This window comes from Cupressus sempervirens, chromosome 10, assembly GCF_028749045.1.
Source record: "Cupressus sempervirens isolate cs-2001-9-10 chromosome 10, ASM2874904v1, whole genome shotgun sequence".
Taxonomy (NCBI): domain Eukaryota; kingdom Viridiplantae; phylum Streptophyta; class Pinopsida; order Cupressales; family Cupressaceae; genus Cupressus; species Cupressus sempervirens.
The window spans coordinates 417926334-417998422 of NC_143127.1; positions in this window are offsets into that span (position 1 = coordinate 417926334).

Here is a 72089-nt window from a genome sequence, read left to right on the forward strand (position 1 = left end):
CTGAAGTATGCACTCTATTAGGAGATTTATACAAAGTCTGTTAAGTCTACCTTGTTAAAGGATTTACAGAATTGATTCACCTATTAGGATGAAATAGTGGATCTACTACCAACTTGATTGCTAATTAGATCCTTGAAGTATAGATCACCTCTTGTGACTGATGAATCTTTACTACTCCTTGTAGACCTCACTAAATACTCTACTCTACTGCTGATTCACTTTTTATTCTTCTCAAAGCATTACATGTTTCTCTTGATACTCTAATGCATACATTGTGAATGATATAATACATTACATATATACCATTCCAATAATTACAATTGTATGGTCGGCAAAAATAGAAGTGAAAAAAAAATTACCGAGTTGGCCAAATAGTAGAAAACTCGAGTTCTTCAAGCTGACTTGGTAGCCTTCTGATATTCGGCATCCACTACATTACTCGTCATCATCATTCACTCAGTAGAAGTAGAAGCTCAGTCCATACTAATCACACAATGTAGCTTGGAACTCGGTAACCATTGGAGAGTTGGTAGATGTAGTATCACTCAGTAAAAATTGAATCCTTCGTTTACCTTGCTTTCACTCAGTAAACACTACACTTCCATCACTTGATAAACACTACACCTCCATCACTCAGTAAACACTGCACTTCCATCACTCGATAAATACTGCACTTCCATCACTCAGTAAACACTATGAAGCTTGATGAACACTATATGCTCAGTAGATACTGAGATGCTCGATGTAAACTGTGAAGCTCAGTGTTAACTATTGAACACTTCTAAGCTTGGTTAACACTAGAATGCTTGGTGAGTGTAGAAAACTAAGTGTTCAGCTTGGTAGCTATACTGTTATAGATAAGTGTTTTCACTACTGGCAATAATAACTTAATGCCAACAAAATCCCTCAAAAAATATGAATCTTCTCTATTTCTATCAAAAATGTTATATGGGCCAAGCTAGATTGGGTCAAATTTACCATGCTTTCCTTTATCTTCCACTCTAGCATTCCACATCAATACCATGTCATCTATTTCAAATTTCCTCTCAGTTGCCCTTTTATCATATAAGTGCTTCATTTGTGATTGTAATTTGGTATTCTAAATAGAAGACTCTCTCCTTATTTCTTCTAATTACAAGATATCATCCATTCTAAGTTGTATCTCATCAATGATATCATCCTCATCTAGTTGAATAAATTTATACATCTCCTTTATATTATTTTGTGGGAGTCTAGCTTGTATACCATAGACTAAATCAAATGGGGCACATCCAATAGCCTTTTTCATAGTAACCTTGTCAGCCCACAGGGCTAATGGCAACTTTGAATCCTAGGCCCTCTTGTTTTCCCCCAAAATCCTCTTGATAATTTTCAATATACTCTTATTACTAGATTCAGCCTAACTGTTACCTTGAGGGTGTAAGGGTGATGATGTGTATTCTATAATGCCATACTTTTTACAAAAATATTTATATTCCTTTGATCTAAAACACATGGAATTATCAATTATAGTCTTTTGAGGAAACTCAAACCTAATTATAATATTATTCAAGATGAAATTAATCACCACCTTGCTTGTTGCATTCCTAGTAGGGATTGCCTCAACCCACTTGGTGAAATAATCAGTAGCCACCAAGATCCAAGAATGACCTCCACTAGACTCTTTTGTGATTTCACCTATAAAATCAATTCCCTAGTGTTGGAAGCATGCTTGCACCTCAATAGGTCTTAAGGGTAGATTTCTAGAAAACTTCAACTTCCCACTGAATCTTTGACAAGTATCACATAATTTCACAAAGTTATGAGCATCTTTAAAAAGTGTTGGCCACCAAAACCCAACCCTCAAAATCTTATGAGAAGTAGTTTTAGCTATATAGTGACCACCACATACACCTTCATGCATGTCTTTCAAAATTCTTATAAATTCAATTTCATCCACACATTTTAAAAGGACTCCTTCCATGCTTCTCCACCACAACTATCCTCAGACTATAATATATCTTATAGCATGCAACTTAAGGGATCTCTTTTGATTATCAGTTAACTCTGATGGAGATTTCACAGTTTGCAAATAATAGATTACATCCTTGTACCAATCAGAGGTGTCCATATCACAGAGGTCTTCTCTGCAATTATCATCCAATTGATTAATTTGTTTTACATCTAGATTTTCTTTTGTCATCAACTTGGACAAACCTTGACCTCTGACCAATTTAGTAATCTAGATGTCAATATTGAATTCTTGTGTTCTATTGATCCACCTACACCTCCTGCCAAATACCTCCCTTTGTGAGAAAATGTCTTTCACAATAGTAGTAGGGACAAAAGCAATAATTGTAGCCCACATTAAATAACATCTGAAGGTCTTCACTCCTTTGAACAATGCATATGCCTATTTTTCATTAATATCATACTTTAGCTTAGTTTCTTGCAATGACTTGCTCAAGAATGCAATTGGTTGTTCATAACCCTCCTCATTTCTTTGTAACAATATTGGAACAACAGTGTGAAATGAGGAAAAAGAAAAAATATGCATTGGTTTGTCATAATCTAGAGCTCTAAGAATAGGGGCATTTTTAATAGCTTGCTTAATTTTTTGAAATGCAATATTAGGTTCACCATCCCATTTTATGTCAAATCCTTTCTTTAGCATTCTTGATATAGGCCTACTAATCTCTACAAAGTTAGTCGCAAACCTTCTGAGAAAATTAATTTTCCCAAAAAATGATTGAATTCCCTTAACACTTTTAGGCTTCTGAATCTTGTCTATTGCTTCTACCCTTTTAGGATCAATCCTTACTCCATGCTTGCCAACTAAATATCCTAACAACTTTCCTTCAATGACACCAAACTGACATTTTCTGGGATTTAAAGATACACCATACTTAAGGGCTCTAATAAATACCTTTTCTAGGTACATGCAATGATCATTTTCATCCTTTGAGTAAGCAATAAGGTCATCCTAATACATAGCCAAAAAATTGTCAATAATATCAGCAAAATCCACATCCATTACTCGTTGAAAAGTTTCCCTAGCATTCATTGGTAAGCCCAAATGGTATTCTGACATAAAAATAAGTACCCCATGGAGTATTGAAAGCAAATTTAAACTATTCTAATTCTTTAACAACCACTTGATTGTAACCTAAAAATCCATCCATCATTGACATAAGCTCTAAACCAATGACCCTTTGCAACATGGCTTCCATATTTGGCAATCCATAATTATCTTTTAAGGAAGATATATTGAGGTTTCTGAAGTCAACACATAACCTTATGTCTCCATTTTTCTTTCTTACTAGTACTGGATTGGATACCTAAGAAGAATGTCTAATAGGCTTTATAATCCTAGCATCTCTTAACTTGATCAATTCTTCTTGCATTTTGGGAGCCAAGGTTGGATTTATTGGCCTTTTTTTTTTGTCTAAAAGGCTTAGCATCTTGTTTCAAAGGGATTTCATGTTGAAAGAGATCTTCCCTATAGGCCTTTAGATCATCATATGACCATGCAAACACATGTCTATACTTCCTTAACAAGTCTATTAGATCTTTCCTAATTTTAGGAGGCAATTTCCTACCAATATATACCCTTTTAGGTGTTTCCTGAGTTCCCAAGTTCACCTCCTCTAAATCCTTGGCATTATACCCATTAGTATCCATTTGTGTCCTATCTTGATTGTCAAAAATAGTTTCTAAAACAACTAGCCCCTTTGGAATTTTATTTATCTTCAATTGCACAACTTCCTACCCAAAAACAATATCTTTTCCATCTATAGTTTCCACATAAGTTGCACAATCAATTTCTTGTCTTGACAACATATGCTCACAATTCAAAAATCTCAAAATGTCCTTGTCATCTTCAAATGCTTGCCGATTTTGGACATTGTCAGGAATAGAAGGCTTGATCTGAGTTTCAATTTTAGATATACCAACAAATGTAATATCATTAGGTTTATTTGCCAGCAAATCTGCCATCTTATTGTTAGATCTGTCCTTCCAAATTATCCCAAATGCATCAAAGCACTCAATCATGTCCCATACTACATTTCTATACTATTTTAACCTTTTATTCTTCAACACATAAAATTTTTTCACCTGGGATACAATTAACTCAGAATCCCCTATTACATGTATACATTTTATCCCATGCTTATGAGCTAGTCTAATTCCTAACAACAAAGCTTCATATTCTGCTATGTTATTAGTACAAGGGAAATTCAATGTAAAAGAAAATTTGTAAGTTACCCCAATAGGAGAAATTAATAAAATACCTACACCTGCTCCATCTTTGCAATAAGTATCATCAAAGAACATGGCCCATAAGTCACCTTTATCTATCTTTGTATCAACTTCCATCTCTATTTGAGGTCTTTGTTTGCTTTTCTTTAGAGTTAGGACCTCAACTCTGAATGCATTGACATCTGTATCTACAAAATTTGTCATATCATCCTCAACTTCTTCTACTATCATATATATTCCTTTTGGTTCTCGATTGATCTTTACAAAATTTCCATCAATATTAAAAGTAGCAAATGATAGGTCAAATTGTAAACTTCCTCCCATGGTAGCACTCCATTTTCTAGATAATAACATGCCATATTCAGGTGGTATGTCAACAACCAATACACTCATAGTGAGTTCTTTATTTGGACAGGCTACCAATCTATAAGGTAGGGCACTAATAGTGGCTATGGCTGTAACTTCCCTTTCATCCATAGTACAACATCTTCCTTGAGTAGTGTCAACCTTCAGACCTAATTCTTTTATTATCTCAAAAGGCATAATAGTACTAGAAGTAGCAGAATCAATCATACAATTCTTTAATGTCTTACCATTCACTAAGATGCTTAAGAAAAATGGCTCAACATTTCCCAAACATTCATGATAGAATTATCAAAAAACATCTGAGGAATCTGAGACACAACCACTTTAGTGTCCTATTCCTTCACCTTTTCCTTTTTCTCTTCTTTAGGAACATGATTTTCATTACATTCTTGACTTACCTTTACATCAGTATTTCCCAACCATGCTATGGCTTTATCTTGGTGCTCTGGGATTCTTAGTAACTCAAACAGAGGAACCCTAATATTAATCTGAGACAAAACAAAAAACATATCTATAGAAGAATCAGAAAGGTTATCATTATTCACATTCCCTTTCTCATCATGCTTACCCAAAGTGTTCAAGGGATTATGATGACTCTTATCTTGCTCATCGATATTCAGTGACATCTTCCCATCTCTTTTCTTGGAGACATTATTTGTGTGCTCTATATCCTCATGGTTGCTCCCTATCCTTGGTTCCCATTTTTTATTTGCAAATTTAACCTTCATGGTAGGGGATTCTTTAGGTTTTACAATTTCCCCTTTCTTATGGTTGGTCCCCTTTATGAAAATAATAGCTACCTTATTCCCCTCATTTCCTTGAACCATACTTCTAGTCTGAACCTAAGTCACCATATTAACAGTAATTTGGTCAATTTCTTCTCTAGAGGGTTTTCTCAGGGTCACTTCTTCCTTTGAACCTACCATGTTACACACATTATCCTCAACATCACTTTCATCTAAAAATACTTGCTATTGATTGACACTATGAAAATGTTTATGATCATTTACATCTCTGTCACTACCTTCATTGTCAGAATAATGTGAATCAAACATGTTACATCCTACATCATCATTAGTTTCCTCCTATTCTTGACATTTTTCTACTACATTCTGGTTTCTAGGGAAAGACAAGGCTAGCACACAAGATTCAAGAGCATGAGGCAATTGACACACAAAACACCATATAGGTTCAACAATAAATTTAGGTTCATCGACCATATTTATAGAGTTTTTAAATAAGGGACCAGGGGTCACTTTATTTATGTTATTCTTGGGAGGGGGAACACTAGGCTGACCATCCTTCCAAGTAGTATTGTAGGGGAAATTCTGCAATCTAATCTATTTATTGAAGTTAGATTGATAAGGGATCCTATTTTCAATGGGATTCCTATCATTCTTTACCTAAGGAAGATTTAAACTCTTTATGGCATTAAGAACTTGAGTTATCTCACTAGGCTCCTATTTCTTCCCACCTAAAACTTTATGGTCCTCTCTCCTATTTCCCTTATTAACAAAAAATCTAGGGTCATCCCTTTTACTTTCTAATCTGCCTGAAATTCTTAGATTATTTTCAATGTTAACAACAACCCTAAAGGTTTCCCTTAAAGTTCTCTGCTCCTTGTCCCTAAGTTGATATGCTACTTTACCATCAAAAGAATTTAAATAAGTGATTAGGCATACCTTGTCATCAACTTGCATGGCTTGCATTAGCTTATACATCCTTTTTTGTAACCTATTTGTTGAACTCAGTAACAGATTCATTTGGCAATCTCTTGATGTTATTAAATTAAGTCAAAATGTAACTCTGATTCAAATTGTCACTATATTGTTCCTTGAAACAATATTCAATATCCTTCCAATCCATAATAGACAATTCAAGAAGTCTTTTAAAACATTCCCTAGCATCTTCAGTAAGTGACTAAACAAACAACTTCATTATAACATCTTCTACTTCAACCTCATAGTCACTCATCATATCTAGAAAGATTCTTAAGTGATCTTCATAGGTAATAGCATTATTTCCAGCAAATTTAGACAATATTTTTCTCATCTCTTGTGGAATAGGATTAGGGAAACTAGGAATTCCATAAAAACATATTTTCCTATAGCCTTCTAAATGGATAGGTCTTTTGTGCAAATCAATCCTAGGATGGTAGGGAACATTTCTTTTGACATTATCATTAGCATTGCTAGTACTAGCATCACTAAGAGACTTATTCAGATCTATCTTTTGTGAAAAAGAACATAAAAAAGCCCTGAGTGGTATCCTGATCTGCCTTGTCATATCCACCTTCTATATTACCCCTAGGTATAACTGTAGATTACTTCTTAGCAACTTCTAAGAACTTGATCTTATTATTCATCTTAGCTATAGTAGCCTCATTTTCTGCAATCTCCAATTTCTTAGCTATAGAATCTCTCTCTTTTCTTTTCTTTTCTAGATCAATATCTAAAGGTGACATAGAATCATGAATTTGGACAACTTGTATTGGTTTATTGATCCTAATACCAACTTCCTTTTGTTTTCCTTTGTCCTTAGCCCCTACAACTGGATACACATTTTTTACTATATTGTTATCAACTTCTAGAGCAATATAGTTCCTAATTTTTTGTATTATTGGTCCCTCCATATTCATTTTTTGAGTTTCTAGCAAATTCTACTCTTGCCTCTTAAGTTGTTCAACTTGTCCCACAATCTTAGGCTGCCAAGCATGAGCTGCTATCTCATTTTTCTTCTTCAGAGCAGCGATTCATCTAAGTAATTCTTATTTTTCTTCATAGTTCTTCATTATCACTTCTTCCCTTTCCTTTTGAAATCTCTTATTTATAGCTTCTTTCTTAGCAAGCTGTGCTTTCAAAATTTCATTCTCAATAGGATTAGGGATAGTGAATTCAAACCCATATGTTTTCTCATCATTAAAACTTTCAACTTCTAAGTGTCTAGGTCTGATCTTTTCAGGGGAATAATCTGACATGAAAGGGTTTGTACTATGCTGGAAAAGATTGTTACTAGTCCTATCCTCTAGACTAAATATATGTGGTTCAACAAACTTTTCCTGACATATCATTTCAGGGGTATTATAGAGACCATCATCAAACAAAGTTGGATGAGATCTCAGACCTTTGGAGAAAGGCACCATTTCAAAAGTAGAGTGGTGAATGTTATCTTTCCCTACTAGTTGCTCCTATGAATAGCTTCCTTTCTGCATCTAATTTCCCTTCACAACCTAATTCTATCTTCCTCTAAGAGGGAGATCAGTTTATAATTTGATTCCCAAGTTTTTCCTGACATTTTCCCATGTATTTCTTTTATTCTCCATAATTTGGGACAAGAATTTTCAAACAACTTACACTGGTTAACTATTTGAATCGCCACCCACCCTATCAGAATGGGAATAAATTTGTTTAGTGGATAATCACAATTACTTCACTTAATAATTTCAAGCAGAATGTAAACAACTTTCTAACCCATGGGAATCTTCTCATGGAATATCTACAACTCTACCCAAGGGGACACAGATCTCTAATAATTCACTATTTATGACAACACTACGTGTAATTCCCTAGTAGAGTCGCCATTTTGTTGGTTTTTGAAAATACTAAGCAACAAAATGCTCAATATCATAGTGAAATTACTCACACAATCTAAGGATTAGCCAATTCCTAGTAGCAATTACATGAATAGACCACTTTGACCCAACTTCAACAAAACCAAGGATGGTTTTCTACTCTTTAGGCTCTGCTAAACCAAGGTGGGTATACCTAGGGATAATTCTAATGCAAACTGTGGTATGAAATTATCTTAATTTCATTTTGATTCTCATCTTTTACCCTCAGGCACATACACAGTTTATCAATTTTCTCTAAAAGCTTCTCAAATCTTTATGGATCCCCTTCTAAGTAGAACTGGTTATAATTCTCCTAGAATTTACAAATATTCTTGGAAATAGAAGCTACCTAAGACTCAGGAATTAGATATAAATGATTAGTGACTAGCATTTTATACCTTGTAAACAAACTGGAATGAAATGATTTTGATTTTAAAATTGATTTGATATGTAGTAGCAGAATTCACCCTTGCTCACTTCTGACTTATATGACCAATGTCTTATCCATTAGGCAAAAAATTAACTATTAGTAGGAGATCTAATTCAAATAACTTGTAAATGAATTAATCAATTGTAGTCACCCATTTCCATTCTTATGAAGTATCCTTTTATAAACTCATAAACCCTATTGATTCATTTCAGCATTTCTATAATTTCTTGAATTAAAAGAAATAGTGAAATCAGTATACAACCCATCCAGATTGCATTTAGCCAAGTTAAACCTTATTTAAATGACTTCGAAGTAGACAAATCCATAAAATGGAGATAGAAATTGATGACACAAATATACTATAAAATCCCTTTTATATTATCCTTTCAGATGACTAATACAATAACCAATAGAAATCAATTGAAAGCCCAAAATAGATTGCTTTTTCTATCATTTTAATATGTTATCAGAGAGTACAACTTGAAGCAAACTTAGAACCACTACATACTATTGGACTAAATAAATGTACTTTTCTTGAAAGAAAATAAAAATTCTACAAGTTTCAAACCATCACATTGCCATGAAAACTCATTTATAAAGGCATGAGTTGCAACAAGAAAAGGCTAAATGTGATTGATAGGTGTCCCTCAAAAAGATATTTACATACACTTGTAACAAAAAGACAAAAGGAAAATAATAGAAAGGCTAATACATTGAACATTCCTTTGTGGGTCCCCTTTCGATTATTCTACCTAAAGAGAGAAAAGTGTTACCACTGAAACTTTTGATTATTCTGACTCTTCAGAATAAGTGGCCATCAAGTTTGAAAGTGATGACTCATCTTTGATTACCTACATACTTACTTTAATCTGAGGATTTTCCTTGTCTTCATCATTTATTGTAAGGGTAAATTTTACTTTGGCACCTTCTTCCTCCTCCTCATCTAGTATTTCATCATCCTCTTCTATCTGTTCTATAGACATAAACTTTTCTTTCCACTTATTGTAGGTAATGTCCTCCGTCCAATCAAAATTTAGAACCTCTCTTTGTACAATTATTAAAGAATTTGCAACTGCTTCTATATCAACAAGGTTTTTCCTAACATCATTATAAAATAACTATACTTTTACTAGTTCCTCATTTGTCCTTGCCCATAATGACCAGTTTCATTAGTAATTTTATTCACCCTTTCAAAAAGAATTTCATCTAATTCTCTTTTCCAGTCCTCTTTTTCCCTCACTTTATCAACAGTCTTTAATGCACAAGGGAATAAATCAAACTTCTCCACAATATAATTGGAAAAAAAAAGAATTAATCTTTTTTGAAAAGAATCTTCTTTTTCATCAAAACCTTGCAACTTATTTAGTAAATCAAAGATTTTTTCTATCTGATGATATGTTAGTTGAATAACAGATATACACATAGCAGTGATATCTTCACTTCTCTCTGTCCATTTCTATACAATGGATCTGAATGTAGCTTCATTTTGTTTCAATTCATCCCTAATAGCTGAAATCCTTGCTAACAAATCAAAAAATAATTTCCATTCAATTCTATCTACCAAATACATCACTCCCCACCTCAATTTTTCTTCATACCAATCATTTAGTTCTACATGTAATGCATATAATTTTTTCTTCTCCTCTTCAAAATCCTCTGCACTGTAGAACCGAGGCCTTTCTGAGGTGTTTGGTACTTCAATAATTGGAGTTGATTTGAAGGGTTCAACAGGTTGCCTTGGGGGGTATGCAATTCTCGGCCTTGTGGGCTTCCCTTTTAGCTTATGCTCAAGCTCAATTCTCCTTTTTACATCCTTATTATAGGCCTCAAGAATTGTTTCATATTTACTCTATAGTTCAAACATAGTCTGTTCCTCCTTCTTAGCAATGGCCAAAAGAAACTTGGAAGAATCCACATTCTAGTGTGTTTCCTGCACATGTGAGGTATCAACAACTCTTCTCACAATTATGTTTCCCATCAATCTAGACTCATCTAATTTTGATGGTGTGGCTCTAGATCCTCTTGTTAATGACCAAATGACCAATGTATCTTGGTCCTCAAAAAATGTAGTGCCCCTGAAATCCTTTTTATTGTGATCTTGCAAATTCAATTTATTTGAAACAAAACTGAAAACTAAGGCATTAGCAATATCCCAATTTGGTAACAATAAAATGTTAGATGCCTTCACCATTTGCCTCCCAACCTCAGGGCTTATACTCTAAAATTGTTTTTCCATTTCTCCTTTTGCTTGGTTTTGGATGGAATCTTCGTCCATTTCTAGATGCTCTATTTTCAACCTTTTACATTTTTCCTCAAAAATATTCATGGTTGCCCTCCACGCAAATTGTTGAAAAGCCCTAAATTTCACAAAGTTGTCATCAACCAAAAATTGATGACTTGCCTATTCTAACATAGGGTCTGATTCCCTGCCTCTTTAGTGAGCTATTATTAGATCCAAACTTGGTAGAGGAGGTTCTTGAGGGTTACCTTTCTCCAATTCTGCTTGAGTAATAAAAACACCTCCCTGTGATCCCATCTGCTCAATTTTCTCACCAGTGAGCTGTTCTTCTCCAATCCTAAAACTACATTGAGTAGGTGAGTATTCCTCAATTTGAGACCTCTCTTCTTTCATTACCTTTTGCCTCTTGGGACTAGGTTCATCAGGTCTCTCCTCTTGGGTTGTACTAGTGGATCCCATTATTTGCTTGCCCTTATCTATAGGAACCCTTTTATTTTGAATTATAGTGGATCCAGGCTTCTTTTGTACAATTATTTGACCATCTCTTATATTAGGAGTGAAAGCCAACCTCCTCATGACTTCTTTGGCCTTATAAAGATAAGAATTAATAAAAAATTGTTTCTTCTCATTCATAGCTTCCATTATTTTAGGGAAGTTACTTGTGAGCTTATTTATTCTTTCAGCCTCTGTATTAGCATTATCTAAAGGACTATATTTCTGATCAAAACAATGAATGAATTCTAGGACCCGAGAATAAACTCTCCATTTTTCTTTTTTAGTTTCTTGCTCTTGCAATGAGAATTCATTCCTTATAATGTCCTCTGGATAATATGAATCATGTTTGACCTATCCCAACTTAATTCTATGCCTCAAGTTCTGATTAAAAAATCCCTCAAAATCAAAAAATTGAGGGTGGGAGAAAGCCATCATGTACTAATCAAAAATTTTATTCAAAAAGAGCCAACCCCCTTTGGTAAGAACAAACTAATGGGCCATTGTACAGGTAGGGAAAATTGACCCTAGTTACCTTTTCAATAGAGACATTTCTTCTACTCCTAATTGCCACAAAACTTTAGCCATTCCTACCGTAAAAGGTACTTGGTATGGAAAGACATGAGGACTCCCTTTAAAACCATAGATTCTGAAAATTGTAGAAATAGGGTAAGCAATGATATTTCCCCAATTGTGTGAAACTTTCAAGTTATGGGGTTTTTCCGTAGGCCTAAGAAGGTTCATTAATTCCTTAGGGATTCTAGGATTGTCACTCACTATGAGGCATCTCAATTAAATGCAAAATATCTATCAAATCTGACAAAACTGGCATTATTTGTATCCCAGGTCATATCTGCACTCCACAACTAGATTGGCAATGCTTCCCCATTCTCTTCTCTATTCAAATCCATCTCTTTACCAAAATAAGTCACCCCTTTGAACAAGAACATGTGCATCAATAGAGAATAGTGGCCAAAATTTTTCTCCACTTTTCCCTTCACAATTCCAACTAAACTAGTATGAATTTCTTATGCCAAAAAAGAGGAAAAATCAAAGATAACATCTACATGGAAAGAAGCAATTTGAATCATCATATACATAAGGCCAATGGGCATGAAATCTTGCTCATCTTCTCCAAAAACATGGCATAGGGTTTTTTGTGAAAAGACTCTTCTTAAAAGGTTCTCTAGAGGCTGCAGTAATTACTAGCAGAGTTCCTATTGTACCAATGTGTGCCCTCAATGCACCTGCCCTAATTACATCTTTCTTTTCCTTCTATTCATTCTTTAATTCTGGGAAATTAATTGGCACATGGTAATCTGACAATGGTTCTAGGTGAAAAATCTCTCTAATTTCTTTAGGACTAATTGAAATTAGAGACACACCATGATTTCTTCTCACCACCCTAATAGCTTTTTCATAATTCTTGGAGTGGCACCATACTTCCTTTTAAATTTGCGCCATTGATCCTTGAAAAATCCTACTATTCAAGAATGAAAACTAGGTTGACTCACTTTTCTTCTTATCATGTTGGCAATCAAGCCAATAAATTGCCTCCATTTGTACCTTTCCTTCAATGCTAGCATTTCAATATGGGCCCATTGATGACTGGGCACATGTGTCATCAAGTCGCTACCTCACTATGCATAACTTTTGAGCATCTTTCTATAGCAAGTATGCGACAACCACTGATTTTTCTTTCATCATGTGGTAGACACTTGAAAGAACTCTTTAAGAGAAAAATGGTGGGTCCCTCATTTGCTAACTTGATATATATATTCTTCGCACATCTTTCCATAGCTAGTTAATGAGTATCATTGATCCATGCTTAATCTAATAATAAAAATTCTTTACATGTTTTATACATGGGGAGTGGGTCCAACTTACCACCAGCACTGAGCTAGCTTAACATGCTAGTACTTATTTAATTTCTAATGACATCACACGTCCTTGGCCTTTCCATGTTTGTTACTTTCAGGTGGATTGCTACATTGCTATCAACAAAATTACTAGCTACTCGACTAGCGATATAGCAACTTTCTAGTAACCATGAAAACTGACACTAGGAAATAAAACCATGAATGACACAACCTGCACAGAAATAAAAGAAAAGCTTGCACCATATCTTCCTTGGGATCCTCAAAATCATTTCTTACTTTAAAAGAACACTGTCTTTTGCAATGATCGGGCCCTCGCTATGTCACTACCAAAAAATTGGTATTTTCTCGGCTAGCAATATAGCGAGCTCCAATGGATTCACAATTCTTGTGATAGATAACAAAAGATACATTGATTGAGACTTCACTAATTAAAACTGTTGTCAGAGAAGTTAGTCATGCATATTTATAAGACTGCATGGGAAATTCTACAGTCACATCAACCTTAAATAGGTTACTGCCTTTTGCAAAATCTAGGCATTTGCTACATCACCATTGGCAAGTTGCATGGATTTTATGATAGTGACTTAGTGAATTGCTGAAGAAACTTGAACTCCAATGACACCATTTGCGAGTTCTTACATGTGCATTCTTCTTAAAACTAATAAGCTTGAGACATAGCACGTGGTCATAATGTCTCCATGTTAACACACATTTCTTGATGCCAGACTTCTTTTTTTAGTATCACAACAGAGTTCTCTGATGGTCGCTACATCACTATGCATAATATTTGAGCATCTTTCTATAGTGAGTATGCAACAACCATAGATTCAAATAAGATCCAATGATAGGATAGGACCTCTTTCAAAAGGACTCAAGAATGACCTCAAAGCAAGTGGGAAAAGAATATTCACTTCACCCTTTTTTTAAACTTTTGCGCCAGGATAAAATAAAAAGGGCAAGACCTAGGGCTTTATACAAATTTTGAAAAGATATCAAAAACACGAGACCAAAACCCAAAACCCTAGGAACTAACAAAAGAACACAAATATGATTTTTTCACCATGATTTTTAAAAGAAACTAGTTATGTAAAAATCAGACCAACACATTAAAAGGTAACCCTGAACCTTCAGGTTGTGGAGGAATCATAAAAATAATTATGGTGGACGGGTGATAGCTTTTTCTCATCCATTGGGTTTCCAAACTAATCATTTTTGCAAAAGCCATTTTTGATTTCCATATAGTTAAACTAGCCTTTGACATGGGGATTAAAAAATTATGGTTGGAGGGGGATTCTAATAACATTATAAGATGTATTAAAGGAATCACTCAACCTTCATGGTCTATTGCTAATTTAATTGAAGAGACCTGAAATCTCCTTCAAAATTTTTAATGTGTCCATGTCACCCATGTTTATAGGGAAGCTAACCCCATGGCAGACTGGTTTGCTAATGAAGTAGTCAAGCAAGATAAGGTGATGACCTAGAATTTAGGTGGGAATATTCTAGTAGAAGCAAGGAGTCTTATCAAAGTGGAAAAAATATAGGGAGGTATAGTGGAGATCTTAATGTCTATTAATGGAAGTTGGGGTGTGAGTTATTGTAATAATGGTGATTACAGAAAACACAGTTAGGAGGTGAGGTTATCAGTATCATATCGACATGTTTTGTGGGTTGATTTTTTCATCCACCTTTTTTCCTAGGGTACAGAAAAATATGTTGGCACATTTTAGAGACATGAAAACTATAGCTTTCAAAGGGTTAAGAAGGGATTGGAGAGGTTGTCATTTATGAGAATTGTAGGGGTGGAGAGTGTAGAAATGGTGGGGGAACAAAGTAAGAAGGAGCCTATAGGGGAAGTGGAAAAATGGAAAGAAAGGGAAAAAGTATGGGAGAAATTGGAGTAGGGAGGTATAGCAAATTACATTGTTAAACTCCATGGATTTGACCTAGCTTTAACTAATAGTATGGTCAACTCTTGGAAGGATGGGAGAGTTAAAGTGAATGGAGTTTTGTTTCAGATTATAGAGGAAGTCATTACTCTTGTGTCTAAAATTATGGTGGAGGGCTTGAAATTTAATAGAGACAAGAAGCTGTTAGTGAATGCAGTTAAGGATTTTGCAAAGAAAATAGAGGAGAGGAATGATTTGGTAAAATGTGAAATGTATTATGAAATGGATTCCATCAAAATACTTTGGAGGTATGTTTTATGAGCTTTTATTGAGTATATTTCATTGGATACTAGATTTGATCGAGTGAGAACCCATCACTTTGTTTTTCTCAACCATTTCTACCATGACATCAAGATTTCTTTCTCATTTTATTTATTTACTTCTATGAGCAAGGCTATCACAGGATACAATAAAATACCCTATGTGAACCTTGCCCTACATGAGGGACTATTTTTGTTAATTTATGAGCAATTAAAAGCTTGGACTTTAAGAAAATATCCTTAACCTGGTGCAGATGCCTTTGAGGACTCAAGTAGCTCTAGTTTTTCGTTTGATTCAAAGGATATTAAAAGTATCAACTCAGTAGGGGAGGAAAATGTTTCCTCTGATAAGAAGACCAAAGAGTTAGAGAAAAAAATGCCCTCATCTATTACCCCAAGTAGGAAGAGCCCTATAGGACATGGGCCTAACATTGTAAGCCAAGGTGATGAAGAAAATAATGAGGAAGGGGAGGAAATGAATTCTAATGATGATGATGATGAGGAGATAGAAATTAAGAGGGAGGAACTAGTTTCCAAGAAAAGGAAGAAGGAAAAATAGATGGATGCTGAGGGGGTTTTGGGGTTAGGGATGGATATCTCAGCTATTCCTCTTTCCCCTATTCATCCCAAGGAGCAAGAGAAGTTGAAAATTGGAGGAGAGAGTGGAGAAGTGATTATTAAGGATAGGAAAAATGCATGGAGAAATTTCAATGTTAGAACATCCAAGATGGGGATTGTTAGAGAGACAATGAATCCCTAAATTCTAAAAGAAAAAGAGGGCCAACTCCAATTCGAAGAACTCATCAATCCTGCTATGGTGGAAATAATGTACATTGTTAGGGAATCAGACATGAATCTATTGAATAATGGTCACAATAGCATGATTGACAATTTTAGGTCAATCAAATGGCTTTACCACAAATTAGAAGAGGTCAAGGAAAAAATTGGCCTAATGGAAAACAACACGAAGGAGCTAGGTCTAGGAAATCAAAAGAATAAGGAGGATAGAATTAGTTTAGCTAAGAAGAGAATCTTGAACATGGAAAACTATAATCATAATCTAGAAAATTAGATGATCTCCATCCTCGATTCTATCAATGATAACATTCTATCCCTTATTGGAATGTTAAAAGCTAGAGGCCTACTGAACAAGAATGAGGACAAGGACAAAGAAAGAGCCAGGGTGGAAGAGGATGTGGTGACAGAAATTACTTTTAGTAGCCTAGACCAAGAAGCCTAGAAGAGTCAGAAGAAGATGGCTGAGGAGACTCACAAAGTCTATGAAGTAGCTCAAATGATGCAGGAGCTCGAGGAAAAGACAAAAGAGTAATCATGGTTTATTTTTTCTTGTATTTTGGTTTTAGTTTACTACTATTTTTTGTCAAGTTGGCTTTTTATTTTTGTGGCTTTTTGGATGTAAGTTGAATTGGCTTTTTTATTGGCCTTTGTGTTTGGCTGGGCTTTCATGCTTATTATCAGCCTTGTGACTTGTCTAGGTTTGGCTAGGCTTTATCTGCTTATTATCAGCCCTAGTTTTTGTATTGACTATTGGGTTTCAAGGTCCCTATAAAACCTATTTTTCTTATCAAAAATATTTTATTAATGTCAAATGTTAACAACTACACAATCTTTTTTTGGGATTTAGTAAGCTTAATTAAATTGATAAATATCTTACATATTAATATAAATAGATTAGTAAATCAATAAAATTTATAGTGTTTTTTCTAATTTATTCATTACTATTAGTTGACATCATTAAAGTTTAATACTTGATAATTTATTATTGTAATTAAATTTTTGGTTGCAAACCTTTATATTTTACCTTGACAAGGTTTGTGAAAGACATAGTTTGCCTTAAAGGTCACGAGAGCCTTCTATGTTATTATTTAATTGTAAGTCATGTTATTCAAATATGTGTTTTCTAATCCTTCTTTATGTTGTATTCTTTATAATTGTATCTATGCTTTCTTTGCATCAGATAACTTGTAAGTGTATAGATGTTTATTTTATGTTATATAATTTATAAGTATATTATTAACCCTAAGTTCTTGGGTTTGGGTCTAGGGCAATCCTAGGGGTATGAGACCATGGTATGCTTCCTAAAACCTTTATTTTAAATGGCTTGATATTCTTATGTTACCATACATCCCATTTTCATGTTAAGAAGAGTTGTTATGTGCCCTAGGTGAGTGGTTCACCATAGGTACTAGGACCTCGAAGTGGTTGTTAGAGGAGCCTATGCAATAGAGACCAATGCCTTAAGTATGTTGGCTCTATATGTGAGTTTTTTAATCAAGCAAAAATATTAATAAAATAAATAATCCATAGGGATTTTTGAATTCTCACATTACTAAAGATAATGAGTTAAAGATGTTGCACATACCTTGTCAAAGTGTTTGGACCATGTGTCACTTTATCTAGAAGGATGCCATTGGTTTAGGATGTTGATCCCAACATTTGGGGAGTATGTGGTGACACTGACCTAGAAAATATCCTAGAACCCTCACTTTTATTAAAGGTTCCTCTAGTTGTCCTATGCATATTAGTTTATCCCTTTGTTTTTTTGAATTTTCTAGGAAGGGTAATCCTTCACCTTAGTTATTCCTTGGAACTTATGTGGATCATGGTCTTATCTCCTAGCTTGGTAAAGTGAACCTTTTATGATTTCACATGGTTCGGTAGTAAAATATTTTGAGGTATTTTTTGTGGTTCAATTAAAGCTAGTTGAATAAAGTTGAAGAGATTTCTTATTGTATCAACACATATTATGTAAAAGAAGCAACATAATCATGTAAACCATAAAAGGGAATTTTTTATGTATATGTATTTTAATAGAATGAAATATAAATGGGAAGGTTAGTTTAGGGGGAAATGGTTTGAAAGGGAAATTGCATTATGTAAATGTGAAAAGTGTGATGGAAAAGTTATGTTGAAAATCTTTGCTCTATCCCTATACCTTTTCCTATGATTGGTGAAAAGAAAAATGTATTATGATAACATTTTAATTTACCTTATGTACTATGTAGAAAAAGTGCATCATGTAATAAAATCTCTTCTCTATCTTCCTTCTATCAAAATTTAAAATATGTAATGTAATGTAGTGAGCGTAGCTAAAATGAAAATAATAACTACTTGATACTTGTAAGAGGAAATTAAAGTACCTTGCTTAATGTTGTAAAAAGTTAACATTATGGAACCTAAAGGAAATTTATAACTTAATATTAGATGAGGAACGTGATCTAAATAGGTTACAAATTTGAAAATTGTACAATATTTAACACCTTTAGGTCATATCCTTTAGGTTTCCTGGAGAGGGTGTGCCACTCTTAATGGATGAAACCATATATCATGGCTTATTTATATTGAATTTGAGAAGTTGGAAAAGGTTTCATCCTATGATTATAATGCATGTCCCCTTCACAAGGTCACTTGACCAATTTTTTAATTTTAACTTCTTGTATTGGTGTTTGAAGTTTTCATTATTGAGTTAACTCTTCATGAATAATAAAATAATTATTTAAAAGATAAATAAAACTTATGATGTTCCATGTAGACTTCCACTCGTAAGATTATTCAATGTAATGGATGATACTTTAAAAGGTTGTATATGAGGTTCAAAGGTTTTAAAATGAGTTGTGCAAAGAGGGAAATTATTTGATAGTTGCAAAGGATATAATGCATTGATTAGCTTTCCATTACACTAATTTTTAAATGAAACACATTAAACCATTTTTTCTTTGTATGTTGAGTGGGTTCCTTATTTATAGGATTTTGAACTTCAAGGGTGGTTTCTACTACTTTAGATTATCACAAGTCACTCTTTTGTATCCCATTATATTCCCATCACAAGTAGATCTTCAATTGCAATTGGATCCATCAACACTTAGCCAATTTCTTAACCATCTTAAGATTCCTACAACTTGTGTAGTAGGAAACAGTGAGAAATTATAAGGTATAGATCACTCATAGAATAAATTGGTACTATCATACATTATAATCAAAACCTCTAGCCTATAAGATAGATCTGATAAGTACAACCTAGTGAGATAGAAATTCCAACTCAAGATCTATTCCCATAGGGATGGATTCAATAGAAATTATAAATTTGATTTGTAAGTCTAAATTATAAATATGACACATAGATATTAAATACAAGGAAATAGGGATAGGAATGTGTGCATCTAAAAATGGAAGCAAGAGACTTGCACTTTGAACCTAATTTGTTTAGCTCTCCAAGTCAAAGATTCTACCAATTTTTAAATCTAACAACCTATAATTTAATAGAATTTTCACTAGAGCTCTCTAATGTAGAAAAGGAAAAGCTTGACTCAATTCAACGTGTTCATCAACAAGGTTCACCCAATTCAACCTTATCTAAAGGATTTTTAGATTAAAATGTAGAAAAGATCTAAAAAAACTTGAGTGATATTTTTATGAATCTGTACCTAAATATGTACGTCTGTAACTTAAAAATTTGGAAAATGTGTGTGGTTGTCTATATAGGGGACTTCCTTAGTTAACCTTTTTGGTTCCAACCATAGGTCAGCATACTGAGGGGGTGGGGGTGAATTAGTATACTCACTATTTTTAACTTTCTATTTTAGGTCACACTCTTCTTTAATCTATAGGTTAGTGTAGACAACAACTGAACCACTCAAGGTCAAGAAGAAAAAACATCACATAAAAATTAACAACACATAACACAAATTTATCTCATGGAAACCTAGTTAGGATAAAAACCATAGTGCATGAGATGATCCACATAAATTTTCACTCTTTTGAAGTGTGCCTAATTAAGAGTTTATCCCTTGTAAAATATTATAATGACACTATGAGGTGTCACCTATTAGGAAATTTTAATGAGACCTAAGTTCTTTCTTTGTTAGGAGTAGCCTAGTTAAAGTACTTTGGAATACACATTAATGTGTCACCCTATTAATAGATTTGTACAAAGGACCTATAGTTAAGATCCACCCTAAATGGGATTTCCTATTGAAAAGGTAAGTAAACAACATAGAAATGATCTAATAGTCTATATACTAAACTTAATTTTGTATAGATCCTTAGCTCTCTTGACCTGTCTACAACTATGTTCTGCCTTCTTTGGGCTCTACAACTCTAGTCTCTAATTGTGAGTGCTAATTATGGCCTAATGTAATTAACCACACTTCAATATGATCATTATATGAAAAATCATCTTGGAATCAACATGGGATTGTTCATCTGAAATATCCCAACAAGTCGATATGTTGCCTCCTAACTAAATTGATTTTTCGATTCACTCTCACATTGAGAAGCTAGAAACTAGACATCTAGGATGAAGGATCTTAAGCTATATGAGATGCAATAGTTATGCTAAATATATAAATTTTTAATCTAAGAATAAGAAAGAACAATTAATCTAAATAAATGCATTATTAAACTATATGAAATTAATATGCAAGAGAAATAAAATTATGAATGTAAATGCGTGAGTTAGCAATTTGGCATAAGTTTGATACTCTTTCTATGTCTCTTCCCAAAATGAGAGATTGAGGGTCTCTTAAATAGAATTCTAGAATTAATCAATGGTCAAGATCAAATAAAATGAATGATCAAGATTAGAAATGGAATTCAGTTAGACTAGAAACATTCCTTTATGAAAAGGGAGTTAACTGATGGATTTTAAGTGGAATAAGGAGTTAACTGACTTAATTCCTTTTCTAATTCTAGTTCACTTAGAGTTTCTAATTTTGAATTGAAGAGAGGATTTGGAGAGTATATTTGATTTAATAAAATTGTAAATGACCTCATAAATGAATAATCTTAATTAATTGAATAATTAAACTCAATAATTAGAATAAGGATATATTTAATTAAATCAAATAAATTCAATTCCTTATTGTGTATTAGCAAAAGGATTAAATTTAATTTAATTAAAGTGCCACAACTCATAATTAAATTAAATTGATTAATAGGTTTACCTTTACTAATATGATTAGACTTAGGAATTGAATAGAGTATGTAATTAATGCAGATTAGGGATTTTCTACATTTGACACTTAGGTCAAGTAGAGATTTTCAAAATCAGAATTGCCTAGTACAATAGGACTTAAGATTGATTAACACACCAAAATTGGTTTAGCATGACAATGTGCTAATTTGGGGTATTAAATTTTCCTCTCTTTGAATGAATGTGCAAGCAACACAGTCAATTCAAAGAAATTAGAATTATGAAGCATAGATCAAGAAATTAGATTGGTTCTAAAATTGATAATATAGAGACCAATTGTTAAGATTTTTAAGGTTATCTCTAGAACGAAGCTTAACCTTAGGAAATCCATATAGAACACCTAGATATAAATATGAAAGAACAAAGATTATCAAGCTTCATAGGATTATTCCTAGAATGAGACTTAATTTCTCAAGAGTTGGGGTTAGACTATCCTTATACCTATCCATTAGAAGATGACAAGATTAATCATAATTCATATAATCATCCCTAGAATGAGGCTTAATCCTCAAGAGTTAGGGTTAGATAGTACCAATGCCTATCCATTGAATAGTGATTGAAAGAAAGAGCTTAGAATTGTCCCTAGGATAAGGCTTAATTCTTAGTAAGAATTAGGATTATCTCTAGATTAAAGCTTAATCTTTAGCAAGAATTTGGAATTATCTCTAGAATGGAGCTTAATCCCCTAGAGTGTAGATGGAACTCCTAAATAGTGGCTAATGAAAGAGATAACAAGACCTATCATGAGTTGTAGGATCATCTCTAGAGCAAGGCTTAGTCTTCAAGAGTCAAGGTTGGACTGCCCCAATACCTATCCATTGAACTATGATAAGGACCGTTATAAGTGTGATCAACTTGATCAACACAAAATGATAGATGACATAGAAGATAGATAGAGGAGAAAAAGATGCCCTAATTGAGGAGGACATAAGATTCAAATTAGTTGAAGCTAGTTTTGAAAGATTGAATGATGTAATCATCCTACCCCCTCGGGAGTGAAATTGAAAGATGACACACTGGAATAGTGATATCTAGTAGTATATTAAAAGATACTAAAGAAATATGAGGTTCAAAAGAATATAGAAGAGATTAGAATGATCTAAAGAAAATTTGAAGTCAATTTGAAGTGATTTTGAAGTCAAAAAGACTAAGTTTGACCAAAGTTGACCAAAGTTGACTAGAGTTGATGTTTTCCAAAAATTTTAGAAAGTTTGAAGAAAATGTGACTTGAAAATATTTTAAGATTCACAAAGTATTAGAAAAATGGATTACACAAGCATTCAATCACGTCGGTCCCAAGATTTTTAAATGTCATTTTGAGATGTTTAAGTGTGTCAAATTTCAAATGAGTTCAGAGTAGCCAAATTAGCTAAGGGGGTAATTTTTGTGTAAGTTAGAGTACTTTGAAAAATTAGGTCAAAACCTATATAAGGGCCCAAGAGGTCTTTTACAATTCACTGGTGCATTTTGTCTTTTGTAAAGAAGGACTCTAAAGAGAAAATGGTCATTCCCATGAATTTGCATTCATTCAATAGTTCTAGGTGGCACAACTAGCTAGCAGAGTAGGACCCCTAAGTGAGTCATTGGTTACCTGCCTTTTTGTTAAATTTTTTGTGCATTTTTATCATTTTAGAACTTTTTAGGGTTTTTGTAGAAAACTATCATCAAGTTTCACATGAGGATTCGATTTCATGCACATGCCTGAATCTTATTTCGCTTAAGGAAGTACCAAAATGATAATTCTTCACCCGAGGTGCTAGGTTTCCCCACACAGATCTCTTATGCAAGAGACCCTAAATGTGTTATTTTTTACACTTGTTACTTGATGTTTCTTGTGCAAAGAAATGAAATCTCATGTGAGTAAGAGAAAGTTCGCTCAAGAAAATGAAATCTTGTGTGCGAATTTGGTGTTGTGTGCAAAAAATTTTGTTTGAAAATTTGATATTTCATTGTTGTTTTGTACTTTTTTTAGTCATTTTCCCATGTCTGATACTGATCGTGTTCATGTTGTTTTTGTGTTTGTAGGTTATGTTTCCTAATGTTACTTTCAGATTGCACTATCCTCCCTTAGCTATCACATATTGACTCCCTCGACTTTTCACATCTTTGCCATATTCTTGCATTAGTGGTAAATTAGAGATTATTGAGTTCCCTCATAGAACATTTCCACTCAGAGATGAACACTTTTCACCTACCATTGGGAGAGATGACGATTACACTGGAGGACATCTACTAGATTCTATAGATACCCTTCTATGAGCCACAAGTTCAATATGATATCCAACCAAGACTAGGTACATTGGAACTGAAGGCCATTTTTTTGGAGGACCTCATTATGGGTAGAGCTATCCCATGGGATGAATCAGTGCATAGCTATGGTCCCATTCACAATTTGGTAGTGATACTTGGAGTATTCATTAGCTATTTTTTGATGCCTGATAGAGGCCAACATAGACTCGAGTGTAGATGGGGATGGATGCTATAGTAGATTATGGGTGGGCTAACATGATTTGGGTGGGGTCAATTTATTCTAGCCCACATGTTACATGAGATGCACGAGATAGTATATCACGAGAAGAAGAGCATAGCCACAAGAGTTTATGTTCTACAGGTGTGGGCATGGGAGAACCTACCCATTATAAGGCCCATTTGTGCTTATTGGAGATAGGACCATGAGTCTTACATCTATCAATATTGTGGGTAGATGAACCAAATAGATCTAGGTAAGACCAAGCAATGGAGAGGTTAGCTAGATGACCTAGTAGTAGTGGTATGGTGACCATGGAGAAAGACTGAGACATGGGATGATGCATGAGTGGAGCTTGGACACATGTTCACCTCTTGACCACTAATTGGTCACTCGATCCAAGTGATTGAGAGATTTATATTGACTCACATGTGCAGAAAGTAGAGTTGACCATGGGATATCTCATAGGAGTACTGCACATATAGTTTCTTTTCCTTAGATGTGAAGAGAGGATGGTCAATGAGATTAGACCCTAGAAGGTCCATTATCAATGTGTGTTCTATTACTATAATGTAGTGGGACTATATGTGAGTCATCCCTTCCCACAATTTATAGACTTAGTTGGGATGGCAATGGAAATATAGCCTATACAAGCACCACAACTGCTACCACAAAAATAGCCACAAAAGTAGGGAGTCAGCAAGAGAATGCAATAGGTTCTTATTCCTCCTCATTAGATAGGGTCATATCTAGATGTTTGGGGTAGTGGTATAGGACATAGATGCCCATGGGGTGAGATGGGTACCTAGGGTTCCATCAGAGGAGATGCACAAAGGCCATGTGTAGAGGATAAACTAACTCAACAAGCTAAATCTATAGTGGTAATGAGGAGATGTAGGATCAGATTGCCATGGAGCCATAAGGTAGAGATATCCTGGCACATATATTAGATTCCTTTAGGCGATCTTGAGAGAGAGTTTGGACAGTGCAATGACAGTTGGGAGAGTTGTAGATACAAATTTCTATTAGAGATACTTGAATATTAGAGTGGTATCAAGAGATCTACAAGTTACGAGAGTAGAGAGAGACACACACTCATTATGAGAGTAGATAAAGAGATAGCAAGATGAAATTTGGCTCTAGTTGGTGAGAGTGATATATTATTATGCAATAGTGCTAGATCTAATAGAGTAGGTGCCACAATTCTCCTAGTATGTGAGAGAGTCAAGAGGTGCACAACCTTTAAGTAGACCAGATATGCCTCCTCCTCCTCCACCTAGAGGTGAGGGAGAGGGACAAAGTTAGGTCACTTTCTAACAATTTTTTTCTGGCTATGTATTGGTTGGTGTGCCAGCATCATTTTGTATTAATTTGATATAACTAGTGCTTGAGTAGCATTCATTTTTTGTATTGATGTACACTTGACTCCATTGGAGAGGTTTATATATATGAGATATTTTGATTCAAGTATCTTCGCATGTGTCATTTTCTCCTCTTATAACTTTGCATACATGAGATGTTAATTCTATGATTGATTGAATGCAAATTGATGAAATGTATGAATGTAGAGTAAATGAGATGAATATGAAAGTATTTGTATCAAATGCAAAATGTGAATGATCTAACATCTCATGTAGGTTGCAATTTTGTTGATAATGATAGGTATCCCATGAAGATCAAGTGGATGAACAAAAGAACTAAACGCTTGTGTAGTCATGAAGAAATGTGACACTTTGAAGAAACCAACAACCCCTCTTGTTAAAGGATACAAGTAAAGTAGTGATCAAACCATGTGGTTATGCAAGTGATATATGCAATGCATCCCTATGCTAGATGCAACCTTAGGTCTGGTTGCTAAACTCATAAAATTATCATCACTAATTGTGTAGCTAAACCCAAAAATGTCATACAATTCCCACTAATATTGCAATCATGGAAATATGAATATGACACATGTTCCAATTTTGTTGGATTTAAACATAAGAATTAAGGCACAAGAAGATAGAATTACCAAAAAAATTGTCCTTTTTTATATAGCAAGTGAACATAAGCATTAGAGCATAAACACTAGGATGAGCAGAATGTTTCTTGCATGCAGACACACCAAAAACATGAGAGATCCTTCTTATGTTAAGTATTTAGTAAAGATTATATTTGCAATGACCCTTGTATTCATAACTTGAGAAAGAAGTCCACTAGGTATACTCATAGTGACCCATATATTTATTTAATAAGAAAAGCATCAATATTATATTGTAGCATAGAGAATTCACTGAAAGAAGTAAGGAGAAGAACCAACCTCATTGAAGTATCCCTATAAAATGAGTTGAGGTACACACAACCATCCAATATGAGATAGAGGCTCTTATAGTGGACACCACTTTTATATGGATGTTTTAGATCATTGGGACTAAATCATCAAATAGAAAGAAAAGAAAAAACCATGCCCCTAATCCTTGCTTCTCTAGTCAAAAGAGACATCCTTAAGTTGCTCAAGGGGAAATGATAAAGGAAAAGAAAAACAAAGAAAGAAAAGTTCAGCATAAGTCACATAGTGTCAATGTTTCCATTTTAGTGTTAAAGTTATAGGATTGATGTCAAGTGTCAATGTTAAGAACATATGTGTAAGAAATATCTTTAGTAGGGTGCTGATAGTAGATAGACTTAGTTAGGACAACTAGTGACTAACATCATAGAGAAATTGTGATTAAGAAGAATCTTAGTAAGAAACTAAGTGATAGTAGATAGATATAGTTAGAACAACTGGTAACTAAAACAAAAGAGATTTTCTATGAGAGGAATCTCAATAGTGAAGCAAGTGACAATAGGAAGATGTAGTTAGAACAAATGATGACTAACATGAAAGAGATCCTTTATGAGAGGAATCTCAATAGTGAAGCAAGCGATATTAGGTAGGAAAACTTAGAACAATTGGTGATTGTTGGAAAGCAAGTGATAGTAGGTAGACATAGTAGAAAAACTAGTGACTGACATGAAAGAGATCCTTTGGAAGACCATAGGGTGTTTCCCTTGAGACTATGACAAGATTCAATCCACAGATACATGAGCAAAATTAGCAAACTAAAGTAGGAAATCAACTATACAAGAGCCAGAAGATGCGTTGCAAGATGTAGTATTTAAAACAAGAGGTGCCTATTTACCAGGTTTTCACCTTATTGGTAGAGATCCTTTTTTTGCTACCATGATGCCTATTTTCTAGATTTTCATCAATGACACGTTTTTTTGTTTTTCAATTTTATTTATTTTGTTCTTTTTAGTTATTTTTATTATTTATTATTTTTGAATTTTTCACTTTTTTTGGTATTACCAAGGCACCTATTGCTAGGTTTTCTCTAAGATAATGATTTTTTTATGACTTTTAAGTATTTACAAAGAGCTTTGGAAAGCATGTTAGTTGTAGAGCCTCTTCTGCTGAAGAGTGTTGATCAATTCCTTGAGTGATTCTCCCTTAGTTGTTGATAGTTGGTAATCACCAGATCCAAACACTATAGTAACTATGTATAGACCAAGCCAGTTGGGTTCAAACTTCCCTTTTTGTATGCATTTTTTTAAAAAAATTTAAAGTTCTCCCACAGGATGAGATCATCCACTTGGAAGTCACGTGGCTTGACTTTCTTGTTGTAGCTCTTAGACATGCATTTTTAGTAAATGTGAAGATAATCACACATCACTTGTCAACATTCATCTAACAATTCTAGCTCTTGAAGTTGAGGTATTTTGTAGTCATAATTAGTAATGAGGCCTTTCATGGAGATTCTCAAAGTAGGAATCTCAACCTCAATTGGAAGCACAACATCCACTCCATATACCAAAGCAAATGGTGTTGTCCCATTGAGTTTTTTATACTAGTTCTGTATGCCCATAAAGCTAGATTAATCTAAAGGTGCCAGTCCCTTCCAAATTTTTTGACTATGTGATGTAAGATCTTAAGGATAGCCTTGTTAATTCTTCCACTTGGCCATTATTGGGGGGGTAATAACTAGAAGATCAATGTTGCTTGATTTTGAACTTTGAGCACAACTCTTTAAGATCCTTGTTTTTAAACTACCCCCCATCAGTAATGAGGTAGGATGGTACACCATACTTGCATATGATGTAATTCATAATGAACAAAGCTATAGTTTTTCCATTTTTTGCAAAGAGAGGGACTACCTCTACCAATTTAGTGAAGTAGTCTATAGCTATAATAATGAATTTATGTCCATTTGAAGAAGATGAGTGAATCTAACCCACCAAATTGAAGGCCTATTATTGAAATGTCCACAATATGATATTTGGAATTAGCTCCTTGGCTAGAGTGTGAATTAGATTTCCATGGAGTTGGCATTGTTTGCAGGACTTGGCATATTTTATAGCCTCTTGCTCCATATTCAGAAAATAGTAACCAGTTCTAATAAGTTTACAAGCTAGTGTGAAACCATTAGAGTGAGATCTATAAATGCCATCATGTACATCAATTAATGCTCATTTGGAATCATCATGTTCTAGACAATTAAAGATTGTTTCATCAAGGACTTTCCTAAAAAAAGTTGCCAACAATAATAAGATACTGTGAAGCATTGCAGATAAGGTGACATTTTTTGTTTTGGGTTAGATTGTTTAGAATTGTTTGGTCATGTAGGTAAGAGTAGATATTATGGTAGTAGGATGAGTCATGTCCTATAGTAGATCTAAGATTCAGGGAATTCTAGGTAGGGTAGAGTAACGTCTCCACCAAGAATTTATGTCAAAAATTATTCTCAAGTATCTGTAGCATGGAAACAAGAATAGCCATTGCATTAGCTAGTTTGTTGTTTGCCCAAGGAATTTTTTGAAAAGTGACATGAGAAAATTATTTCTCTAGATCATTTACCATTCACTTATAACCTATCAACTTCTCACCCATCATCTGATAAACATCACTGACCTAGTTGATTACGAGCTATGAATCACCAAAGATATTCAATTCATCCACTCTCCATTTCATTACAATCTTCATGCCATTGAGTAAGGACTTAGGCAATGAATACTTCTGTGGTGTTATGAAAAAGATCTCAACACCATATCCCTATTGTGTGAAGGAACTGTCAAAGAACATAACCCAAGTTTGATGTGTTAGCATTAGAATAGATTCATTAGGAAAATCAATACTCAGTGGAAGAAGACTTTGCATTGGTGCTTTTTCCAATTGATCAAAAATTTCCTATCTGTTGATAGCCTTCCTTTCAACATATGTAATATAAAAAATTTTGAGTATCATGACCCATTTGGATAACCTCCCTATTAGAGTTGTCTCACAAAGTAAGTACTTTAGTGGATCAATTTTGGCAACTAGTCATGTAGTGTGAGTGAGAATGTAGTGTCTCAAATTTTGAGAAGCAAAGATGACTACCAAGGAGGCTTTTTTAATGATTTTTTAGTTCATTTCATAAGAAACCATCATGTAATTGAGATAATAGATAGATTATCCCTTGTTATCATTGCCCTCCTGTGCTAGCAAGATACCATGAGATGAATCTATTCTTGAGATATACAAAATGAAAGGCTTCCCAAAAATAGGAAGCATCAAGATCGATGGATTAGAAAGATATCATTTTATCTATATTAATCTCTAATCACAATCTTTGTTCCAGTCATATTTTATAGCTTTATGCAAAGTCTTTGTAAAGGGTTGTGACCTATCTGCCAATTGTGAAATGAACCTATGAATAGATTGAAGTCTTCCTTGCAAGTGTCTCATTTGACTAATATGATAGGGTAGAGGCATTTCCATGACTGCTTGAACCTTCTCTGGTTCTACCTTGATTCATTTTATAGAGATAATATAACCAAGTAATTTCCTAGAAGTTATATCAAATGCATGTTTCTTGGGGTTTAGTCTGAGACTAAACTTCTCCATATGATCTAGGATAGGACCCAAATCTTTTGAATGAGTGTTGCATTGTATACTCTTTACCAAGGTATCATCGACATACTCCATTTATTATGCATTAGATCATGGAAGATTTTTGTAACCACCCTTTGATACATGGAACCAATATTTTTAGACCAAATGGCATCACAATTCAACAGAAAGTTCTCCATGTGCAAGTTAAAGCAATTTTCTCCTAGTCTTCTAGTTTAATTTTAATCTAATAATAATAATAAAAACTATCCATGAGTGAGTAAATTTCATATCATGTTGTCATATCCACTATCATATCAATTTTGGGGAGTGGAAAATCATCTTTTGGACATGCTAAATTTAGATCTTGAAAATTTGTACAAACTTGGATAAACTTGTCATGTTTCGAGACTAGAACAATGTTTGATATCCATTCAACATATTCGATCACATGGATTAGAATAGTTTTTAGAAGCTTTTCCAAATTTTCTTTAATAAGTAATCTAACATGAGGATGCATTTTTCTGAGCTTCTATTTGATCAATTTTACTCTTGATGCAATAGATAAGTGGGTCATTAAGAGATCAAGATCCAAGCCTAGCATATTTGAATATGTCCAGAAAAAATTTATGTTTTTCTCTTGGAAGAAGGCAATAAATTCCTCTTTTTATTCTATAGATAAAGACTGTGCAATGTGTATCATATGAGGTTCTTCCTCTATTCCCAAGTTGATTGTTTGTGTTTTCTCTATCAACACTGATGATCTTTCCTAAAAATGACTAGGAAGTGCATCAAATTTCTCATGCTTAGGTGCCTCAGAAAGGTTTTCACCTTTGGATATGTCTTTTACTTTTACTATTTTGGGTTATGATACTGCCACAATGTGGTTTTCATCATTGGAACTTCTATTTCTTTTCTTTTTTATTGTGTGACTAAGATATTTGATGTCATCTTTAGTCATGTTAACACTCTATTCGTTGGCGGAAGACATTACTAGTTTGACAACATTTAAATAGCAAGCGAGAGCATAGTAATTCTAGAATGTAGGGACTTCACTAGATGTTTGGGAATTCTATTCTATGAGCTTAGGTTATGTGAGTGAGAGAGATGTGGTCAATTTGATGGCATTCATGACATAGTCATCAAGTGCTTGGACAAGTAATATGAGACCTAGAGCAACTTTGTCCAAAGGTGTGTTTGAATGCCTTTGATTTCTAATGATACTAATTGAAGACTCATTGACACTAGTTGGATGAGACTCATCTAACCTAACCCTAGATGGTCCACCTATTTCAAGTTGATTTTCATATATGTGAACTTGATCTACATCCTTATCTAAAGTTTCTTATGAGAAAGACTCAAACTCATACTCTCGAGAATCTGTGCTACCTAGAGGAAGATTCTAGAATTCCCCAATAGTGGTGGGAACCCATTCTCCACTTTTCTTATCATCTTGATTTTTACAAAGTCATTTGACAACTACAACATGACTAGAATCTCCTTGTTCCTATTGAATATAGGGAGGATCAATAGTATCATTAGAAGAATCACTACCAACATACATAGTGTTAACACATGGTACAAAGTCATCTAGCTTTGCAAAAAACTTAGTGAGATCAAAAGGAATTGGATAAGGATAGGTATCCTCATCATCAAAGCAATCCCCATGATTATTTGACTCTATTTGTGACTCATTTATAGATGAACTTTTATATTCTAGTATGAATTTATTAATCCCTAGATGAAAAGGGATTTTTTTGAAACCTAGACCTATTGTATCTCAAGAGCTTCTAGGTATCACTTGGATAGGATCAATCAAGCCCTTGTTGTTATGTCCAATTGGACCATTCCCTTTGTAACCATAGCATTTCATGAGCTTAAGACCTAGACCATACTTTTCAGGAGTAATCTCCCAAGATTGTTCTGTGAGATCAGCCATAACTTTCTCTCTATATGTCCATGGAGTGATGGCTCTATCTTCATCTTCCTCTTCTAAAGGTATAGTAGCTTTGAAAAAGGTACAATTGAACTTAATTTGAGGTAATAGCATAAAAGGTTTCTTTTCTTCATATGGTCTCCTATAATGATAGGGAGATTTAGGAAGAGATGTCAAAGATAGAACGGGTTCAATGTGATATTCACCCATCTCAATTTTTGTCAACTTGAGTGACTTCTTCATTTCTTTTAGCTTATCAACCCAATGATCTGTAGATTCCCTATTAGTAGATACAAAGCTTTTAGCAAATTTTAGTATGTTATAGCTGTAACCAGTATTAGCAGGTATGGTAACTTGAGAGCCTTAAAATTGAAACTTGACATATTGATGGTAAGTTAAAGACACAACTTGCATTTCATGTATCCATGGTCTCCCTAGTAGGATATTGTATGCCAATGGAATGTCAAGGACCTGAAAAGTAACATCTCTTTCTACAAAACCAACTCAAAGAGGCAACACAACAAGACCTATGGATTTATGCTTGACTTCATCATATGCCTTGATGGTTATTTTATGATGAGGATCAATAGACTCTTTAGAATAGCTCAATTGCTTGAGAAAAGTAGCAAAATAGATGTTTAGATGAACTCCATTACCAATGAGCATGCAATGGACACATTTTTAATGTATCATAACTTCAATATGCAATAGTTGGTTATGAGGATGACTCTATGAATTATCATCCTCTTTAGAGAAGGATAGTAGTGAGGTGAGGTTAGGTGACCCACCATAGATTGAAACTTGTCAAGATCAAGATCTTGAGGTACATTTACCTCATTGAGGGATTTGTCAAGAATCTACCTATGAGAAGGTGAGATTTTGAGTAATTCAAAGTTTTTTATATGAGCATTTGTCCATTGCAATTGATCAAGAATATTGTAGTTGGTGACTTCAGAAGATGTTTCAATTTTTGTACCTTTTTTAGATGGACTAGCAATAGGTTTTTCATTTTGTTGATCAATCTTAGGAGTAGAAGGTGTAGGGCCTTTAAGTACTATCTTGGCATGAGAATGAGTAAAAACATTGGCACAAGATTGTGACTATTTTTGATCAGTTGTATGATATGTAGCACCTCTTAAGGAAAATGGTGTCTTTGGTTTCTTGTTGTCATGTTTTCCTTTAATCGTGATAACATCACAATGTTCAAAGTCCATAGGTTCAATCATGTTGATCACATTGTTGTTATCATTATATGTATAATTGACATTGTTATTGGTTTTTTATTTAGAGTTTTCTCCTTTCTCATAAGGTAGAAATGGCTCCTTAAAAGCCTTGTGATCTAAATTCTTATTATGTCCATCCACAATGATTTCACCATTGTCAATTAAGTATTGAACTTTATGATGTAGGTTTATACAATTTTTAGTTTTGTGACTGTTGTTCTGATGGTATTCACAAAATGCACTCTCATTCCACCATGGGAGATGTGGCTATGGATCATAAGGATGAGAATTATCCAATGTAGAAATGATCTTGGTTTGCAACAAAGTTTTATAGACCACATCTAAAGGTTCACCAAGAGGTGTGTATTCTTGTTTTTTGGTGTGTAACCCAAGATTAGTTCTTAGTTTTGTTTCCAATTTTCTTGTTATTGGGAGGATATTTTTCAGTAGTCTTAGAAGCTTTGATGTTGTTTGTGAAATTAAAAGAAACTTTAGCAGGTTTGGGAGTAATGTTATCAACCACTTTATCATGTACTACTTCTTGATTCTTGTTTACATACTTGGATTTGTCCTTGGTAGAGGTAGATCCTTGCTTGATGTCTTTTTGAAGGGTTACCTCACCCTTTTTACCATGAACTCTTTTATTCAGATAACTTGTGTAATCACATATTAAAAGGTGTGTGTACCTTGAAGTTTTACTTTATACCCAAAGTCGGGCAAAAGATTATCTATAAAGATATAAAGTTTTTCTATTTTAGGAATCTTTCATGAATATTTGGTTTATATTTATTTCCACCTTTGAAGAAATATGAGGAAAGGTTTTACAATCTTTTGTTTGAGGTTACATTGATCAATTAATTTAGTTGGATGTTGTATGTTGAATGAGTATTGCTAAACAAATAGATTAGCAATCTTGTCAAATTCTTTAATACCAGTAGGTAACCTTGAAAACCATTCCATGGCCTAACCATCTAGACTCTATGGGAATAAAAGCATAAGATATGTCTGATTGTGCATGGATTCTATAGACAAAGCATTGAATTCGCTCATATGATCTTAGGGATCAGATGTTCCTAAATATTTGTTGTACTTGGGTAACTCAACTCCTCTTGGAAAAGGAGGCATGTCTAAACTCTTGTCGAAAGGAAATGGACAAAGAGTGCCTAGGGTGTATGCTTTCATTGGCTTATCCTTTTCATGCATCATTTGGGAAAATTTCTCTTGCATAGCCTTCAGTCATTTTTATAACATGGATGTTTCAGTTTCTTTTTCTTGTGTGATAATTGTTTCAATGTTCAAGTTTTGAGGTAGTTTTGCTCCTTCTTGAGCAAGCTTAAGAAATTATTTCTCTTTCTCTTCATTGAGTATGATCTCCATTACCTTCTAAATTTTTTTATTCTTATGACATTTTTCTATGTCTTCAGGATGTATGTCTTCAATAACTTCATACTCATTCATGTAGTTGTAAGGTCCTTTTAGTCTTTCATCTCTTTGGTAATCTTGTCTTCTACTATGGTCTCCATTTTCTTGCTCTTGATCAGCCATTTTAGGAGTTTAGAAGGTTTCAATGTATGTTGGAAGGCAAGATCTTTTGAATGAAAATTCAACTATTTCATTTGAAGATGTAGGAGTTATGTCAATGTTAGGATTCTCTTGATATAAGGGATTCCTAGTTTGCTGAAATTTTATGAAAAATGTTCTTTGAGGACTAAGTGGACTAACAAGTGAAAGATATCTTGAGAATCCTTCAGTAGAGTTAGACTGTGTGTAAACTTGGGAACGATCTCTACCTCAATTTCTACCTCTAGCTCTACCATGTTGTGGTCTAAAGGGAGCAAACAAGCTTCCACTCCTTGTGGCAACAATCATAGATAATGATTTAAAATAAAGTTTAAACAAGGAGCACACTAGAATGTTGTCTTAAAATTAGTAAGCATGTTCTATATCTAAGTAAGAGTAGTCTAAAAAATGGCTAGAACAACCAAGAATTATGACTATTGTGACACAAGGTATAAAAAACACAAGAAATAGCATAAAACAACTGAGTAAGAAGACTAGTTCGTGTGTGAATCATAAGTTGTCAACTAAGCAAGAAATTAGAGTTTTATGTTGTTATAGATAGAGAAATGACCAAATGTTTTAGAGATAGATCAGACTTGGATCAAGTTTTGATAAGGGAGTTCATAATAACTCACTATTTTGGACCAATTTTGACAAAATCATGTGACAAAATAAGTCCCATGTGAGGAAATATAGATAACTAGGTGAGAAAACAACTCTGATAGAGAATTTTTGATAGTTTTAGGACAATATCTCATGTGAAGATTCATAAAGAACCACATGAGGAAACACAATGAACCAGACAAAGATTTGGAACAACAATTTTAGACTTTTTTTCTTGCATGAGAGTTTTCACAAATTCACATGAGGAAAGGATAACTTTACAAAAAAGACAAGTTTTTGACTTAAAATTTCATGTTTTGGTAAACCTTAGTGCAAGAATTCACAATAAAGGATGTGAGGAAATGCAGAGAACCCCATGAGCAAATGAAAACAAACAGTTTTCTCATGTGAAATTTTGTAGAAATAGACATGAGAAAAGGACCAAAATGGCAGGTTTTGACTAAACTTAAGATATTTTCAATGGTTTTGATAGTTTCTGAATAGAGGACCAACAATTTTTACAAGTTTCTAATAAATATCAACATTGTTTTCAAATTTTGGACATCATTTTGGTTTACAAGTAGACAATTATTTTCAGAAAAGGGAAGCAAGTAGTAGTCACAACCAATCCAACCGAGGACAAAGCTATAACAAAAAATGGTAGAGGAAGCAAAACCTTTGTCCCACAACTTATGTGCATTTTCTCACCTCACACAGATGTGTCACCCCACTAGATCACACTTGTATTTTTGGTGTATTTCAAGGACTCAAAAACATATACATTGATTGAGCACCCTTGTGGTAGGGGTCAAGCATGTATACCACCTTCTAGCATCTAGGTACATGCCTATGGTGAGTATCTACAGGAGAGATTCTTCCCCTTCCTTGAACAAAGAATATACCCCCTTTTGGAGGTGAACCAAGTACAAACTATCTAAAAAAAATTACTTGGCTTCCGTTCACATTAATCCTTGGTGGCTTCATGAATGAAGTTGAGACCAATAGCCCATACCAGCATTTAAAAGTGCACACATTTGACAAGAAAGACTGGGGGTGGTGCCATGAATAGATGAAGCCTCCTCTTGATATTTGTATCAAGAATCAAGACGAAGAAATTAACATGGCTTTGAAGTCTTTTTCTCTACAAATCTTCTTTATTGTAGTGAGTTGGAATTAGTGGCAAAAGGTGTGTGCTCACTTGGGTCATTCCTAGAGGTTGGATTGCTCTGGTATGTCCTCTAAAGGTTAACTCAAATTGGTGGTTTAGATCTAAGGGTCAAATCTTTTGATTTCCCAAAGGGAAAAGAGCATACTCCTCTACCTCATCACCTTACCCAAACACTCATAACATATTCATTACCAAGTTAGCTTATCAATCCCAACTTGTCCTTTCTCAAGATTTTGATTTCCTAAAAGGAACTCATAGACTATTCATAAAAAAGACTCATACAGGAGAACCACTAACTTTCTTGTCTCCCTTGTGTATCATATTTCAAAGGCATCTAGGTTTTTGATTTACTCTTGGGCATCACTTCCAAGTAGTAAAATGCATACTCCCCTATTTCTTTGTCTAGAGCCCTACAAAGTTCATAAGCCATATTAAACTATGTGCATAAGAAAGTAGTAAAAAGACATAATGTTTAAGTGGTTTTGAATTTATTCTTTGGCATGTGAATCTTCAACTAAGTGTCCTACAATCAAATGACCAATACTATTTTCATGTTTGTAACAAGGTATCTTCAACAAGTAATCTGCACACCACTTTTAGGCTACTTAAAATTAGAAACTAAAAACAAAATGCTTTAGAAACAAACATCAAATTTAATTAGCATTATAAAAATAGAATCTGGAATTTGAATTTTACTTTACTAATGTTGAATGTTGCATGAAGTTGTGCAACATCCTATGTGAGAAAAGGATGCATATCGCATGAGAAACTACATAATTATACGCTTTTTTGCATGAGTTAGTGAAGAACAAGGAGTGAAACTTTAGTTTCTTCACACAAGATTTAGATTTTTCATGCAAGAAATCAAGGAAATGCATGGATAGAAATGACAAAACATGAAACTTTTTCAAAATAAACTATAGATGAGGCCAAAAACTTGATTTCTCAGCCCCATAGTGGGTGCTAGAAATGTCAGTGCTAATTATGGCCTAATGTAATTATCCACACTTCAACATGATCATTATATGAAGAATCATCCTAGAATGAACATCGGATTTTTCATCTAAAATAACCGAACTAGTTGATATGTTGCCTCCTTACTAGATTGATTTTTCTATTCACTCTCAGATCAAGAAGTTAGCTACTAGACATCTAGGATGAAGGATTTTAAGTTATATGAGATGCAATAGTGATGCTAAATTTATGCATTTTAAACCTAAGTATAAGAAAGAGAAATCACTCTAAATGAATACATTATTAAACTATATGAGATTAATATGCAAGAGAAATAAAACTATGAATGTAAATGCACGAGTCAACAATTTGACATAAGTTTGATACTCTTTCTATCCCTCTTCCCAAAAATGAGAGATTGAGGGTTCTTTAAATAGAATTCTAGAATTGATCAACTGTCAAGATCAAATCAAATGAATGGTTGAGATTATAAATGATATTTAGTTTGAATAGAAACATTCCTTTGTAAAAAGGGAGTTAACTAATTGCTTTTAAGTGGAATAAGGAGTTAACTAACTTAAATCCTTTTCTAATTCTAGTTCACTCAAAGTTTTTAATTCTAAACTAAAGAGAGGATTTGGAGAGTATGTTTGATTTAATAAAATTGAATATGACCTCATAAATAAATAATTTTAATTAATTAAATAATTTAACTCGATAATTAGAATGAGAATATATTTAATTAAATAAAATATATTCAATTCCTTATTGTGTATAAACAAAAGGGGTAAATTTAATTTAATCTAAGTGCCATGACTCATAATTAAATTAAATTGATTAATAGGTTTACCTTTACTAATTCAATTAGACTTAGGAATTAAATAGAGTATGTAATTAATGTAGATTAGGGATTTCTTGCATTTGACACTTAGGTCAAGTAGAGATTGCCAAAACTAGAATTTCCTAGTACAATAGGACTTAGGATTGATTAAAAGACCAAAATTGGTTTAGCATGGCAATGTGCCAATTTTGGGGTATTACACTGATCACTTGTGCTCTTTCTTTCCTTCTCTTGAGCATACAATACTCTTTGTGCTATTTAGGCTTACTCTCCTCTTCTCAACATAATCACTCTATTGAAGATGATCTCTCTTTGGTCACTCTTCTTCCCTTTATGAGATGCCACTTTAGCTTGGTGCTTCTAGATCTCAGGATATTTACTTGGTAATCCAACCGTCTCGCCTTCAACTTTGTTAGATTTTATGGTCTTCTTCTTGCTTTTCTTGTAAGTGTGGATCTAAGAATTCAATATTTGAGTTCTCTCCCTATTACTAACTTATACACCCATTGTAGTGGGGTTTTGCCTTTGTCAAGTTGTGGTGTATTTGTATAAGAGTCACAGGTCTACTATGTTTTTGGTGACAATCTTTAGTTGTAAATAATTTAAATTTGAGTTCAATCAACTATGCTTCTTTCTACCATCGCCATGAAATGCAACATCGATTGCATTGGTGTTTTAAACTATAGGTCGAAAACATCACCAGGATACAAAATAAAAGTGGATGCCTAGGGATTAGTTATTTCCCATATTTAACAAGAACTCATTCAGATCTAGACCAAATTAATAAAGCACAAGGGCTTTCTAGACTTTAGGGTTTGTAGGGCCAAGGCAGGTACACCTAGGGATTTTATTACTTATTTATTGATCATCCTTACATAATATTTACCCCTTGTAGCAAAAAATTGTCTAATATCTTCTTAAAATTGTAATCAACTATTGATTTACAATAGCTAGCTACAAACTCAAAGAAAGCTACTACAATAAGTGAATGACCAACATGTAATTCTTTATTACAAAGTTTAGATAACTGATTTTGATTTAAGTGTAAATTATGCAACCAAATGACTATCTCAGTTTGCATCTCAATTAATGCCCAGTACCTTATCCATTGTTACATAGAGTCATGCTAGTAAATCTTGATCTATTTATTTGACTTGCAATTAAATTTATTAGCTGTTAACCCTAAATCCCATTCTTATTAAGCTGAGAGGCTTTCTATAGTGGCAACAATCTTCAATGTAAACATTTTTCATTTGGAAAAAAAATTTGACGTTCATTTGCATGTCAGAAAAAAAAAATAGAAATAGACTAAATATAATTAAAATCATGAAAATTACAAAGAGGAAATGGAAGTAAAAATGAGGCAGATCAAGAGTCTTGAATCATTTCCTTAGACTCATAAATATGCGATGATGACAATTATGAGATTATGAAAATAAGTGCCTCGAGAAGGATATCTCTTAGCTAATTTTATATATATATATATATATATATATATATATATATATATATATATATATAAACCATATCAATTTATAGAAGCATTTACTTAATTGCTTGAATTTAAAGGAACAATGAATTGGCATACAACTTATCCCAACTATATTAAATTTAAATGAACTTTTCTCACTCAACCTCAAAGTGAAAGATATATCAAAATGGAGACAGAATTTAAAGACAAAGATATCTAGAACTTCCATTTGTATCATCTTCTTAAGAGCAATACATTTATGATACAAAACTCAAAATATAACTTAGAATGTGACAAATTTGTCATTCAATATCCACTAGGGGAGATGACTTGATATTCGTGCACCCTAGCTTTGGACTTCTCAAAATCTATTGTAATGACAATAAAATTGGCTAAATTTTTAATGACATCTTCTTTACCTAGTTAAGTACTTATAATTAAGGCTTGGGTTTCTCACCATAAAAATTAATATCAATTTTATAGATCATAGTAAAAGGTGTAAAAATTCTCATTTTTTGAACCCCCTACCTATCATAGTCAATTAAAAGCCCTTATAGTTAATTTACCAAGACCTAATACTTGTACATTTTTTCATGTTACATTTTAATATATGCCACCCGTATATGAACATATAATATTTTTGGGTGCACACTATATCATTTATGTTCAAATAACAATGTTCTCCATTCACTTGCCAACTAACTAATAATCTCACAAATAATATTATATGATCAATTATTAAAAGCCTAAAATAAATCACCTAAAAATATATCATTAAATTCATTTTATCCTAACCCTGTATCCTTTTTCCCAATGCTAAGCAAGCATTTTTTGCTTGCCACTCATTGTTGCTCAGCAATGTTGCTGCCATTCACCAGAAGGAAACCCATTGTCATGGCTACTCCTCTGATGAAAACTCATTGCTGCTGCCACTCATCTAATGGAGAACCTTCCATTCATTTTTTGGTGGATATAGTTGAAATTTATGAGACAGACGCAAGCCTCCATGGATATGAGGACCAAGTCTCAGAAAAAGGGAATACCTAGTATCTCTGTTACAACATCTTATGTAAGTCTATGTTCTGATTTATTATGTAATCCTTCTATCTAGTATCACAATGCTGATTTTTTTTTGCAGCTGCTATCTCAAGGGGAGGGGATGCTCATTATTGTTCCACAGTCCATGGCCAACTTCAAAAGATTGATAGGTTTAGAAAAAGGGTAGGGATCTATAGTTAGAGATGATTTTGTGTAGAACCCATTTTTTATATAAGCTTCAAACCATTTATTTGTTGATCCCATACGATCATGATTTTTCAATGTAGGTCTTACTATTAAGAAATGAAGAGGGTTTTATGATTATAAATTTTAAGTAAAATCCTAAAAGTTTTCCATTTTTGTGTATTAAATAAATAGTTGTAGTTGTTTGATAACACTCTGGTATAAATGACTTTGAGCCCTCAATGGTAGCATGATCTTTATTTTGCTAAAACCCACTTTTCCTTCAAATAATGCTCTAGATTTCTATACAATTTTGGAACATAGAAATTTCTAAAATATTAGAGAGGGATCTAATATGTTGTGCTTACCAATCTTTTCTTTCATTGTTCTATTCCACAAGCAAATTCATTTTTTTGTGGATGTTCGAGATAACCTTGGTTGGAAGAAATTGCCAAATAGTTTGCTTTTGTAAAACATGGTAAGTTGAGGTTTAAGATTCTTATACAAATGTCATTTTTTATTTGCATGCATGTTGACTACTTGTATTTGTGATAGGTGGAGCGTAGGGATTCTTCAATTTATCATTGGAACTAGCTTTTGCAAATGTGTTTGTGGACACAAATAAATTGAAAGGATTTGGCACATCTTGAGAAGGTAAGGCCTTTGTTAGACCTTACTAGGCAATGAACCATCTGTTCCTTTTTTTTAACTATTAGTTTCTCTTTGAACTCCTAAACTCACATTATGTGGTTTTTTAATAATTTTATTTCCATTGCTTCTACATCTTGCAACTTTCTTTCTACAATATATCCATTTTATTATCCACATAGATTTTATGTTATATTGGATTTTTTTAATTTTCCCCTTATTGAATCACATATATATTACAATTATAGATATATTTTTGTGTTACATAATGACCAATGTTATTAGTATTACAAAATGATAGCTTTTATGCATTGCAAAATAAGTATGGTCATGATATTAGAAGTACTATAGAAGGGCCAGTTCTTACAATATTACAAAATGACCATCTTGTTTGGAAAATAAGCATGGTCATGTAGCTGGAAATTATATTTTCTGTAGGCTGCACATTTTCATCAAAAGAAAGTATAGCAATGTGCAAATTCATATAAGTCTACACATTGAAATATAGAAGGGCCAACTATTACAATATTACAAAATGACCATCTTGTTTGGAAAATAAGCATGGTCATGTAGTTGGAAATTATATTTTCTGTAGGCTACACATTTTCATCAAAAGCAAGTATAGTAATTTGCAGATTCATATAAGTTTGCACATTGAAATATTGACATTACGAAATGACCAGCTTGTGAAAATTGGAAAATAAGCATGGTCTATGAAAATGCACATGGTTGGAAATAGTTGTAACATCATTAGTTCACCATAATGATCAGCTTGTAGAAATAGGAAAATAAGCATGGTCTAAGAAAAATCACATAGTTGGAAATAAAAGAAACATTATTAGTTCACCATAAAGCCAAGGAATGGTTTTGTTTCCTCCACAAGACTATCTGTTATAGGATTGTTTGGACAAGATGAGTCAACTTGTGGGGTGATAGGAGTTGTATGGCCAAATATGTTTTCATCTAACAATAATAAAAAATGGAGTTGTTTGGCTAGAGAGTGAGGGGGACTATGTCTATTAGCAGCTTGGATGTTTTGAAGGGCAGCATAGGTTGGAGTTAGAATGTTGTACATATCTCTCAGAATTTGGTGATGCTCAGGTAAAGGGGTTGTTGGATTACTATGTTGGCTTGGTCTTCTTGAAATTAGCTCTGAATTACTAAAATGATCAAACTGGAGCTTGTTAATATTAAGGTATGCAGGGGATATAGTGTTGAATATGTCTCTTACAATTTGATGATGTTCAAGCAATGGTGTTAGTGGAGTACTCCCCTCCCCAATAATAGTTTCAAGTCCCTTATTGACCTACTTTTTTGATATCTTTCCTAATCTATAGTCTTGTCTTTCTTTCTTTTTCAACTCTCTCTCCTTCTGTTGTTGCTTCTTTTCTTCTTTCTTCCTCTATTTTATTATTTCTCTCTCAAGTTTCTGCTCATGTTTTCTCTTTATCAGCTCAATTTGATTATTTTTTTTGTTTCCAACTATTTTTTCTTCATTTCTTTCAACTCTTGAAGTTCAACCTTCTTTTCTTCTTATTTCTCTTGCAAGATTATGTACTCATTAGATGTAAGTATTTGAGATTTCCTACCCAATCTAAGATTAGTACTATCAGAAGGAGTGCATCTCTTTGTAACTCTTTCAATTGGTAGTGTCAAGAATTTTCTTAATGACCCCTTACTACATAAAAAATGTTCATCTTCTATCTCAATAGCTGCAGATGTCTTCAATGCATCTAGAATTTTTTTAGCTTGACCATCTTCATCTTCTTTATGTTCCACATTTGGAGTTTCCTAGTCTATTGTTTCAGCATAATAATGAACCATTTATGATCTTGAAAGTGGAGGTGGAGAAGGCATTCTTAGTGAAATGTCTTCATTTTTAAAATCAATCTGCAGTCCTAAGTTCTCTACTCCTTCTTTAACCCAGCTAGGTGGATCAACTTGTGTTGGCAAACTAATTTCATCATGCCGGTCATTTTCATATTGTGTCTGACTAACATGTGTTGGTGAAATTGTGCTTTCATTTGAATCATCTATGTGTTGTTTTTCCATTTATGTCAAACATTGTTCAATAGCTTCATCATCATAACCAACTAACCTTAATATTCTTGTAATTCCTACAACATCATTTTCATCTTCTACATTGAATGCATTACTTGGATTCATGTCATTACGAAGAGCATCCTTATCTAATGGCAAAATTCTAGTCCTTCGAAAACTAGCTGTGATGTTGTCAGACACAAGGGCAAGTTTGAAATCTTTGCTTGCAAGTTCTACCAATTATGTTCTCCTTATCTCTATGTGTGGATGTTTGGCCATCCATTTTGACCTTTTAGATTTGAAATATCCCTTGAATGGAGAAAAGGAACTTACATCTAAAGGTTGCAATTTATGACTAGTGTGAGCAAGCAACATAAGAAGATCTATGCCTAGAGATGTTGCCTCTTGAATTGTGGCTAAGGAAACATGGCTGCCATGCCCATCAAATATGAGAAGGTGCCTATTTTTAGGTGAAGCACCACCTAGAACAGATTTGGAAAAATGATGCAACCAATTTAAGAATAGTTCCTTTGTCATCCAAGCATGTGGTTGTGCTACCATGCAAGCTCCTGATTCACAATTAGCAATGTAATTTCTAAGATTTTATTTTTCCTTGAAGAGATAAAAGCCTGGTATGTTATGACCTACTGCATTTATAAAACACAATATTGTGATCCATTCTCTACTTTTAGATAAGATCTGGGGTACTATTCTACTACCAAAATTTGCAATCACCCGCATGCCACAATTTTTGCCTACTTGCACCCCTATTTCATCATAGTTCCATATGTTTGTTGGTTCATAATGATAAGTATTATACAATGTCATCAAATTATCATAAAAATTTGCTACAATACTTGTTCATAGCATCACTACTGTATCCCTATCTAAACCCTCTACAATCCTTATTATCAAATATAGATGGCATTTGCAGAATTCCACCCACCATGACTTGCTTGGTAAACCATTCTTGAATGGATTTGGCCTAGTTTGGCATATGTGAGCCACATGTGACTTAAGTTGAATAAACTCCAATCAAAAACCAAGCTGAGCTAAATCTTTACACCACTGAACAACCTCTAGCTATTCTTCTAATGACATAATTGTTGGTGGTCCTTTTATTTTTGTTGTTATCAGTCCTACTAGCCAATAAGACAAGCTACTAGCAGGGATTCCCCAATTTTTGGCTGCTCCTCTTATAGAAAATGAATTATCTTCAACATCTTGAATGCACCTTTCATCTCCTCTTCTGTCCACTGATTGCCTTGGAGCCTTTTGTATCTTTTATGTTGTTGACAAGATTTTTCAGCATCTTCATTCTTTGCATTACTAGCAGCAACATTGCAATCCGTGTTATAAAGAGTTGGTTTGGTTGCATGGTCACCATTATTAGAGTCAATGACATGAAATTTAATACCACAAGGATAATGACTTCTTGATTTTCTGATTGTTCTTTTGCTTCTTCTCTTTGCAACTATCATAATGCCTAAACAAAGAAACATAAAATATTAACATGTATAACATGAGGATATAGAAGATGGGGATAGAAGGATTGTATGTATACGTATACATATGTATGTGTATATATATACACATCTGTATATGTATACAAATATATGTATATATATACCTATGTATATGTATACATATATATCCTAAAATAGAATGAGTCCAAAATTTATGCTTGTTGATTTATTTCCTTGTTTATGCTCAGCAAAATGTTTAACCAAAAATTGGAATTGTATGTATACATGTATATTTTTGTATATACATGCTTATGTTTATGTATACATGTATATGTATATATGTTGAAATAGAAGAACGAGTCATCTATCTACTTCAAAAAATATGTTTAGAAAGCCAAGACTAATCTTAGCTTACTGAATCAGACAAAAATTTATGCCTGCTAGAATGGAATGAGTCATCTATCTACTTTAGAAAATACATATAGAAAACCAAAAATAATCTTAGCTTAAAGAACTAGTCCAAAAATTATGCCTACTAGAATGGAATGAGTCAACTATCTACTTCGAAAATATGTATAGAAAATAAGTGTAGTTTTAATATGTATGCTGAAACATAACAATCACTACAGAATGAGACCGTGTGTGTGTGTGTGTGTGTGTGTGTGTGTGTGTGTGTGTGTGCGCGTGCTGAAATAGAAAATTAGATTAATATTAATATTTTCTTAAAGGAAGTCACATAGAGGAATCAGTCCAAAAATGATGTCTACTAGATTGGAATCAATCATTTATCTATTTGAGAAAATGCTATCTACTAGACTAGAATCAGCCATTTATCTATTTGAAAACTAATCTCAGCTTACTATTAGACAATCTTATTTAGTAATGAGATCATTGGAAAAAATTAAATTGTAAGGACTACAAAAAAATTCAAAGATGCCTAATGACTATATATATATATATATATATATATATATATATATATATATATATATATATATATATATATATATATATATATATATATATATATATATATATATATATATATATATATATATATATATATATATATATGCTGAAATATAAAAATAGAATAATAGTAATCTTTTCCTTAAAGGAAGTCACACAAAGGAATCAATCCAAAAATGATGTTTACTAGGCTGGAACTAGTCATTTATCTATTTGAGAAACTAATCTTAGCTTACTATTAGACAATGTTATTTATTAATGAGATCATTGAGCAAAATTAAATTTTAAGGATTATAAAAAATTCAGAGATATAGGGCATCTATTATATTATAGAGAACTACTACCTTTGAGCCTAATACAAAATTGTAAACTTAAACAAGCATTGATTGTTTAGTAATTTAGAAATCAAAGATAAAATAGTTTCCAAACTTAAATAGCTCTTTCACTAATATGCAGTGTAATATGATTATATTAGTACAATATATATATGGAAAAATACATGGATTTGGATGGTTAACTAGGCCCTTTGATATCCTGAGTAGCTAATATTCTATGGAGTCTCTCAACTGGGCCCTCTCATATTTTAAGTAGATGATCTTCTATCCAACCCCTCTATTTTGTACTCACAGAGAATACCAAATTTTAATGCATAAGCTAAGCCCTTTGATATCTTGAGGTGTCGTTGATATTTTGTGCTCACAAAGAAGTCTATTCCCAAATAAAATTTAATTCATTCTATGGAAAGAGAATTTAAATTGACATGGTATGAGCTCAAAGAGAATGCAAATGCATTAGTAAAATAATTCTTTCATGGAATACCATATTAATAGAAAATTTTTCCCTTCATCAATTTGAATTTGAATTTGACAATTTTGTTTCATTTATGGCTTTCCTTTCGATATTTGGGAATTTCTAAAAGATTTTGTAATTTGGTTGATCTTTGGTGATCTGTGGCTATCAACATTTGTAATTTGATTGGTTGACAATGCAATTTGGGTGATCTGTGGTGATCTGTGCCTATCAATGTTTGTAATTGAATTGGTTGACAATTGATTGCTGTCTTTCTAAGAGAAGATTTTGAATTGTGTTGGCATTAATTGTTTGATTTCGATGGATTGGGGAGCTTAGATATATCCATTTTTATTATGTAGGTACTCTAATTTTTCTTATTAAAGACTCAACTTTGCTTGCCAAAGACTCTAATTTCAGCACTTGAGTTGAAAAACTATCAGAGATGGGATGAGTGTCAGAAGAAAGATTAAGTTATTTATATACATAATGGCATTGAAAGTTGAACAACTGTATAGTATTACTTGCTTATGAAGCAAGTAAAAACTTGCTGTCTTGTCCATGAGTTTGGACAAGTATTTTGTAAAATAGTACAATTTTAAATATAATATGTTATACATGTTTCTTTATATTGTGTAAGGATTGATTTACATTAATAAAATTTGTATTTTATATCAGTTTGTATGAAGCATATAATGATGGTTTCTTGTCTACAACTTGAATTGATTTTAGTAAATCAATGATATATGTAATATTAAATTTTAATGATTTTCTAGTATGCAATTACTGATAAATAAATAAATAAAAACCAATATCTTACTATTCAGTCAATAGGTTGTATTGATTCTACATTTAGCTCAAAAAATATTATTGACCCTCACAACAATTGATACCTATTCAAGTTCCGGGTCCTCTCCCCTATATTCTTGGAGTACAAAATTGAAACAACACATAGTTAACATAAAGATTGGACTGGCTACAAAATAGCATTAACACTAAAAATAAAATAGAAATTAGACCCTCACTCCACATTTTGGGAATCATTTTATAGCCTAGTATTGCAACAAGCTATAGATTGGAGGACACTTGTCAAAATTTGATTCAAAAATAAAATAAAAAGTTAGTTTAGAATTCCTTCTTACAAATGTTCTTTGGATTTGTAAAAAAGTGGGGAAGTAGTTCCAAAACTATTAGGTGGTGACTTTTCTTTGGTGTCTCCAGGATGAGAACATGTGCACTTTATCAACCTGTCATTGTAACCATCTTTCTTTATTTTGTCTCTTTTGCCATCCTACTATGATTCCTAACTACTTCCTATTGGTAGAGATTTAATTTCTCCAACTGCTTCACACACATAGATTTCTCTCTTTGTAGGCCATTTAGTGCCTCTAACCTCATCCAAGTCACTAAATGCCTTTTTCCACCTAGCATCTATTATGGATTTTGATTCAGTTACAAATCAGTTTATATCAATTTATACTTTAAAGAGAGAATCAATTAAATTATTGAAAGAAACATTATTTTGATCATAAAAAATGGTTGTTACTCCTCCTTGAGCTAGTATTGAGTCAAAAGAATCTGACCACTCCTACTAGTTCTTTAACTTATTATTAACATCTAGAATTAGTGGTATGTATGAATCAATGCCTCCTGAAAGAACTTCATTTTATTTTGTATAATTTGTAGCTTACTAGTAAAGAAGCCAATTAGTTCTCTTACTGTCTTCAAGCATTCCTTTACTCTAAAAATTTTGTCAAGTAAATCTGGCTTTTTTTCCATCAACAAGATCAATCTTTCAAAGAATTGATTGTATGGCCCCCATTGATTGAAAATAGGTGATAGCCATAATATTGCTTCATTACATATATGATCATCACTTTACAGAGAGATGAAGAGTCTATGTGCACACAAAAAAAAATTTCAAGGTATATATCCTATGGTGTATCATACCCTTCAAAACACTAGTCCTTATCTCACTACTCTATTGTGGAGATTCAACATCTATGCTCATTCTTTGTGGTTTAGCATCATTTTGCACCTCCTTTGTTGTCTTAGTTGATGTTTCTTCTGTGACCTTTGTTGGTTTCTCACTCTTAATCTCTACTCTACTATACTCTACTATGTTGTATTGAGTTGTTCTTTTAAGGCTACCACCTCAGCTTCTATCTCTTTAGCTTTTGACTCCAACTCATTTATCCTATGACCATAGACATGGCTCTTTCTGAGCTCTTCCTCATACAATTTTTGGATATCAATGTAATCATGGAAGGTCTTGGCTAGTTTTGTCTCTATTTCCTCAACCTTGGCCCCATTCATAAATGAAAAGTACTATAGATCCTTTAAAATCTCTATACTAGAAGTATTCTGCTTGGTTCACACTATCATGTTTCCCTGTGAAGTGTTCTAAATATCCATCAATTTAGGCTTATTTGTCTCAAGTTCCATGCTCCACACTGTAAGTGCTTAGAATCTGTACTAAAACCTTATCCTCATTGGAAACCATCAACATCAAATGCTTCACATGAAATTGAATTTTCTTGTCTTCTAATTTGTTCAAGAATGACAGCTTGCTCAAGATCCCATCTAGGAAGTAGAAGCATTCCACTTCTTTGAAGAAGGTCCCTAGCCTTTGTAGGAGTCATCTTATCACTTTCTAAATCATATGCATATAGTTTGTCCACCAACTCTTGGATTTTCTACTTAGGTTCTCCTATTTTAAACTTCAATACCAACTTACTTTGCTTTACTTTATACAAACAACTTCCAAACTCAAAAAACTTTAGGAATTTATCATCTTCCATAAATTTCTTTGTTTCGATGATCCTATCATCCAATCTAGTTGTTTCCAACTAAAAATTAGTCAAAGAATTATTTGTTGTTGCTATCCTCTCTTGCAAGTAGTTTTTCCTTAAATCATTAAAATATTGATTTTTTCTAGGCATTAGTTGCAGTCTCCTTTGTTTTATCTTATTAGGTATTTGGATCGCTTTCTTCTTTTTATTTCCCTTAGAAACCCATGATACTACTATAGGTTCCTCCTCTTCAACCTCTAGGCCTACATTAGGCTCAGGAGAATTAGGGTCTACCCTCCCTTCTTCACCTATTGGTTCTTCAGTAAACTGTGCTATGATGTCACTATAGTTATCTACCATCTTTCTAATCATGTAAGGGTATGGGACATCTAACTATAAACCTTTAAAATTTGGGTTTGCCTTCTTTAATTCATTCTCTACCCTTAGGACATCATCAATTTTTTTCAATTTCTTTGTTGCTTCCACTTTAGCTACAAGGTTTGTGACCAAATCCTCATGGGGAAACTCCTTGGTGATAGGCAACACATAACCCCTAATTACTTTTAAAGTGTTTTTCATAAAACCTTTTGGGTTATACATTCTATATAGAATAGTGATATGTTAATGCCTAAGGAAATCATGGATCTACTCTAGAGATTCTTTTCCAATTGAAAAGTCTCCTATCCTAAAACATCTACACAAAAATGTGCCTTTGTGCAGTTTTAGCCCAAAGTATTCCTTATTTACCATGAATAATTGCCATATGAATTCAATGATTACAAGTCTAGGTGGGATATATTTTTGAAATATATGAGGTGGCTAGGGACATGCATAAACTCTCAAAAGGGAAAAAGTTTGAAACAAAAATATATCACCCCAATTATGATCTAATCTTTTTTATTTAGGCAATAGGTATGTTATTAATAAATTCTTTAAAATATCAAGGGCCCTAAAGAAACCAAGGCCTAAAATTTTCATAATCACTTAACTATAATTATTGAGAAGGGAAATAAAATTAGAGTAATGGTAAAATCTATCTTTTACATGTGTCCATAGTTGCACCAGAAACTCTCCATTCTCATCAAATGTTTGGTCAATGAAATCAGGACAAATGTATCCCACATTCTTGTATTAAATAATATGCATCAACAATGAATAATGGTGGAACCTAAAATTCCCCAATTCTCTTGTTTGTACTAACTCAATCTATCCTTGTATCTTCTCAAGGATGTAAGCCACATAATCATATTCCATGTTGTGGAAGGCATCCTACACATCTTAGGCTATAATGTATATTTACCCATACATCATAGTAGAACCATCACTTCCCACCAACTTGTGAACACCATATACAATTTTTTAAAAGTAATTTTTGGATTTTCCCATAGACATCATTCTATCCACTTTCTTAGGATAATCCCCCACCTTCTTGAGGTCCATAGGGATATGATGCAACATAGCCTTTCTAGTGTAAGAATTTGTATTTCTCTCAAACTTCCCTTGAATCCCATCTATGTCAAGTGAGACAATCATTTGACCCTACAATCCAAAAGCTTCAATGAATGAAGTATAGTCCAATGTACATAGGATAATCCCATCTTTCTTATGGAATGATTTGGTTGCTATATTGTAGGATTTGATTAGGGCTTTCACCAAATCGACATCCTCATATGCCTCTAGGAACAATAATTTTGCCAATTTTTCCTCCATGGGTTGCAGATAGGGATCTTCTCAAAAATATTATTAAAAAAATATGTAAATAATTCATACCTGTTGACACTAGGAAAATTGCATCTCTACATAATGTTAATGGGTCTCTAAAATCATGATCATTTGCAAAGATAAATTTTGACGAGTCAAGGAATATCTTTATCCACTCTTCTGCAAATTTGTTCAGCTTTCCTTGCTGAGATTTTCCTCCTTTAGAGGTTGATGTCTCTACAACCTCCATGTCCTTAGCCTAAATCTCTTTTATTTCCTTCTCTAACATCTTGACTACAAATAGAATCTAGAATCTCTACAACTAAACATTGAAAACACAGCAACCAAATTTTAAAGGCTTTGTGACTTCTTAAATTCTTAGTGCTTTGTAAACGGTATCTCACTTCATCCTAGAAAGTGTCTTTTATATCCTGCATACCTTATCAACATCTTTTTTGCATTGGTTTTTTACATGCCCAAGCTTTAACTCTCCATTTTTCTATCACCTCAATGGAGCATTGACTTAGCTATCTAGCTTAGCTCTTTATTGTACTTTTTCAAATCTCATTGGTTGAAATCTTTCTATCACTTTCTAGCTTAGAGAAAAAAAAAACACTGTTTGATGTTATATTTAGGACTTTTGATATTATTCTTTTAGTTTTAAATTCAAACCCTCCATAACCCTTTAGACAAGAATCATGACCTTTACAATATTATGTCAATCTCTTATCATATAAGTGGATAGCCCTTTTATATTTCTTTCAACCTTACACCTATCAATTTATCGTAAGATCAAAACACTATCTATAATGTTATCCTCAATCTACAAACTTATGCCTGGTAGTCTACAAACATCTTCACAGAATTGGGAGTGTTCATATGAACCTTCAAAATCTTACACTTCAATGGTACATGTAGCATCAAGGCTTCCTTCTTTATACCTTAGGATCTCATGTTGACAACTACCTAAACTTCCATCATAACCTCAAAGGCTCTAACATTAGCTTGGCTTTAATCCTTACAACCATGGGCTCAACTCTTCATCATAGCATTGAGAGCCCTCTTATTTTATCCTTTAGTCTTATGCTTTTCTTTGCCTTGTAGTTGTGGAAGTTTTTGCATCTTTCTTTCATGATCTTACAATCTTCTACTTTTCATATCCTTGAAGAATTTTATTAACATGTGTTGAATTTTTCTATGCTTATGCATTAAGACCCACATTGGAAGGTTGTAACACCATATAACCTTTAAAACTTATATATTATAATCTCCTACTTCTATTATTTGTGTATGGTTGGGGGTCCATTCAAAATATTTTATGCTTCTATGTTGCTCCTTGTATCATGAGATCATAACACCTACTAACCATCATAAGAACACTTCTGATGATAGATTTCCATCATAAGTGTAAAACTAGAACCCATATAAATTACTTCTACACCTCTATGCTTACATTGGATATCGTAACATTGGGAGACCCAACAACTAAAACCTACACTCATGCATTAATCTTTATTTTGTATCATAAAGAGATAAAGAAATCTTGAAAATTGAATGCGATCTCCCACTAGATACAAAATGTAGGGCAAAAACCAACCTCATCATGGGATATTTTTTTTTTGAAAAAAATAAGGTATAGGACACAATTCTTAGAACATTTTCATGATCCTAGGTTAGGGAAAAAATTTGTAATGAGCTAGGGCATAAACCTTCCTAGTTAGGACTTTTATGGGAAACTTGACAACAATATATGAGAAACCCTAACTGCACAATATTCTTCAAGACATTTTCACAATATATTTTTAGAATTTTAGCACAGTGAAAATATGGGCTATCAGATTGCACTCTTACCCTCTACATGACTAGGTAGTGATGGGTATCCTACTTTGTGCTCATCATGCTAAGTCACCTCTCTATTTTGTCTCTTGTTTCTACCACTTAGCTTTCTTCTGCTTGTATCAACTTCACTTAACATGATTTGTTTAAATGGATTACCTTTGTCATTACTTCCACTAGGATTTTCATCTTTCTTGATTTCTTTGAGTGTTACGATTGCATGTTGATGTGTTTTGATAGTTTTTCCTTTCTACTAATCATGATCCCTTTTCTTGTGTTTCTAGCAATCACAACACCTCTGATGAATAAATCTACCAATCCCTCTACTAGTTAGTCTTTAGAATTTAGGCCAAGAATCTCCCCCTTAGGTATTAATGGCAACACTTAGTCACTTTAGCACTTTTTGCATTGATTGTGTGTATTCCTCTTCCTTTTATCTTCTATTGTCTCCCCTTGAGAGAAGTATATTTTCATGCTTTGACCATCTATGATAGGTTTTCTTCCTCACAACTTCTCCCCCTTTCACAACAATTCCAAAGGTGATCATCTTTCCTTGTTGGTTTCTTTCTTGATTGCTTCCCCTATGGAGTAGTCCCTCATTTCCATCAATCCACTTTGAATGTGTTGCATTCCTTGAGCATGGATTGATCTTTGACTAGTTTGGCTTAGTTTAGGATGGATAGGTGTAATATTCGTAACCTTTCTCTTAGATATTCAAACACATCTTTCTAAAGAGGCTTGCTGAAGATATCATCCACTTGCTCCTTAATTGGTAAATATTATAACATGACCTCTTTTTCTTGCATATATTCCCTCAAATAATGGTTCTTGATTGATATGTGCTTGGTCTTCGAGTGAATGACCATATTTTTGGATATATTGATAGCAGTGATATTATAATAGTTTATAACTATTGGTCCTCCATTTTTTCTTGAATTAATTCATGTAGTTGTTTGATCCAAACAACTTGATTAAAATTCATAGTTATAATAGCATATTATACTTCTATAGTCAACTGTGATATGTAGTTCCATTTCTTGCTAGTCCATACCATCATTCTTCCTCCAAGGAAGAGTGTATCTCCAATTGTTCTCTTCCTATTATCTATTTTTCCTAAACAATAAAAAACTATAAAGACACTAAGTTCAAAATTACCATTGCAAGAATACCATAGACCATATTCTTCAGTACCCTTACATACATAAAGACACTATTCACAACTTCCATGTGTGGTTCCTTTGGGTTGTTCAAGAACCTAGCCATTAACCCAACTACTTGTGCTATGTTAGTCTTCTATGTACCACATATTGGAGTTTTTCAACCATTGATCAATAAAATTTCTCATTCACTTTAGGACTATTATCCTCCTTTGATATCTTGCAATCATTTTCCATTGGAGTGCTTACCAGTCTTATATCTTCCATGCCAAATGTTTTAAGTCTTTCTTTGATATACTTTGTCTACCTAATGAAGATACCCCGCTTTAGTTGAGACATTTGAATTCCAATGAAGAACTTGATTTTTTTGATAATTGAAATTTTAAATTCCTTGACATCTTCTACAAAATTAGCACTCATCTTGGCATCTCCACAAAATATGATATCATCCATGAAGATTTTTGCAATCAACAAGCTTGTTTCTGTCTCTTTCTTTATATATAGATTACAATTATCATGGTTCTTTCAAACCCAATTTTTATCAAGTATGAGTATAATCTCTCATACATTTCCCTTAGTTCTTGTTTTAGACCATTTAGGGATTTCCTCAATCTACATACTTGGTTCTTACCTTGCTCATTCTCAAATCCCTCAAGTTTTTCAATGTAAACTTCATCTTCCAAAACTCCATCAAGAAATTCATGCTTCACATCCTTCTGATATACTTTGAAATTCTTGTGTTTCATGAATGGTAAGAGTGTCATGAATCCTTGCAATTTTGAAATTGGTCCTAATGTTTCTCCATCATATATACCTTCTTCTTGTGCATATCCCTTGTAAACAAACTTGGCTTTGTTTCTAACCACTTCTCCATCTTTGTTCACTTTTTTTTGAAACATCCACTCTGTGACGATGATGTTTTTGTCATCTAGTTTAGATACTAAGGTCTATGTATTATTTTTCACTATCTGATCAATTTATTCTTCCATGGAATTCCTCTAATCTTCATCCTTCAAAGCTTCTTTTATGATATTAGGCTCCATGTTTAAGAGTAAACATACTTTCTCTCTTTCCTTTCTCTTAGTTATTACTTTATCATTCTTTTCTTTGATGATATAGTCTTCTAAGTGGTTTCTTATCCCATACTTAGCTAGCACTAGCTCCCCTTTGGGTGATTCTTCCCTATGCTCTTCAGGTCTAACTTCTTCTACTCGAACTGGCACAACTTCTTGTAAAGGTTCTACCTTAATTATTACCCTTTCCACTATATCACTTAGTGAAATTTACCCAAATTATTTATAATCCTCTAGTTCCTTTTTTCAATCATCTTCATTCTTCTTTGTAAACTCATCAACCTTTACATTTGCAAATTCATCATTTTTGTTTCTCTAAAGATTTAGACATCAGTATGCTCTACTCTTGGTAGAGTTTCCCAAAAATATACCTTCATCACTCTTAGGCTCAAACTTCCCTTGGTGTTTATCTCTCTTGATATAACACTTTCTTTTGAATACCTTAAAGTAGTTGATGGATGGTGTGTGATCAAACCATAGCTCATAGAGGGTTTTCTTCATCCCTTTATTTATGTGTTCCCAGTTTAAGGTGTACACTGCTATGCTTCCTACCTCTCTCTAGTAGATATGTGAAACATTGTTTGGATCATTGATGTTATAGTATAGTCTATTATTTCTCTATTTATTCTTTCAATGACACCATTCTACTATAGTGTTATAGGACTTGATATTTATCTTCTAATTCCATGCTCCTCATAGTGGTTTTTGAATTCTTGTGAAGTGAACTCACCTCCCCAATCTAATCCTAGGCACTTTAGTGCTCCATATATCTCTCTTTCCATCTTTTCCTTTTACACTTTGAACATGTGAAAGACTTCTAACTTATCTTTCAAATATGCACTCTACATCATTCCAAAAAATTCATTAATGAACAACATAAAGTATCTATCACTAGATACACTCTTTATCCTCATAGGTTAACACAAGTTAGTATAAATTAGATATAATGCATGTTGTGAAATGAATGACTTGCTAGAAAAAGTTAAACATGCCAACTTTCCTAATTGACAATCTTTACACATAATATTGTAGGTTTAGTAATAAGGGGTAAACCCCTTGCATAGTTCTTCCTTCCTTCTTTGAAAATTAATTCAAAATTTACATGACACAACCTCCTATGTCATCATCAACTATTATCATATATAGCTACCATGCAAGTATTACCACAAAATTTGAGGTAGAAAAAGTTACCTCTACTTTATTCTCCTGTAGCTAGTAGTTTTCTTGTATTGTCAAATATTTTTCAAGACTTTTTTGTTAAACTTGAACTTATATCCTTTGTCCATTATTTGAGCCATGTTTAATAGGTTGTATTTCAATCCCTCCACTAGATACACATATTCATAGGTAGTGGATTCATTTAGGGATACAATACCCTCACCTATCACCATACATGGTGAGTTGTTTCCAAACTTCACCATTCCTCCATCATAGGCCTCGACCTCATGGAAATTTCTCCTATTACTTGACATGTGATGTGAGAAACCATTATCTATTATCCATTTTTTGTGGATACTAGTACTTATTATCAAGGCTCTCTCCACCCTTTCTTTTATGATTGAAAAAAAATACACTTAATCCTCATTAGTCACACCTTCTTCTATGATGTAATACCACTTCTCTTTTTCCTTTGACTACTTCTCGCTAGAACCTTTCTAGTTGTTATTTTGTCTCTAGTCACTAGTCTCCTTTTTGACAAGTTCTAGACACCTAGTAGAATAGTGTCCTACCTTTTTGTAGTTAAATAATTTGAAAGGAAGCTTACGCTTGTACTTCCCTTTACCTCTGACCATTATTTTTTTGCATAGAACCTCCAACTCTTATTGTTTGGTGTCTTCTATTAGAGTAAATAATTAATAATTAATTATTTATTCTATTTACTTAAGCTTACTTAGGTAAATGCATTTATTTAATATTTTGTATTTAATGCATGTAGTGATTAGTTGTTGACAACACGGGAGTTTGTTCCCTTCTAGCATGTTCCAACTTTTTGTGGAAGTGTGCTTGGTTGTCAACCTTATCTTCTACCACCTTCCAACTTGTTCTACAAGCTTCCTTGAGGTCTTTATAAGCGACCTCTCTCTCATTGTAACACATATCATTGTGCATATTGTAAATACATTTTTTCTTCTTGTGTTTGCATATTGTCTCTCATGTCCATTTAGGGTTTTTACCTTGCTCCATGCTCTTCCACTCCTTGGCTTCTCTTTGATAGGTTCTCACATGCAGGTGATCTTGGGCATCTTCGGAGTTGGCTTTCATCAACTCCAACATGGTATTAGAGCCTTCCTACTACTGCTTCATTGAAGATTTTTGAAGCCGTGATTTGAAGTCACAAACTCTAGTTTGTTTGTGCATAATTTTCTTCAAATCAAGGGATCAGCAAATTTTTGAAGCACATTGGGGCCAAAGGGACATCGCCATTGGATTCGGAAGGCCGTTTACAGTCAAGATTCATATAAAACTTTTCAATTTTGAATTTTTGATAGTGGTTTTTATCTTCATAGTGGTTTTTGATAAAACTTTTATCTTATATGAATCTTATATGAATCTGATATTTATCTTCTAATTCCATGCTCCTCATAGTGGTTTTTGAATTCTCAATTTTTTGGCCATAACTTAAGCATATAGATGTATTTTTTCGATCTAAAGAAGTGCCAAAAAGCTGGTTCCAAGACAAAGACTTTGGTGTAGGTATTTTTAAGTTTTGATGCCTTTTTATATCCTATTTTTTTAGTTCAATTCCAAAGTCCTATTTTTGACTCCAACAAGGATATCTTTTGCATCCCATGCCTATTTTTTGAAAACTTTATATTTCTGGAAAGCTGGTTCTATGTACTTTTCAAAAATGTGGTCCTTTTCTTGAGTTTTTGGCCCATGCTCTTTCTATCACAGTTTTGGCATTTTTTTTATATGGTGGATATCTTGAGTGTTTTAGGCCCGAGGATCATTTTCCTGGCATGTTTTTCTTTTTTTTTAGCTGTACTTTGTTTTGAGTCAGCTTGTTTTTAGTTTTGATCATTGTAGCTATCATTTTGAAGCACTTTTATGTATCACACTAAGATAAAGGGCCACTTTTGCATTGCAAGGGTCTTGAATATTGTTTTGAGTCAGTTGTACTTGCACTATTTTCATAAAGCACCATGTGGGGGGATAGTTGTTTGCTATTTTAGCAATTCTCCCTTTGTCAAGTGAGTGTCCCTTCCATGACATTAGCCCATGCAGAGTCAGTTTGACCATGTCTTTATAGGTGTCTATACCTCCCTTCTTCGCTCGTCGTTCTTGGTTCCTTTGCAGGAGACTTTGGCCCACCTTCTCAGTTGCCTGTCATCTCACTCCGTCTGCATTAAGGGGGGCTTATGATGTTATTCTAATGCATCCATGGTTCGATGGTTTGATAGTGTGAACTATGTATTCAGTGGTTGATCCTATGTACAAGGCGATTGCAATAGCTAGCTACCTATGCATTTCGATGAGATGGATCATCTACCATATAGAAATGCTCAGTTTGTGCCTTCTTCTTCCATGGAGGTTCTTCAAATCAGTAGTTTGATAGATTTTTGGATCTTCATGCTTCAGTGATGCTTCTCATGATCACTCCTTGTTCCTGTTTTAGGGGACATTTCCCTAGTTGGAGGCTTCTTCAGTTCTTCACTAGGTTCTTACCTCTTTCTGGGGGAGGGTTTTTCCCATGTGGTTTTGTCTCTTTCCCCACTTATAGAGGTTGCATATTTTTCATTGTTCCTAGGTACCTAACATGGCCTCGTTGCTAGGACCCATTCTGCATTTCATCTTAGTTTTGTGAGCTTAAGACATTTCCCTAAGTTGCACTTAAGGGGGGTGAGTAAATAATTAATTATTAATTATTTATTCTATTTACTTAAGCTTACTTAGGTAAATGCATTTATTTAATATTTTGTATTCAATGCATATAGTGGTTAGTTGTTGACAACACGGAAGTTTGTTCCCTTCTAGCATGTTCCACCTTTTTGTGAAAGTGTGCTTGGTTATCAACCTTATCTTCTACCACCTTCCAGCTTGTTCTACAAGCTTCCTTGAGGTCTTTATAAGCGACCTCTCTCTCATTGTAACACATCTCATTGTGCATATTGTAAATACATTTTTTCTTTTTGTGTTTGCATATTGTCTCTCATATTCATTCAAGATTTTCCCTTGCTCCATGCTCTTCCTCTCCTTGGCTTCTCTTTGATAGGTTCTCACATATAGGTGATCTTGAGTGTCTTTGGAGTTGGTTTTCATCAACTCCAATATGGTATTAGAGCCTTCCTATTGTTGCTTCATTGAAGATTTTTGAAGCCATGATTTGAAGTCACAAACTCTAGTTTGTTTGTGCATTTTTTTCTTCAAATCAAGGGATCAACAAATTTTTGAAGCACATTGGGGCCAAATGGACATTGCCATTGGATCCGAAAGGCCCTTTACAGTTAGGATTCATATAAAACATTTTGATTTTGGAGACAGAGCTCCGAGAGGAAATTTTTTTTTACATTAGGGGCTGTCGTACAGATGTATGGACGATTTCGGGCTTGAAATTTTTTTTAAAAAAATTACACACAAAGCGCACCGCCGTGGCACCACCTAATGGCCACCACGGGGCCGCCTGTGCCCAGCTCCTTCAGTGATGTCTCCTCTTGCTCATAGCCTCCACCGACATTTCTGTTAGTACACCACTGGTATTCGCAGCTCCTCTGCCTCTGGCCCATGCCCAGTCAACATTTGTTGTGCGTCCAGCACATAACACATGGTAGGGCTACCATGTGGCACTTTTCCAGGTGGCTCCTACCATGTCAACACCTTTTCCACATGGCTGCCATGTGGACTGCCACATGGCATGTCACGTGGCTTTCTTTTTTGTAGCGACGGCCTCCAAGCCATCAATTTTAATGTTGTGACTTGCTGACATTAGCATGACATCATCAGCATCTTAGACCTTGCATGCACCTCTTCTAGTTCTATTTTGGAGTTACTCTCAATTTTTCGGCCATAACTTGAGTAGACGGAGGTATTTTTCTGATCTGAAAGAAGCATTGAAAATCTAGTTCCAAGATGGAGACTTTGGTGTAGGTATTTTTAAGTTTTGATGCATTTTAATAGCCTATTTTTTAGTTGAAGTCCAAAGTCCTATTTTTGACTTCGGCAAGCATATCTTTTGCATCCCATGCCTATTTTTTGAAAAATTTATATTTTGGAAAGCTGGTTCTATATACTTTTCAAAAATGTGGTCCTTTTCTTGATTTTTTGGCTCATGATCTTTCTATCATAGTTTTGGCATTTTTTCTATTTGGTGCATATTTTGAGTGTTTTAGGCCCGAGGATCATTTTCCTGGCATGGTTTCCTTTGTTTTTAGTTGTATTTTGTTTTGAGTTAGCTTGTTTCAATTTTGATCAGTGTAGCTATCATTTTGAAGCACTTTTATGTATCGCACTAAAATAAATTGCCACCTTTGCATTCTAGGAGTCATGAATGTTGTTTTGAGTCAGTCATACTTGCACTATTTTCATAAAGAACCATGGGGGGGATAGTTGTTTGTTGTTTTAGGCATTCTCCCTTTGTCAAGTGAGTGTCCCTTCCATGACACTAGCCCATGCAGAGTCAGTTTGACAATGCCTTTATAGGTGTCTATAACTCTCTTCCTCGCTTGTCATTCTTGGTTCGTTTGCAAGAGACTTTGGCCCACCTTCTTAGTTTCCTATCATCACACCCCATCTGCATTAAGGGGGGGTTATGTTGTTGTTATATTGCATCCGTGGTTTGATGGTTCGATAGTGTGAACTATGTATTCAGTGGTTGATCCTATGTACAAGGTGATTGCAGTGGCTGGCTACCTATGCATTTCGATGAGATGGATCATCTACCATATAGACATGCTCAGTTCCTTCCTTCTTCTTCCATGGAGGTTCTTCATATCAGCATTTTGATAGATTTGTGGCTCTTCATACTTCAGTGATGCTTCTTCATGATCACTCCTTGTTCCTATTTTAGGGGACATTTCCCTAGTTGGAGGCTTCTTCAGTTCTTCACTAGGTTCTTACCTCTTTTTGGGGGAGAGATTTTCCCACTTGGTTTTGTCTCTTTCTCTGCTTACAAAGGTTGCATCTTTTGCATTGTTCATGGGTACCTAACATGGCCTCATTGCCAGGACCCATTTTGTATTTCATCTTAGTTTTGTGAGCTTAAGGCATTTCGCTAAGTTTCACTTAAGGGGGGGTGTTAGAGTAAATAATTAATTTATTATTATTTATTCTATTTACTTAAGCTTACTTGAGTAAATGTATTTATTTAATATTTTTTATTTAATGCATGTAGTGGTTAGTTGTTGACAACACGAGAGTTTGTTCCCTTCTAGCATGTTCCACCTTTTTATGGAAGTGTGCTTGGTTGTCAACCTTATCTTCTACCACCTTTTAGCTTGTTCTAAAAGCTTCCTTGAGGTCTTTATAAGCGACCTCTCTCTCATTGTAACACATCTCATTATGCATATTGTAAATACATTTTTTCTTCTTGTGTTTGCATATTGTCTCTCATGTCTGTTTAGGTTTTTCCCTTGCTCCATGCTCTTCCTCTCCTTGGCTTCTCTTTGACAGGTTCTCGCATGCAGGTGATCTTGAGCATCTTCAAAGTTGTCTTTCATCAACTCCAACATCTTCAACATATAAGGTCTCCATCTCCATTCTGTGTCTAAACAAGCTTGGTTCTCCTTTCTCTCTCAGTGCTACAACTTACAATTGAGGCGTTGAAAACAATTTTGACCTTAGGAAGTTGACTGTTGTTAAAATTTCTAAGTTGAAACACATTAAACTTTCCTAACAATTAAATCTATTATGTTGTTCCCTTATAGTCACAACAAGTGAAATCCCTTAATTGGGTGGATCTGAATGGTCCTTATTATAGATCCTTTAATAAGGTGACACTTTATCTAATGTTCAAATTCCTCCAACAAGGATACTCCTAATAGGGCTATAGTTAAATCCTCTAGCAAGTTGGTACCTTAAAATATCTTTCTAAAATCCTAATAAGGTTAAGCTCCTAATGGGATGTACTTCAAAAGAGTACAAATTATTGGTGGGTATGAACCCTCACTATAGTCTTGATCCAAGTTGGGTTTCTAGGTAACCAAAATATCCATGTCAAATTTGTGAATGATATAATGTTGTGGATTATTTAATTTGATGATCAATTAGAGGTTTAAAAGGTTAAAAAAATGTTTGGTTGGCTAATTACTGATTAAGGATAGTACATAAATCATGGAGAAATATAAAATATAAATGCAAGGAAACATTTAAGGTCATGTAAAGTTGAACGGTTCCTTTGAAACTTAATAAAATTTCCATAAAGTTGTTACCTTCAAGTTGTCCCCATTTAGATTAAAAAAAGGAATGACCATGTAGATTGAAATGATGCAATTAAAATTTGTAACCAATAAAAATAGAGAAAAGGAAGATTTAGTTTTTGAAAGGAAAGTAGAAAGATCAAATGACAAAGTAGAGAGACCAATATGCAAGATACAAGGAAAGTGGGGTTTTAAGTTTTGAATGACAATAATTGGAAAATATTTTTGATGATATATGACATGGTTATCAAATTCTAGGTTGGATCTTGAACTCACTTAGGGAATTTATCTAATCAAAGGCCAAAATCCATCATTGGTTTGGATAAAGTCCCAAAACATTCATTGGTCCCACCTAGTGTGTGGAACATGAAGTATAAAGAAAATATTTGAATAAGGTCTTATAGTAAGGATGTAAATGTTGGGATAAATGATGAAGTGCTAATGGAAAGAAGAGTGATGATTTTATTTCATGATGATCAATTATTATGTTGTCATTGAAATTAACTATTGACCTAGTGTTCCTAGTATGTTTCTAAGAATAATCATGGAGAATTGAGTATTGTAGGAAGGATCAAGTGAGAATGATCATCAAGAGATCATTGGGGATATCTCTTGAGATGCATATGTTAATTTTTACTATTAATGATATGAGTAAGAAAACTAGTGAGGTAATAGTGTAACTACTAGAATAGTTAGTGACAACTGATAGGTGATTTAATTGGTTTATTAAGTCCATGATGAATGAAGTGGAATGATCATAGTAGTATGTTGAATTGACAATAAAGTTGATATAGTTACAATAGCAACTCATTATCATGACATGTAAAGAATTTCTAGATTGTAAATTTTATAAGTAGAATAATTTGACGCTAGACAAGTGATTGGAGAAGTTTTGATATAAAGGTTAAATAAGCACCAACTAGGTTAAAAAGTGATGAGTTTTTGACTGGTGATTAGTTAGCTAGAATCAATGAAAAGAGAAAAGGTTGCAATGACTTAGGGTGAGATAATTATAAAGTAGTGATAGGGATAGTTCAATCTAAATGGGATATTTTGAATTCCTCAACAATAATATGTTCAAGGTTTTGTTAAGTTAGTGGAAATGACAAAATAAGTATATACATGTGAAAGAAGGGTAGGTTCAATGTTATTGATTATGGTCTAGTTTTCGCAAGAAAAGAAGTGAAAGGTTTGGTCCAACCATGAATAATAGTTCAATGAGTTGAGAAGAGTTAGAGAGCTTAAGTGGGTATGATCAGTTGGAGGTAGTTTTATTTTGTAAATCATTCTTTATGTTGTTTGCTAACAATTACAACAAGTGAAATCCCTTAATCAAGTGGATCCTAAATCCTTTAATAGGGTGACACTTTATCTAGTGTTTAAAGTCCTCTAATAAGGCTTCTCCTAATAGGGCTAGAGGTAAATCCCTTAATAGGATGACACCTTACAATGTATTAGTAAATTCCTAACATGATTAAGCTCCTAATAGGGTGTACATAAAAAAAGTACAAATTATTTGTGGGTACAAATCCCCACTATATTTTTTTATCCAAGTTGGATATCTAGGTAACCAAAATATTGTGTCAAATGTGTGAATGATTTAGTATGGAAGATCCTTTCATTTGATTATCAATTAGAGGTTTAAAAGGTTAAAATTTTGTTTCTTTGGCTAATTACTAATTCACCCCCCCAAGTAATCTTATCACTTAGGACCAACAATTAGTATCATCTCTCGAGTCCTCTATTGTGGTGAAATCTTAACAACTTGGGGTAAAGATCTAAGATGATGAAGAAGGAGGATATTAATCTATCAAGAGAAACCTAACCACTATGGCATGGAAGGATGAAATTGTATCTCAAAAGCATGGGAGAACAATACTGGAATCATTTGGTCACACAATAAATTATGCTTGAAAAGGTGGATAAATTATAAGGAATTTTTGAAAATATGAGAATGATGGAGAATAATTACATTGAGTAGTATAAGCAAAGGATCAAATATGTTCTTGTTGCTATCAAAGGTGTTGGTGAAACACTTTTAGAATATGATTTTTTAAGAAAAATAATTATATACTTGTTTCCTAAATATGTGATTAGATTATTGGCTATTCAAGAGGTTAGATCTTTGGGCATTGGTGTAGTCACTTTGGAGTCATTAATAGGAAAGTTAACAAAATTTGAGCTAAGTAACTTTTACAATAGTATGCCTAAGAGAAAAGACACATTCAATGCATCTACAAATATTTCTCCTTCAAGAAAAGGAAGGGATAGTTAAATTAGTTTACCTACTTATGGATATGACTCTGTTTTAACTCAAGAAAAAGAATAGGAGGAACTAGAGATATTACTTTCTAGGAGGTTTCCTAGAGGAAACAGAAAGTACAAAGGTATCCTACCTTTGAAGTGCTTAACTACAATAATATTGGACATCTCTCTTTTAGATTACTTGAAAATGGAAAGAAGGATAAGGAAAAGAAACCTAAGGATAACAAGAAGGCCTGTTAAATTGAAAAAGGTGTTATTGATGAATCATCTATTGGAAAAGAAGATAAAGACATTGCGTTCATTGCAGTCAAAGAAGATCCTACTAAAGGTGATGAGAAGGATTTCATTTCCATCATAATCTATATTGAATATTCAATAATTGATATTAGTTGTTCATGTCACATGAGCAGTGATAAAAGAAAATTTATCAAAATGGAAGAATATGATGGAGGATTAGTGAAGTTTGGAAATAAAAGTCCATGTGTAGTTAAAAGGAAAAAATACTATTGTTTTGAACATTAAAACACATTGTAAAGATATATATTTTGATGAAGGATTAAAATATAATTTATTAAGAATTTCTATGCTAAATAACAAAGCATACAAATATGAGTTCATTAAAGGAATGTGTGTGATGCTTGTAAAATCAAGAGATGTGATTGATATTGGTGAAGAAACAAGATGTAACTTATTCCAACTAAATTATATTGTTTAAAGTTGTCTAATTACTAAAGTTGAGGATTGTTGGTTGTGGTATTAAAAATTCTATCATGTTAGATTTAATAATTTTGTCGAAGTAAGATGAAAATAGTAAGAGGATTGCCTACTCTAGAGAAACTAGACAATGTAATGTGAAAGGATTTTCAGCTTTTGAAGTTAACCAATTATAGATTTGTTAGTAAAAGTTACACATCAAAAGTTGTTATGGATATAGTTCATAGTGATTTTTGTGGTCCTATAGGAACTCAAAGTTATCACAAAGATATGTATTTCATGCTATTTGTAGATGATTGCTCTAGGATGATGTGGATTGTATTTCTAAAGTGTAAATTAGAAGCATTATCCATGTTAAAGGTCTTAAAAGCTAGAGTAGAAAGATAAATAAGTAAGAAGATGAAATGTTTAGGATTAGATAGGGAGACGATTTCACTTCACATAAATTCTTTGCATACTACAAGGAGAAAGGAATAATAAGACAAATGTTAGCTTTGAGGTCACCTTAGCAAAATGGAATCACTAAAAGTAAAAATAGGTTGATCACTAATTATGCAAGAACATTTGCAGAAAGATTTTCTCTAACCTTTTGGAGAGAAGCTATGAGAACTGCAATCTACATAGTGAATAGGGTACAACTAATAAAAGGTACAAATAAGACACCCTATGAGCTATGGTATAGGGTATCACCCTATAGGAGTTACTTTAAAGTATTTGAAATAAGATATTACATCAAAAGAGATGATTTATTAAGAAAATTTTTATTCTAGAGGTGATGGAGGAATATTCTAGAAAAACTGATATTACCAAGGTATGTCAAGCTAAATCATCCCCTAGATCAAGTAATTGGTGATAAGAATTATGCTATATTAAAATAAGAAAAGATAAAATAAATTACATGTTTATTATCTCTATTTTAACCAAAATGTGTAAAAGATTCTTTTGCAAGAAGAAGATTGGGTAAAGGTTATCAAGGAAGAATTAGAAAAATTTGAAAAGAACTAAGCATGGACTTTAGTACCTATACCAATGGAAAATAATGTAATTTTAACCAATAGGTGAAGTGCTCAAGAGTAAGGAGAGGTTGGCTTATAATATTACTACACGAGAGAAAGGATTGGGCTATGGAGAAATTTTTGCACCTATGGCTAGACTTAAAGAGATAAGAATATTAATTGTATTTGTTTCTTACAAAGATTTTAAATTTTATCAAGTAGATGTCAAGTCATAATTTTTGAATGGTATCTTAGAAAAAGAGGCTTAAATAGAGCATACTAAAGGGTTTTCCAATTGAAAAGGGAAAAACATGGTGTGCAGATTATATAAGTAACTATATGGATTGAAATAGTCACCTATTGCATGGTATGAAATATTACATTCATACTTAATAAAGCTTGGATTCACAAGGACAAGTGATAACAACAATGTGTACTTGAAGGTACAAAATGATGACAAGTTTCTAATTACATAAATATTTGGATATTGCTATCAAGATTTAACTTCATAGTTTTGAGTCAAACTCATTGAGTCATGTTTCATGATAGCGATTCAACACAAATCCATCTCTCATGACAATAAATGGAACACCTAGCTATAATTGGATCTAGGTGATGCTCACAAAGGTGAAGCACCAAGGTTTCCTAGAAGATCACCTATCCTAGTACTACTCCAGCTTGAGAAAACTCCATAGTCAAGGATGCTCAAGATGGAGTAGTACTAGGATGTGTGAGCTCCTGGGAAGTCTTAGTGCTTCACCTCTATGAGCAGCACTTAGATCTAATAAGTGGTAACTATACCATTTATTATCATGAGAGATGGATTCATGTTGAATTATTACTCATGAAACATGGGTCAATGAGTTTGACTCAAAACTACACAATTAAATCCTGGTAGCAATATCACAATTTTACTTGTTGTGGAAATATCTCCTACTTATCAAAAGAAATATTTGTTGATGAAATTATATTTGGATGAATGATGTGATGAGTATTGTATTCTTAGAAGAAATGAAAAATTAATTCAAGATTTCTATGATATGTGAGATCAAATTATTCATAAGACTTTAGATTTATCAAATTAAGGATGATATTTACATCAATTGAACTAAGTATATAAAGGAGATGTTAAGAATAATTGTATTGGAAGATTGAAAACTAGTTTTCATTCTAATGGTAACAAGTTGCAAGCTATCTAAAGAATTTGATTCTAAGGTAGTAGATGAGACACTATACAAATCCATGATTTGTATCATATAATATTTGGCGCACAATAGACTAGATGTAGGACATGAAGATGTATTAGTAGCAATATTTTTCTCTAATCCAAATGTGTCTCACTTGAATGTGGTTAAAGGAATCTTCAAATATCTCAAGGGACCCAAATAATATGGATTTTTATATGGACATAAAGGATATTCCCATTTAATGAATACATAGATGATGATTGGGTAGAGTCAACAACTAAAGTAGAGTATGTGGCTGATGCAATTAATTACAAATGGGTAGTATGGATAAGAAAATTATGGAAATGATACAAAAGAAGATAGGTGAATTAATTGTTATCTACTATGATAACACAAGTTATGTAAACATTTCAAACAATACACTAATACAATTAATTACCAAGCACATAGTTATCAAGTATCACCATCTTAAAAGATAGGTTAAAGCAAATGAAGTGAAATTGTAATATGTGCCAACAACGAAACATGTAGCAAGCATATGTCTAAAGCCACTACCCAAGGATATGTTTGAATACATAAGGGGTAGGTTAGGGGTGATTATCTCACTTGAATTAGATTATAAGAAGATGCAATTACATCAATTCAAGTACACACATTGAATATCTTATGATTTGAATTAATGTTTAGATGCTACCCCTTAGAGGGAGTAGTTATATATTGAAGAGGTGTGTATTAAAAAGAGGAAAATATTGAAGATTAGATAATAGGTGTGCATTTAAACCTTTGGAATTATTATTAAAGAGGGAGATAATAAATACTAACTTCATGGGAGAGAATGAAGAGAGTGACTTCATTGGGAGTTAGTGAAACCAAAAGGAAGAAAGTGTAGGATGTAATGAAAAGAATGAGTTGTGTAGAAAAAGGAGAAATCCTATATGAATTTTATTGTAGAGGGATGTGTGGTGAAAGATAGATAATTTGTAGAAGATTAAACATCTGAAGGTGAAGATAGAAGTAGAAACATTTATTTCTAGTAATTGTTGTTGAACATGTTTGTGCATAGTGTCAAGCAAAGGGTAACATGTATTTCTATCAATGCCAAAGGGAGAGATTGTTTCCATAATATATGATGTAATGATGGTGTGAAGAGTGATGATTTTATTAGATGATGATCAGTTATTATGTTGTCATTGATGACAACTTTTGACCTAATATTCCTTCTATGTTGCCAAGCATAATCGTGGAGAAGTGAGTTGTAATAAGAATCAACTGTGGATGATTATCAAGAGATAATTAGGGTTATCTCTTGAGATGCATATGTTTATTTTTTCTATTAAGGAGATGAGTAATATGAAAAATATGGTATGGTGCAAATAATAGAATAGTTAATGATGAATGATAGGCAATTTCATTGGTTTATCAACTCTATGATGAATGAAGTGGAATAATTGTAGTATGATGTTCATTTGATAGCAAAGATGATATAGCTATGTAATAAAATCATTATCATGACAAGTAAACCATTTAAAGGATGGAAAGGTGATATGTATAACAATTTTGGGTTAGCCATATGATAAATGAAGCTAGATAGACAAGTTTAGGAAGAAACAAACATGTTAACAAAGAATGAGCTCTTGAGTGATAATCAGTTAGCTAGTATCAATGATAGGTGATAAGGTTTCAATGCCTTGGGATGAGTCAGTTTTAAACTAGTGATGTGGATATATATGTGAAAGTGATGATTTTCCATTATAATGATAAAGATTGGGTTTGTGGAGAATATTCTAGATGAACCACATGATAGGTAAAAATGTGTTTGACCTTTGACACAAAATTCTAATAATTAGTTTTTGATAAGAAAAAAAGGTTTTACAAGGATCCTAAAACCTAAAAGTTAAAACATATCATAAGGCTAATAATAAACAATTAAAGCCTAGCGAGAAAAAGAAGGCCAACCAAAGGGCTAGTTCGACAAACAAACAAAAAAGCCATAGGCTAATAATAAGTGGTTAAAACCCAGCTAGAAAATAAAGGCCAACCAAAAGGCTAATACAATAGATTGATAAACCAACTAGCCAAAAAACTACAACAATCTAATAGTCCAAAAGATAGGAAAAGAAAAACCAAAGTTCTCCTCTATCTTTCTCTCAAGCTCCTGCATCATTTTCGCTACTTCATAGGATTTGTTAATCTCCTCATCCATCTATTCCTACTCCTTCTAACCATCCCACTCCATGCTGTTGAAGGTAATTTCATTCATCAAATCCTCTTCCATTCTAGCTCTTTTTTTTAGTCTTATCCTCGTTTTCATCTAGAAGACATCTGGTTTTTAACATTCCTGTAAGGGATGAGATATTATCATTAATAGAAGTTAGAATGGATATCATCTAATTTTCTAGGTTATGATTGTAGTTTTCCAAATGTTAGATTCTCTTCTCATCCAAACTAGGTCAATCCCCTTGTTTATTGAAATTACCACAATTTGGCCTCTTCCTTTTGTTTTCTAGCTGGCCTATTTTTTCTCTAAACTCCTCCAACTCATGGTAAAGCCATTTGATTGACCTAAAATTGTCAATCATGTTGTTCCTAGAATTATTAAGCAAATTCAAGCCAGTCTCCCTTGCATTATCCATTATGGCCACCATTGTTGGATTAATGAGACTGTGCAACTAGAGCTGACCCTATTTTTCTTCTAAAAATTTGTGGGTTTATAGCCTGTCTTACTATACCCATTTTGGAAGTTCTAACATTAAAGTTTCTCCAGGCCATACACCTAACCTTATTTACCACCTCTCCTTCCTCACCATCTTTCTTCTCCTTTTCCTATTCTTGAGGATGAATAGGGGAAAAAGGAATTGCAGAGAGCTCCAACCCAGAATCCAAAATCCACTCTCCATCCTTCTCTTTAGACCTCATCTATTTTTTAGCCACTAGCTCCTCTATCTTAGTTTTGGCCTCCTCTTCAAGCTCTTTAGTAGTTTTCATATCATCCTCTTCCTCATTATACTCTTCATCTCCCTGGCTTCATGATTTAGACCTGTGTCCTCTAGGGCTCTTCCTACTTGGGGTTTTGATTGATGAGGGTGATTTCTTGTCTAAATTCTAATTATTAGTTGGTGTGGTTGTGTAAAGTGATTTTTAACATAAAGTAACATCTTATGGTAGTTGGATCTAAGCATGATATTTTAAATTTTCTAGCAGTAATACATTTAGGGTTTTGTTAAGTTGGTGGAAGCATATAAACCTATAATACAAGCAAAAGAAGGATAGATTCTATGTTGTTTATCATGGTCCAATTTGCATAAGAAGAGAAGTCAAATGTGTCGTCCACCCAAGAATAAGAGAAGTGAGTTTAGATTAGTTAGAGAGCTTAAGTGGATCTGATTAGGCAGAGGTAGTGTTCTTTTTATAGATAATTCTTTCTAGTGAAATTGCTTAACAAGGAGGATTGTAATAAGTCCTTATTGCAAATCCTTTAAAAGGGTGATAGTTTAGCTAGTATTAAAAGTCCTCTAACAAGGATAATCCTAATAGGGTAAATCTCCTAAAAGGGCTATAGGTAAATTCTCTAACATGGTAACACCTAACATTCTCTTTGTAAACTCCTAATAGGGTTTACTTCAAAAGAGTAAAATTTATTTGTGAGTACCAGTCAACATCGGGGTTTCAATCCAAGTTGGGTTTCTATCTAAGAAAAATATTTATGTCAAATAAGAAAACTATATCATGTAATGGATACTTTTATTTAATGCTTTAAGTTAATTATCAATCCTCTTAGTAATCTAATCACTTAGGACCAATAGTAAAAAAATTACTATCTTGGTCTTTAATCCTATTAGCAATTAGAAAATCAAAATGAAAGATGTGTCAATATTTGGAAGAAAAAAATGAAAATTGAAATCAACAAATAGAGAGATTGAGATTTGAAAGTTGAGCACAAGCACCTTAAACTTTACTAAATGGATCAAATGACTTGAACATGGACCATATAAGAATTGGTTTGATCCTTACCTAAAATTTTATAAGAATATCCTAAGTCTAGTTGGATCCCAAGAATGTCTTGAACACACACCGAAAAACTTTTCATTTTCACTATAAAACAGGCAAGGGATTGTCAAAGACAAAAATAAGTCAAGGTATTGATTTAAAGAATGGATTCAAGTGGTATAATGAGAAGATATGAATTAATAAATGATGAAATTCAATAATTCTATTGTTAAAATCTAAAACTGTTCATGAAAAAACTAAGAAGTAAAACAAATGAAGAAATTAAAAAACAAGTGTAAATTCAAATGAATGATAGGAAGAAGTGATGTTGTT